At 51.0% G+C, this 71,379-nt stretch overlaps 2 protein-coding genes across 6 annotated transcripts in view; both read left to right on the top strand.

Annotated features, from left to right (window-relative positions):
• The first annotated feature begins 15,406 nt into the window (after nt 1-15,406).
• SAT2 (spermidine/spermine N1-acetyltransferase family member 2) lies at nt 15,407-28,474 on the top strand. Of its 5 annotated transcripts, none has more exons than XM_077261484.1 (6): nt 15,418-15,524; nt 21,103-21,154; nt 21,245-21,328; nt 24,491-24,592; nt 24,962-25,002; nt 28,174-28,474. In XM_077261484.1, the coding sequence occupies exons 1-6, from the start codon at nt 15,459-15,461 to the stop codon at nt 28,348-28,350; spliced, it is 522 nt and encodes a 173-aa protein (XP_077117599.1). In that variant the 5' UTR covers nt 15,418-15,458; the 3' UTR covers nt 28,351-28,474. The 5 variants fall into 5 exon arrangements, with proteins under 5 accessions (XP_077117600.1, XP_077117599.1, XP_077117603.1 ...); XM_077261488.1 differs by lacking the exon at nt 15,418-15,524 and adding an exon at nt 15,806-15,828; XM_077261487.1 differs by lacking the exon at nt 15,418-15,524 and adding an exon at nt 16,227-16,256 and having other exon boundaries at nt 21,104-21,154.
• A 34,623-nt stretch (nt 28,475-63,097) lies between these two features.
• Nucleotides 63,098-71,379, top strand: part of LOC143773232 (cornifelin homolog) — a 14,361-nt gene continuing 6,079 nt past the window's right edge. Inside the window, exon 1 of the mRNA XM_077260725.1 lies at nt 63,098-63,230. The gene's annotated coding sequence lies outside the window, so the exon portion shown is untranslated. The remainder of the gene's footprint in view (nt 63,231-71,379) is intronic.

Here is a 71,379-nt window from a genome sequence, read left to right as displayed (position 1 = left end):
TAAGTGGCAGAAAGTGGCTGGAAGATATATGAAAAAATACAAGGACTGTAGTACAATAACAATCTCCCTACAATGATCTCAGGACAAGTATGGCAGCAATAAAAAGGACTGCTGCACACAAAAGTGTGGACAAATACACAAGATAACTGCAGAAAGGAGCAACAGGATTTTTGCTTTTAAAAAAGCAGTTGGTTTCCACAGCAGCGTACACACAGCAATGCAGCTATCAGGGAGCCTAATAAGCTACAGAGCTGATGCACTCAAATCTAGCCTCCACTGTCCCTGCAAACAAAAGGTGGTGTTGGACAGTGGAAATCGCTGCAGCATAAGTGGTTTGGGGGTTAATCTTCCCTCCCTAACTATAGCCCTTCTTCTGACGAAGCTGCAGCTACCTCTCCCTATGCTACGATCGGCAGCAGTAAGATGGCGGTCGGCGGGAACGCCCCTTTATAGCCCCTGTGATGCCGCAGACAGCAAGCCAATCACTGCAATGCCCTTCTCTAAGATGGTGGGGACCGAGACCTATGTCATCACGCTGCCCACACTCTGCGTCCTCCTTCATTGGCTGAAAAATGGCACTGAAAGGGTCATACGAATCGCGACTTTTGCGCGCAGATCGATGACCTCATGGCCGATCCCACACTAGGATCGGGTCAGGTTTTATGAAACCCGACTTTGCCGAAAGTCGGTGATTTTTGAATTTGTCCGATCCGTTTTGCTCAACCCTACTCCTCACGGCTACCCCCAGTCAAGACAAGATGCTCGAGTTTCCTCCTCAGGCTCTGGTACAGGCGATCCCTGTTCAGGCTTCTGAGGTTCAAGAGTTGCCGGAAGAATCTCGCCACCCGTTGTTTGAACATCTCCCACCACTCTGACTTAGGCCTCTTTCACACTTCCGTCTTTCTTTTTCTGTCACAATGTGTCGTTTTGTGAAAAAAAACGGACCCAGCAAATGTTTCTGCTGGATCCGTTTTTTTCTCATAGACTTGTATTAGCGACGGACGGCCTTCCGTTTCATCCGTTGTGCAATGGATCCGTCGTAAAATTGCTGTCCGTCTGGCAGAAACAACGCACATAGAAATATTTTTTGTATACGTAGAAAAATCGACCAGCGACAGATCCTGAGCTGCCCGTTGTTGGCTATAATGGAAGCCTATGGAAGCAGGATCCGTCGCTGACCGTCAAAAGCGGGAATCCAGCGACGGATGCAATTTTTTTAAACCGAGCATGCGTGGAAGAATTTCCAGTCAGGGAAATTCTCTCTTTTTACTTTGATGCTGCCTATGCTGCATCAATAGTAAAAAGATATAATGTTAAAAATAATTTTAAAAAATAAAAAATCGTGATATTCTTACCTTCCGGTGTCCCCCGCAGCCTTCCCGATGCTCCCGGCAGCTCCCATTCCCAGTGATGCCTTGTGAAATGACCCGATGAGGTAGAAGTCTCTCGAGACCGCTAAGTCATCACAGGTCATTGTCTCGCAAGGTATCACTGGGAACGGGAGCTGCCGGGAGCATCACGAGCATCGGGAAGGCAGAGGGGGACGCCGGAAGGTAAGAATATCACAATTTTTTAAAATTATTTTTAACATGGGTTGTGTTGTGTATGCATTATCGCAGCAAAAAAAGCAGTGAAGATGCCTATACAACGTGTGCGCATAGTGTGCAATTCTGGCAACAACTGCCTAGACGGGTCCGTCAAAAAAACAGATCTAGTGTGCCCGTTTTTACAATCTGCACAGGATCCGTCTTTTCAACATTTGAAAAACATCAGAACGGATTGTGACTGATTGTAAAAAACGGAAGTGTGAAAGAGGCCTTAGTGTTACTTAGGCCCAGCAGCGGTACCTGGCTCTGAAGAAATTCCTCAAAGGACCGTCTTACAGCTTCTTCCTCAAGGAGTGACGAATTCAGCGTCCAATAACCTCTTCCCATCCGAGGAGTCTCTGTAACGCTCAGAGAAAAGATAATCAAACAGTGATCGGAGAACTCCACCTCCACAACAGACAACGGCGAGGAGACGGCATCCTCCTTCAAATAAAACCTGTCTAACCTAGATCTGCACTGACTACCTCTAAAAAAGGTGAACCCCGCGTGGCCTGTGTTGTGCCGGATGTGGACATCCACCAGGCGTGCCTCACTATCCTATTCAGCGCGACGCAATCGTAAGCCAGCCGGTCTCCGGAACCTCCTCTATCACAGGGTCTTGTGACGTTGGTGGTTTGATCTTCATGAAGAGACACTTGCGGTCCCACTTGGACTGTGGACCGTAGATGTCAATGAGCCGAAGCTCCTGTCCCCCCATGGAGACATCTAGGATCAAGCATCTCCCCATTTCTAACTCGATCAATCGTCTGCATTTAACCGCTGCGGTCTTAAAAAGGACCGCCACCCCGCTATACAGCTAGGCCGCAAGAGACCAGTAGGAGGGCCCATGCTTCTACTCCCGCCTTGCTTTATGCATGGTTGATAGGTCGGTCAACCTGGTCTCCTGCAAAAACAAAATGTCGGCGTCAAGTTGGCCGAGAAAATGAAAGGCCGTGTACCTTGCTGCTTCTGACTTTATGCTGGCAACATTAATGGTTGCCAGCATTAACGGGGTGGGTGCCGCCATCATGATTGATTGAATTAGATAGCCTTTTTCTTCCCACCCCCAACAGTTTCACCCTCTTCCTCTGACAATGATGAGTTTTTAGTGCGCTTAAGACAAACAGACTCATCCATTCTCTCCTTACATACACTCTGGCCCTTGTCTGGTGGTCCTGAGGTAGTCCCCCCCCCAGAAGGTTTTGTATTTGCTCCCTGAGAAGAAGACCCAGCGACCTCTTGAGCCCCAACAACCTTGTCCGCAACCTCCGGCCCCGGGTCCCCATCGCCCCCCTCTGGAGGGGAGTCCTGGAGGGCCCGGAACCGGTTAGAGAGATCCACCAGAGGGGGGGCGGCTGGACCTTCCAATGGCACCTGGATCAGGGCTACGGAGTCAGAGGGGTCGCACTCCAAGGAGGAGGCTCGAGGCCCGGACCCCCTCTTATCCTTAGTTGTTTTCCTGTTACCCTTTTTCTTTTGCTGTGACCACTCCCCATCTCCCTCATCCAGACTGTCACCGGATGAAGGTTCCTGGGCAGACATGGCGTCCTTTTGCTCCTCCTTTTCAAGTCTCTTGACTTCCTCGCTCAATTCGCTGTCTTTAGGATCCTCAGCTGCAAGTGAAGCACCCGGGTCAGAGTTTAGGGTCATTACTCCCTGCCCCCTGTTCCCATGGCGCTGCTGCTGCCGCCTGATATTGGATGGCGGCAGCCTGCTCCTCACCGGTTCCCTGCCTCCTCCGCCTCTGCTGGTCCCTTCACCGGCGAGATTAGTCCCGGCTTTCGCCTGTCCCGCACTCGCCGCTTTCAGGACCGCATTGGCAAAGGAACGCGGACAGCGACTGAACGGGTGACCGAGGTCACCACACAGGTTACACCTAATCCTGCCACAGGTAGCAGCGAGATGGCCGAGGTCCCCACACAGTGCGCATTTCTGGGTGGTACACTGCGCACTGAAGTGTGTGGGGCTGCCGCACCTGTGACAGACCTTAGGCTGCCCCCGGTAGAAAATCAAGATCCTGTCCCTCCCCAAAAATGTTGAGGAAGGGATATGGGTAACGGTGTTTCCTGAAACCTTCAATTTTACCATGAAGGTCCAGGCTCCTGACTAGATACCATGCTCGTCGAGGGTCTTTTCAGGAATACCGACGATGTCGCCGTATCGTCCAACCCATGTGGAGATGTCGACACAGGAAAGTGACTCGTTACTGGTCAAAACGGTCACCTTCCTGACTGAGTTCTGGTGGGATATTGCTACAGGGAGGAAACCCTGCCATTCGGGGCGACCCCGAGCCAGCTCATGGCGAGACCAGAAAAGCTCAAGGCCCTCCGGTCTCACGAAGCTGACATCGAAGTAGGAGGTCCCATAGGGATGGATCAAGGCGAAGATGTCATATGCCACGAAGCCCATCCCCAGCAGGAGCTCAGCAACCTTTGACCAATCAGGACAGGCATCCTTGCTTACCCACTGGAGACGGGCCACGTTCCTACGGTTGCTCCTCTGCCCCGGTGTCGGCAGAGACCAGACAGTCTCTGCCCCTCTATCTCGGAAGGCGGAAAGACCGTGTCTCTCTATCCAGAAAGACAGATCAACCTCCCTCCCCTCTACATTGATGGAACTCTCCCCTCTCCTCAGGGCGTCCAGGAAGCGCTGTTGCAAGTCACCATCCTCAGGGTCACCAGACAAGGGCGCACTACTACCCCCAGCAGTGACAGCTGCTGAATAGCTTGGGGCCGAAGCCCCCGCCACCGCTGGGGGGGCAGCGGGACCACTACCTGCTTCCCCTCCACCAACACCAGTAATGCTCTCCTCATTCACTCCTCCACTACTCCCATCATTTGCAACATCACTACTCCCACCATTCACTCCACTACTACTCCCATCATTCACTCCACTACTACCATAATTTCCTGCACAGCTCCTTTCATTCCCCTTACCACTGCCACCACTTCCCGTCACTTTATTACCTGTATTGTCACCACCATTTGTCCCAGTGTTCTCTGCACCTGCCACAGTAACATCCATTCCTTCCTCACTTGTGTCTGCTGGCTTCTCTGCACTCACACCTGCTGGACCGGGGGAGGGGTGCAGCACCACACCCGATTTCCCTTGATTGGTGCTGACTCTCTGTTGTGTCTTTGGAGCGCCTTGCCCCCCCACTGCAGCAGTTTGTACTTTATTATTTTGGGCCCGCTGCTTGTTGGGGGGCGCCGCCTGCCCCGCACCCACAGACTTCGGGGTCCTGGTGTCATGCTGGGGTGCTGGAGCACTCTGTCCCCCTGTCGCAGCAGGGCGCCTCGTGTTCCCTGCAGATGATTTATCCTTTTTCTGTCCTTTTTGGACACGCTGCTCCCCTGTCACAGATGCGTGCCTGTTCTCCTTTAAGGCGCACTGCGCCCCTGTCACAACAGTGCGCCCTCCTTTCGCCGCACCATGTTCCTCGGACCTGCCCCCCACAGCCCCGGCGTCGGCCGGCTCAGCCGTAGTGAGCAGAGATGGAGTCTGCCCACACCGTCCCCCTTTCGCAACGGCGTGGACACCCACCTCACCCTCCCCGGCCCCGGTGATAACCGGCTTAGCCGCAGAGGGCAGAGAGGGAAACTCCTCGGGGTCCCCTATGTCCGGCGCCGTGAGTACCTCCACAGCCTCGCCCCCTGCACTGTTCCCCGCACAGACGGCAGCACCGCCGGACGTCCTCCTCCTCTCCCCACCTTGCCTATGCCCCGGACCCACTGCAGAGCCTGTGCGTTTAGGTTTGGTGGGGTTTACACAGGAGGTGGTAGGTGTAACATCAGCCATAGGTACATATTTGTAACTCACCACCTCCCGTGCGGTCTCCTTCGTTTTCTTCTTCCTCTTCTTTGTTTCCTCTGCTGGCTCGTCCTCACCAAAGGAAAAGCGGTCCAGGTTCACTGGAGACTCCAGCTGTCGGATCTCCTGTAGCAGACCGCCCTCCTCCTCTTCCTCCGCTGACACTCCAGCCTGTGCTGTCGGAGTCCTCTGCCGTGCCGGGAGGCCGCTTCCCTGTTGTCGGCTCTGTGACTCACTCTCCCGGCTGGTTCCAGCTTGTAGGACTCCAGTTACAGCCACGTCTTCGTCCTCCTCCTCCTCCTCGTCGCTTAGGACGCCGGCTGGCGGCTCTCCTGGGGTATTTAACCCCTTCATTTCTGAGAACCGCCGCTGGTTCTTAAACCTCTCCAGGAAGGGACCTGCGCTTTTCTCAATCCCCTCCCGGAGGAGCACTAACCGGACCACCTCATCTCTGAGGGCTCTGAACCTCTGGGAGGTCGCGGGTTTCTCCTTGTTAGAGGCTCGGGTATTCAGGATCCGAGCTACCCTCAGCTTCTCCTTCAGCCCGGTCAGTGCTTTGCCGGCGTCCTCATACTCACGTAGCATGGCGACCACTCGGGAGGAGAAGGTACTCGTGGACTCGCCGGAGCTCCTCTCCCCCCAGGATGTTACTGGGCTCTCCTTCCTGGGGCCTGGGGTGCCCCTGTCTCCCTCTCTGGGCGGACGATGAGCCGTCTCAGGGTTTGAGTTGGTGGGTAAGGATTTCTTCACCCGTCCTGACCTCCTCAGTCCCTCTTGGGCCGGTTGCTGCTGCTGCTCTCTGTCCCCCGCCGGCACAGACCGGGGAACAGAAGCCTGGGAAGCCATGCCGGCCTCCCAGGAAGCCTGCCTCTCCCTGGGGAGAAGAGAGGCCGACTCTGGGCCTCCTGCTGGAAGTCCTGGAGCTCACAAAGCAGGTGCTGCTCCTAGCAGGGTGTGACTGATTGTAGGCACCTGTCCTCCAGTCACCTCCCCCAGTAATGGCTGATAACAGGGAGTAATAGCAGTCTCCCCTCAGTAATGGCTGATAACAGGGAGTAATAGATTGTAAGTCTCCTCCCCCAGTAATGGCTGATAACAGGGAGTAATAGATTGCAGTCTCCTCCCCCAGTAATGGCTGATAACAGGGAGTAATAGATTGCAGTCTCCTCCCCCAGTAATGGCTGATAACAGGGAGTAATAGATTGCTGTCTCCCCCCAGTAATGGCTGATAACAGGGAGTAATAGATTGTAGGTCTTTTATTAAATAAAAATACTTTCACATGACACTAACTATGATACATTACAAATAAAACACAACAGAACAAAACATAAGAACAAAGCTCCAATCAGACGGCAACAAACGACAAAAAAAGAAACCTACTAATCAGGGACAAGGAAGAAAAAAAATCCAATAAAATAAGAAAACAAAAACAAAAGACAACAAACCAAATACTCATAACTACATTAATACCGCTGTAAAAATTATAAATAATAAATAGTATAAAATCATACAAGACCCCCGGCCCAGCTTCATTCATACTACTATATACAACCCCAACTACATTCACACCGTCCTATATACAGTATTATAAACAATATACACTATAAACACATTATATACAGATTTATACAACGCCGCAAACACAACAAAACCCTACTGGTCCCACTGCCTTACCTTACAGCCACCCGCTTGCACCGCCACATACACCCTACAACAAACCTAAATACAATACACTGTACAAAATTATTATTATTTTTATTTTTTTTTTATTATTATTATTTATTTATTTTATTTTTTTTTATTTATTTATTTTATTATTATTTTTTTTTTAATTTATTTTTTTAATATACTTATAAACACACACCTACACTAACTATCCCGCCACCCCTGATCCAGCTCTGGCCACAAAGTTCAGGAATTATCCGAGCTAGGATCAGGCCCCAAAGTTTTTCCCCAGGCGGGGCCTGGGCCAGGCCAGATCAGTCTCTTATCACCGCCGTTGAAACCCCCCAATCCCCCCACCCAACCTAACTAAGACCCTCTATTATACACACTATATACAATATATACAATATATACATAAACCAACTTCACAGAACACAACCTACATACTCACCACCCAAGGCTCAAGTTCGATGCCTGCAAACCTTCTATTCAGGGAACAAAAATACAAAACAAAAATCTAGGGTGTAAAGATATCAGCCCACCACCAGGATATAGGAGCGCTAACGGACTAAGGCACCCCGAAGGAGAAACCCCTCCAGAGATGGGCCGCCCTCCGGGCACCCAGTCTTTCGCACTCCAGAGAACGCACCTTCACCAGGGCACCTAGGATGCTGCTACAAACTTCATCTACACGGAGGATTTTACTCTGCGTCGAAACTAAAACTCGTGCGTTCCACGTGAAGTACCTAACCACTGCGCTGACTAAGAATAAAGTGGCTCGGTCCCTTCTCCCGAGGTCTCTGAACGCTCCATAGGCCCACTCGGCATAGGACAGAGTGGCCAGCCGCGGCCAACCAATGGAAGCGCCCACCCTGCTGTACACCTCTGTATTAAAAGGACAATGAAGCAGGAAGTGCTCCATGCTTTCCAGCATGGTAGCACAAGCCTCACGGGGACAATTCCTGTCCTCGGAGCTCCTGTACTTCAAATTGTCCTTCACATACAACTTACCTTGGAAGCAGCGCCAAGTCAAGTCCCAATACTTCTTGGGGATCCTGCTAGAATTTAGCAAACTTAACCCAACCTCTAGATCCCGACTTGGGCAGTCCTTGAGGACCAATGGTTTCTGAAAATGCGAAAGCAAGACCCGCACGCCGAGGAGTTTCCTCGGGAGGGACCTCACTTCCCACATTCCCAGACCCCACCGGCGCATCATTTTCAGAACCGGGGTAACATAAGCCGGGAGATGCCCGTGCGGTGTGCGGAGATCCTTCAATCTTCCCCCTGTCTCCCATTCCTGGAAGAAAGGCTGAAACCATCCCTTGCAGGAGAATACCCACGGAGGAGCCCTCTCTTTCCAGAGGTTTGCCACGTTAACTTTCAAAAAGGTGTTCACTAGGAACACCACGGGGTTCACCATATTCAACCCCCCTAGTCTCCTCGTGCGGTAAGTGACCTCCCGTTTGACTAGGTTCAGTCTATTCCCCCATAACATCTGGAAGAACAGACTGTAGACCCGTGTCCAGAGAGGCTCTGGTAAGACACAGACGCTGCCCAGGTAGATTAACAAGGGGAGCAGGAAAGCTTTGCACAGGTCAACCCTTTCCCTCAGGGTCAAAGACCAACCCTTCCATTGGTCCACTCTTTGGGCGACACCTTTGATTCTGCCTTCCCAGTTTTTCGTGGGGTAATCACCCTGGCCAAATTCGATGCCTAGGACTTTGGCATGTTCTTGGGGTTCGGGGAGGGTGTCCGGAAGATCAAACGCGGGATCCCCGCCTCCCAGCCAGAGACTCTCACACTTGTCCTGGTTGACCTTGGACCCGGATGCCTCCGAGTAGCTCTCCACTTCTGACATCACCACCATCGCCTCCTCTTGCGAAGAAACAAAGACGGTGACATCATCCGCGTAGGCCACTACCCTCAGGATAGCCTCCGGCGCCACCCCGCCCATCCTCACCCCCGCCAACGGTCCACAATCAACCCTTCTGAGGAAGGGATCGATCGCAAACGCGTAAAGCAAAGGGCTAAGAGGGCAGCCCTGGCGGACACCGGATCCTACCCCGAAAGGTTGTCCAATCCACCCGTTTACCAGAGGGAAAGTCTCAGCCCCTGCGTACAAGGTCTTAAGCCAGTCCACAAACCCTCCAGGCAGACCATACCTCAAAAGAGTGGACCAGAGGTACTCGTGGTCAACCCGATCAAAGGCTTTTGCCTGATCCAGGGACAGCAAGAACCCCTTCCAAAGGCCCGCCCTGCCTTGCTCCACGGCCTCTCGGACACCCAGAACAGCACTGAAAGTGCTACGGCCAGGAACGCAACAGTGCTGGGCCTCCGAAAGGAGCCGCGGTGCAAACTTCACCAGCCTGTTGAAGAGTATCTTAGCCAAAACCTTCCTGTCCACATTGAGAAGTGATATGGGACGCCAATTCTCAATGCGTGACGGATCCTTACCCTTTGACAAAATGATCAGAGCCGACCTCCTTAATGATCTCGGCAGAGTGCCCGAGGAGAGACACTCATTAAACACCTGAGTCAAGAGGGGGACCAAGGAGTCCCTAAAGGTCTTAAAGAACTTGGATGTTAAGCCATCCGGACCTGGCGATTTTTTGGGCCGGAGCCCATCGATCGCCAGTCTCACTTCCTCTTCTTTGATCGCTTCTGCCAAACCGTCCAGCGAGAGGTCAGCCCCTGGCTCAGGAACAGCTTCAGCCAGGAAAGCCGACATCCTGTCACGATCCAGTTCCTTCCTTCCCAAGAGGTGCGAGTAGTATGAACTGACGACCTCCAAGATCCCTGATCTGGACCTTCTCAGGGATCCCGTACTGTCCATCAGCCCCATCACTATCTTACTACTCACTGACATCTTGCAGCTTCTGTAGGGGTCGGGCGAGTAGTACTTCCCGTAGTCCCTCTCAAAAACCAAAGATGCGTGCCTATCGTACTGACACCTCATTAGCAAGGATTTCACACTGGAGATCGCCTCGCGGCTACCCCCAGTCGAGACAAGATGCTCGAGTCTCCTCCTCAGGCTCTGATACAGGCGATCCCTGTTCAGGCTTCTGAGGTTCGAGAGTTGCCGGAAGAATCTCGCCACCCGATGTTTGAACATCTCCCACCACTCAGACTTAGTGTTACTTAGGCCCAGCAGCGGTACCTGGCTCTGAAGAAATTCCTCAAAGGACCGTCTTACAGCTTCTTCCTCAAGGAGTGACGAATTCAGCTTCCAATAACCTCTTCCCATCCGAGGAGTCTCTGTAACGCTCAGAGAAAACATAATCAAACAGTGATCGGAGAATTCCACCTCCACAACCGACAACGGAGAGGAGACGGCCTCCTCCTTCAAATAAAACCTGTCTAACCTAGACCTGCACTGACTACCTCTAAAAAAGGTGAACCCCGCGTGGCCTGTGTTGTGCCGGATGTGGACATCCACCAGGCGTGCCTCACTTACTATTCTATTTAGCGCGACGCAATCGTAAGCCAGCCGGTCTCCGGAACCTCCTCTATCACAGGGTCTCGTGACATTGTTGAAATCCCCTCCAAAGACCACCTGCCGACTCGAAAATAAGAAAGGTTTGATCTTCATGAAGAGACACTTGCGGTCCCACTTGGACTGGGGACCGTAGATGTTAATGAGCCGAAGCTCCTGTCCCCCCATGGAGACATCTAGGATCAAGCATCTCCCCATTTCTAACTCGATCAATCGTCTGCATTCAACCGCTGCGGTCTTAAAAAGGACCGCCACCCCGCTATACGGCTCGGCCGCAAGAGACCAGTAGGAGGGCCCGTGCCTCCACTCCCGCCTTGCTTTATGCATGGTTGATAGGTCGGTCAACCTGGTCTCCTGCAAAAACAAAATGTCGGCGTCAAGTTGGCCGAGAAAATGAAAGGCCGTGTACCTTGCCGCTTCTGACTTTATGCTGGCAACATTAATGGTTGCCAGCGTCAACGGGGTGGGTGCCGCCATCATGATTGATTGAATTAGATAGCCTTTTTCTTCCCACCCCCAACAGTTTCACCCTCTTCCTCTGACAATGATGAGTTTTTAGTGCGCTTAAGACAAACTGACTCATCCATTCTCTCCTTACATACACTCTGGCCCTTGTCTGGTGGTCCTGAGGTAGTCCCCCCCCCGGAAGGCTTTGTATTTGCCCCCTGAGAAGAAGACCCAGCGACCTCCTGAGCCCCAACAACCTTGTCCGCAACCTCCGGCCCCGGGTCCCCATCGCCCCCCTCTGGAGGGGAGTCCTGGAGGGCCCGGAACCGGTTAGAGAGATCCACCAGAGGGGGGGCGGCTGGACCTTCCAATGGCACCCGGATCAGGGCTACGGAGTCAGAGGGGTCGCACTCCAAGGAGGAGGCTCGAGGCCCGGACCCCCTCTTATCCTTAGTTGTTTTCCTGTTACCCTTTTTCTTTTGCTGTGACCACTCCCCCTCTCCCTCATCCAGACTGTCACCGGATGAAGGTTCCTGGGCAGACATGGCGTCCTTTTGCTCCTCCCTTTCAAGTCTCTTGACTTCCTCGCTCAATTCGCTGTCTTTAGGATCCTCAGCTGCAAGTGAAGCACCCGGGTCAGAGTTTAGGGTCATTACTCCCTGCCCCCTTTTCCCATGGCGCTGCTCCTGCCGCCTGATATTGGATGGCGGCAGCCTGCTCCTCACCGGTTCCCTGCCTCCTCCGCCTCTGCTGGTCCCTTCACCGGCGAGATTAGTCCCGGCTTTCGCCTGTCCCACACTCGCCGCTTTCAAGACCGCATTGGCAAAGGAACGCGGACAGCGACTGAACGGGTGACCGAGGTCACCACACAGGTTACACCTAATCCTGCCACAGGTAGCAGCGAGATGACCAAGGTCCCCACACAGTGCGCATTTCTGGGTGGTACACTGCGCACTGAAGTGTGTGGGGCTGCCGCACCTGTGACAGACCTTAGGCTGCCCCCGGTAGAAAATCAAGATCCTGTCCCTCCCCAAAAATGTTGAGGAAGGGATATGGGTAACGGTGTTTCCTGAAACCTTCAATTTCACCATGAAGGTCCAGGCTCCTGACCAGATACCATGCTCGTCGAGGGTCTTTTCAGGAATACCGACGATGTCACCGTATCGTCCCACCCATGTGGAGATGTCGACACAGGAAAGTGACTCGTTACTGGTCAAAACGGTCACCCTCCTGACCGAATTCTGGCGGGATATTGCCACAGTGTGGAAACCCCGCCATTCGGGGCGACCCCGAGCCAGCTCATGGCGAGACCAGAAAAGCTCAAGGCCCTCAGGTCTCACGAAGCTGACATCGAAGTAGGAGGTCCCATAGGGATGGATCAAGGCAAAGATGTCATATGCCACGAAGCCCATCCCCAGCAGGAGCTCAGCAACCTTTGACCGATCAGGACAGGCATCCTTGCTTACCCACTGGAGACGGGCCACATTCCTACGGTTACTCCTCTGCCCCGGTGTCGGCAGAGACCAGACAGTCTCTGCCCCTCTATCTCGGAAGGCGGAAAGACCGTGTCTCTCTATCCAGAAAGACAGATCAACCTCCCTCCCCTCTACATTGATGGAACTCTCCTCTCCTCAGGGCGTCCAGGAAGCGCTGCTGCAAGTCACCATCCTCAGGGTCACCAGACAAGGGCGCACTACTACCCCCAGCAGTGACAGCCGCCGAATAGCTTGGGGCCGAAGCCCCCGCCACCGCTGGGGGGGCAGCGGGACCACTACCTGCTTCCCCTCCACCAACACCAGTAATGCTCTCCTCATTCGCTCCACCACTACTCCCATCATTTGCAACATCACTACTCCCACCATTCACTCCACTACTACTCCCATCATTTCCTGCACAGCTCCTTTCATTCCCCTTACCACTGCCACCACTTCCCGTCACTTTATTACCAGTATTCTCACCACCATTTGTCCCAGTGTTCTCTGCACCTGCCACAGTCACATCCATTCCTTCCTCACTTGTGTCTGCTGGCTTCTCTGCACTCACACCTGCTGGACCGGGGGAGGGGTGCAGCACCACACCCGTTTTCCCTTGATTGGTGCTGACTCTTTGTTGTGTCTTTGGAGCGCCTTGCCCCCCCACTGCAGCAGTTTGTACTTTATTATTTTGGGCCCGCTGCTTGTTGGGGGGCGCCGCCTGCCCCGCACCCACAGACTTCAGGGTCCCGGTGTCATGCTGGGGTGCTGGAGCACTCTGTCCCCCTGTCGCAGCAGGGCGCCTCGTGTTCCCTGCAGATGATTTATCCTTTTTCTGTCCTTTTTGGACACGCTGCTCCCCTGTCGCAGCTGCGTGCCTCTTCTCTGTTGAGGCGCACTGCGCCCCTGTCACAACAGTGCGCCCCCCTTTCGCCGCACCATGCTCCTCGGACCTGCCCCCCACAGCCCCGGCGTCGGCCGGCTCAGCCGTAGTGAGCAGGGATGGAGTCTGCCCACACCGTCCCCCTTTCGCAACGGCGTGGACACCCACCTCACCCTCCCCGGCCCCGGTGATAACCGGCTTAGCCGCAGAGGGCAGGGAGGGAAACTCCTCGGGGTCCCCTATGTCCGGCGCCGTGAGTACCTCCACAGCCTCGCCCCCTGCACTGTTCCCTGCACAGACGGCAGCACCGCCGGACGTCCTCCTCCTCTCCCCACCTTGCCTGTGCCCCGGACCCACTGCAGAGCCCGTGCCTTTAGGTTTGGTGGGGTTTACACAGGAGGTGGTAGGTGTAACATCATCCATCAGTACATATCTGTAACTCACCACCTCCCGTGCGGTCTCCTTCGTTGTCTTCTTCCTCTTCTTGGTTTCCTCTGCTGGCTCGTCCTCACCAAAGGAGAAGCGGTCCAGGTTCACTGGGGACTCCAGCTGTCTGATCTCCTGTAGCAGACCGCCCTCCTCCTCTTCCTCCGCTGACACTCCAGCCTGTGCTGTCGGAGTCCTCTGCCGTGCCGGGAGGCCGCTTCCCTGTTGTCGGCTCTGCGGCTCACTCTCCCGGCTGGTTCCAGCTTGTAGGACTCCAGTCACAGCCACATCGTCGTCCTCCTCCTCCTCGTCGCTTAGGACGCCGGCTGGCGGCTCTCCTGAGGTATTTAACCCCTTCATTTCTGAGAACCGCCGCTGGTTCTTAAACCTCTCCAGGAAGGGACCTGCGCTTTTCTCAATCCCCTCCCGGAGGAGCACTAACCGGACCACCTCATCTCTGAGGGCTCTGAACCTCTGGGAGGTCGCAGGTCTCTCCTTGCTAGAGGCTCGGGTATTCAGGATCCGTGCCTCCTGCAGCTCCTCCTTCAGCCCGGTCAGTGCTTTGCCGGCGTCCTCATACTCACGTAGCATGGCGACCACTCGGGAGAAGAAGGTACTCGTGGACTCGCCGGAGCTCCTCTCCCCCCAGGATGTTCCTGGGCTCTCCTTCCTGGGGCCTGGGGTGCCCCTGTCTCCCTCTCTGGGCGGACGATGAGCCGTCTCAGGGTTGGAGTTGGTGGGTATGTTTCTTCTCACCCGTCCTGACCTCCTCAGTCCTTCTTGGGCCGGTTGCTGCTGCTGCTGCTCTCTGTCCCCCGCCGGCACAGACCGGGGAACAGAAGCCTGGGAAGCCATGCCGGCCTCCCAGGAAGCCTACCTCTCCCTGGGGAGAAGAGAGGCAGACTCTGGGCCTCCTGCTGGAAGTGCTGGAGCTCACAAGGCAGGTGCTGCTCCTAGCAGGGTGTGACTGATTGTAGTCTCCTCCCCCAGTAATGGCTGATAACAGGGAGTAATAGATTGCAGTCTCCCCTCAGTAATGGCTGATAACAGGGAGTAATAGCTGTCTCCCCCCAGTAATGGCTGATAACAGGGAGTAATAGATTGCTGTCTCCCCCCAGTAATGGCTGATAACAGGGAGTAATAGATTGTAAGTCTCCTCCCCCAGTAATGGCTGATAACAGAGAGTAATAGCAGTCTCCCCTCAGTAATGGCTGATAACAAGGAGTAATAGATTGCTTTCTCCCCCCAGTAATGGCTGATAACAGAGAGTAATAGCAGTCTCCCCCCAGTAATGGCTGATAACAAGGAGTAATAGATTGCGGTCTCCCCCCAGTAATGGCTGATAACAGGGAGTTCTGTAGTGACATGAACTGCACATAGCATTCATCCAGCACTGGGCTGCTGTTCTCTGTTATCAGCCAGGTGCAGGCAGTAGTTGTGAGGAAGGATTGTGTGTACAGGAAGTGACGGTGTGCAGGGAATATGTGTCCCCTCCTGGCTCCTCCCCCAGCTGCTCAGTCATTCTGGTGACAGAACGCTACATACAGTGCAGCGGCCTCTAGTGTTAGCAGCGGAGCATTACACTGCGGCAGGACCGTCAAGTAATAGGTAGAGGGCGGAGCTTAGACAATGATCAGGGGCGTGGCGTCCACATGCGGGGAGAGCAGCGGTGACCATGGCCGAGCACAGAGTGCGAGCTGCGGAGCCGGGAGACTGCGAGGAGATAGTGCGCATGATCCGGGTGAGGGAGGGACCGGGGGAGGGGGAGACTGCGAGGAGACAGTGCGCATGATCCGGGTGAGGGAGGGACCGGGGGAGGGGGAGACTGCGAGGAGATAGTGCGCATGATCCGGGTGAGGGAGGGACCGGGGGAGGGGGAGACTGCGAGGAGATAGTGCGCATGATCCGGGTGAGGGAGGGACCGGGGGAGGGGGAGACTGCGAGGAGATAGTGCGCATGATCCGGGGGAGGGGGAGACTGCGAGGAGATAGTGCGCATGATCCGGAGGAGGGAGAGACTGCGAGGAGATAGTGCGCATGATCCGGGTGAGGGAGGGACCGGGGGAGGGGGAGACTGCGAGGAGATGATAGCGCGCATGATCCGGGGGAAGGGGGAGAGTGCAGGAGATAGTGCGCATGATCCGGGTGAGGGAGGGACCGGGGGAGGGGGAGACTGCGAGGAGATAGTGCGCATGATCCGGGGGAAGGGGGAGAGTGCAGGAGATAGTGCGCATGATCCGGGGGAGGGGGAGACTGCGAGGAGATAGTGCGCATGATCCGGGGGAGGGAGAGACCGGGGGAGGGGGAGACTGCGAGGAGATAGCGCGCATGATCCGGGGGAGGGGGAGACTGCGAGGAGATAGCGCGCATGATCCGGGGGAGGGAGGGACCGGGGGAGGGGGAGACTGCGAGGAGATAGTGCGCATGATCCGGGGGAAGGGGGAGAGTGCAGGAGATAGTGCGCATGATCCGGGGGAGGGAGAGACCGGGGGAGGGGGAGACTGCGAGGAGATAGTGCGCATGATCCGGAGGAGGGAGAGACCGGGGGAGGGGGAGACTGCGAGGAGATAGCGCGCATGATCCGGGGGAGGGGGAGACTGCGAGGAGATAGCGCGCATGATCCGGGGGAGGGGGAGACTGCGAGGAGATAGCGCGCATGATCCGGGGGAGGGAGAGACTGCGGGGAGATAGTGCGCATGATCCGGGGGAGGGAGGGACCGGGGGAGGGGGAGAGTGCAGGAGATAGTGTGCATGATCCGGGTGAGGGGGAGACTGCGAGGAGATAGCGCGCATGATCCGGGGGAGGGGGAGACTGCGGGGAGATAGCGCGCATGATCCGGGGGAGGGGGAGACTGCGGGGAGATAGTGCGCATGATCCGGGGGAGGGGGAGACTGCGAGGAGATAGTGCGCATGATCCGGAGGAGGGAGAGACCGGGGGAGGGGGAGACTGCGAGGAGATAGCGCGCATGATCCGGGGGAGGGGGAGACTGCGAGGAGATAGCGCGCATGATCCGGGGGAGGGGGAGACTGCGAGGAGATAGCGCGCATGATCCGGGGGAGGGAGAGACTGCGGGGAGATAGTGCGCATGATCCGGGGGAGGGAGGGACCGGGGGAGGGGGAGAGTGCAGGAGATAGTGTGCATGATCCGGGTGAGGGGGAGACTGCGAGGAGATAGCGCGCATGATCCGGGGGAGGGGGAGACTGCGGGGAGATAGTGCGCATGATCCGGGGGAGGGGGAGACTGCGAGGAGATAGTGCGCATGATCCGGGGGAGGGAGGGACCGCGAGGAGATAGTGCGCATGATCCGGGGGAGGGGGAGACCGCGAGGTGATAGTGCGCATGATCCGGGGGAGGGAGGGACCGGGGGAGGGGGAGACTGCGAGGAGATAGTGCGTATGATCCGGGGGAGGGGGAGACTGCGAGGAGATAGTGCGCATGATCCGGGGGAGGGGGAGACTGCGAGGAGATAGTGCGCATGATCCGGGGGAGGGGGAGACTGCGAGGAGATAGCGCGCATGATCCGGAGGAGGGAGAGACCGGGGGAGGGGGAGACTGCGAGGAGATAGCGCGCATGATCCGGGGGAGGGGGAGACTGCGAGGAGATAGCGCGCATGATCCGGGGGAGGGGGAGACTGCGAGGAGATAGCGCGCATGATCCGGGGGAGGGAGAGACTGCGGGGAGATAGTGCGCATGATCCGGAGGAGGGAGAGACCGGGGGAGGGGGAGACTGCGAGGAGATAGCGCGCATGATCCGGGGGAGGGGGAGACTGCGAGGAGATAGCGCGCATGATCCGGGGGAGGGGGAGACTGCGAGGAGATAGCGCGCATGATCCGGGGGAGGGAGAGACTGCGGGGAGATAGTGCGCATGATCCGGGGGAGGGAGGGACCGGGGGAGGGGGAGAGTGCAGGAGATAGTGTGCATGATCCGGGTGAGGGGGAGACTGCGAGGAGATAGCGCGCATGATCCGGGGGAGGGGGAGACTGCGGGGAGATAGTGCGCATGATCCGGGGGAGGGGGAGACTGCGAGGAGATAGTGCGCATGATCCGGGGGAGGGAGGGACCGCGAGGAGATAGTGCGCATGATCCGGGGGAGGGGGAGACCGCGAGGAGATAGTGCGCATGATCCGGGGGAGGGAGGGACCGGGGGAGGGGGAGACTGCGAGGAGATAGTGCGTATGATCCGGGGGAGGGGGAGACTGCGAGGAGATAGTGCGCATGATCCGGGGGAGGGGGAGACTGCGAGGAGATAGCGCGCATGATCCGGGGGAGGGGGAGACTGCGAGGAGATAGCGCGCATGATCCGGGGGAGGGGGAGACTGCGAGGAGATAGCGCGCATGATCCGGGGGAGGGGGAGACTGCGAGGAGATAGCGCGCATGATCCGGGGGAGGGGGAGACTGCGAGGAGATAGCGCGCATGATCCGGGGGAGGGGGAGACTGCGAGGAGATAGCGCGCATGATCCGGGGGAGGGGGAGACTGCGAGGAGATAGCGCGCATGATCCGGGGGAGGGGGAGACTGCGGGGAGATAGCGCGCATGATCCGGGGGAGGGAGGGACCGGGGGAGGGGGAGAGTGCAGGAGATAGTGTGCATGATCCGGGTGAGGGGGAGACTGCGAGGAGATAGTGCGCATGATCCGGGGGAGGGAGAGACCGCGGGGAGATAGTGCGCATGATCCGGGGGAGGGAGAGACCGCGGGGAGATAGTGCGCATGATCCGGGGGAGGGAGAGACCGCGGGGAGATAGTGCGCATGATCCGGGGGAGGGAGAGACCGCGGGGAGATAGTGCGCATGATCCGGGGGAGGGAGAGACCGCGGGGAGATAGTGCGCATGATCCGGGGGAGGGAGAGACCGGGGGAGGGGGAGACTGCGAGGAGATAGTGCGCATGATCCGGGGGAGGGGGAGACTGCGAGGAGATAGTGCGCATGATCCGGGGGTGGGGGAGACTGCGAGGAGATAGTGCGCATGATCCGGGGGAGGGGGAGACTGCAAGGAGGAGATAGTGCGCATGATCCGGGGGAGGGGGAGACTGCGAGGAGATAGTGCGCATGATCCGGGGGAGGGGGAGACTGCGAGGAGATAGTGCGCATGATCCGGGGGAGGGGGAGACTGCAAGGAGGAGATAGTGCGCATGATCCGGGGGAGGGGGAGACTGTGAGGAGATAGTGCGCATGATCCGAGGGAGGGGGAGACTGTGAGGAGATAGTGCGCATGATCCGAGGGAGGGGGAGACTGTGAGGAGATAGTGCGCATGATCCGGGGGAGGGGGAGACTGCGAGGAGATGATAGCGCGCATGATCCGGCGGAGGGATGGGGAGGGGGCGACTGCGAGGAGATGATAGCGTGCATGATCCGGGTGTGGGAGGGGGAGGGGGAGACTGCGAGGAGATAGTGCGCATGATCCGGGGGAGGGGGAGACTGCGAGGAGATAGTGCGCATGATCCGGGGGAGGGAGGGACCGGGGGAGGGGGAGACTGCGAGGAGATGATAGCGCGCATGATCCGGCGGAGGGATGGGGAGGGGGCGACTGCGAGGAGATGATAGCGTGCATGATCCGGGTGTGGGAGGGACCGGGGGAGGGGGAGACTGCTAGGAGATAGTGCACATGATCCGGGTGAGGGAGGGACCGGGGGAGGGGGAGACTGCGAGGAGATAGTGCGCATGATCCGGGGGAGGGGGAGACTGTGAGGAGATAGTGCGCATGATCCGGGTGAGGGAGGGACCGGAGGAGGGGGAGACTGCGAGGAGATGATAGCGCGCATGATCCGGCGGAGGGATGGAGAGGGGGCGACTGCGAGGAGATGATAGCGTGCATGATCCGGGTGTGGGAGGGACCGGGGGAGGGGGAGACTGCGAGGAGATAGTGCACATGATCCGGGGGAGGGAGGGACCGGGGGAGGGGGAGACTGCGAGGAGATAGTGCGCATGATCCGGGGGAGGGGGCGACTGCGAGGAGATGATAGCGTGCATGATCCGGGTGTGGGAGGGACCGGGGGAGGGGGAGACTGCGAGGAGATAGTGCGCATGATCCGGGGGAGGGGGCGACTGCGAGGAGATGATAGCGTGCATGATCCGGGTGTGGGAGGGACCGGGGGAGGGGGAGACTGCGAGGAGATAGTGCACATGATCCGGGGGAGGGGGAGACTGTGAGGAGATAGTGCGCATGATCCGGGGGAGGGGGAGACTGCGAGGAGATGATAGCGCGCATGATCCGGCGGAGGGATGGAGAGGGGGCGACTGCGAGGAGATGATAGCGTGCATGATCCGGGTGTGGGAGGGGGAGACTGCGAGGAGATAGTGCACATGATCCGGGGGAGGGGGAGACTGCGAGGAGATAGTGCGCATGATCCGGGGGAGGGGGAGACTGTGAGGAGATAGTGCGCATGATCCGGGTGAGGGAGGGACCGGGGGAGGGGGAGACTGCGAGGAGATGATAGCGCGCATGATCCGGCGGAGGGAGGGGGCGACTGCGAGGAGATGATAGCGTGCATGATCCGGGTGTGGGAGGGACCGGGGGAGGGGGAGACTGCGAGGAGATAGTGCACATGATCCGGGTGAGGGAGGGACCGGGGGAGGGGGAGACTGCGAGGAGATAGTGCGCATGATCCGGGGGAGGGGGAGACTGTGAGGAGATAGTGCGCATGATCCGGGTGAGGGAGGGACCGGAGGAGGGGGAGACTGCGAGGAGATGATAGCGCGCATGATCCGGCGGAGGGATGGAGAGGGGGCGACTGCGAGGAGATGATAGCGTGCATGATCCGGGTGTGGGAGGGACCGGGGGAGGGGGAGACTGCGAGGAGATAATGCACATGATCCGGGGGAGGGAGGGACCGGGGGAGGGGGAGACTGCGAGGAGATAGTGCGCATGATCCGGGGGAGGGGGAGACTGTGAGGAGATAGTGCGCATGATCCGGGTGAGGGAGGGACCGGGGGAGGGGGAGACTGCGAGGAGATGATAGCGCGCATGATCCGGCGGAGGGATGGGGAGGGGGCGACTGCGAGGAGATGATAGCGTGCATGATCCGGGTGTGGGAGGGACCGGGGGAGGGGGAGACTGCAAGGAGATAGTGCACATGATCCGGGTGAGGGAGGGACCGGGGAGGGGGAGATTGCGAGGAGATGATAGCGTGCATGATCTTGGGGAGGGAGCGGACCAAGGGGGGAGATTTATAGGGGATGTGTGAGAACCTGGGGGAGGGGGATGTGGGGCTCTGGGACCCGATGGAAGGGGGTTGTGAGGGGCTCAAGGACCAGGGGAGGGGATGTGGGGCCTGTGTGACCGTTTTCTGTTGCTTCATCTTCCTTCTCTGCAGGAATTGGCAGAATATGAGAACTTATCAGACCAGGTGAAGATGACGGCGGGAGGTGCGGACCTGGGGGTAGTAGTAGCGCTGGTGGGGGTGGTAGTGTTATCACTCCTCTCGGACCCTCTTCTTGTTTCTCCCCGACATTCAGGTCTTCGCCAGGATGGATTTGGTGACGCTCCGCTCTTCAGATGTTTAGTTGTGGAAAATGAAGATGAGGAGAAACGAGCGGCCGGTCAGTAACACGATGGCACCTTATACGGGGGGAGGACTCTCAGTAATGTAGTCGCTCTGTATATGGGGGGCACAATGTCAGTAACGTGACAGCACAGTATACGGGGTAGACACCTGTGTGGTAGATGTCATCGGTTCCTTCCCGGGATAGATTTTTGCTGCCTGTGTGGTAAATGTCATCCGTTTTGTTCCCCGATTTTGTTCCCTGTGTGGTAGACGTCATCGGTCTCGTTCCCGGAGTTGGTTTCTGCTCCCTGTGTGGTAGACATCATCGGTCTCGTTCCCGGGGTCGGTTTCTGCTCCGTGTGTGGTAGATGTCATCGGTCTCGTTCCCAGGGTCGGTTTCTGCTCCCTGTGTGGTAGATGTCATCAGTCTCGTTCCCGGGGTTGGTTTCTGCTCCCTGTGTGGTAGACGTCATCGGTCTCGTTCCCAGGGTCGGTTTCTGTTCCCTGTGTGGTAGACGTCATCGGTCTCGTTCCTGGTGTCGGTTTCTGCTCCCTGTGTGGTAGATGTCATCGGTCTCGTTCCCGGGGTTGGTTTCTGCTCCCTGTGTGGTAGACGTCATCGGTCTCGTTCCCAGAGTTGGTTTCTGCTCCCTGTGTGGTAGACGTCATCGGTCTCGTTCCCAGAGTTGGTTTCTGCTCCCTGTGTGGTAGACGTCATCGGTCTCGTTCCTGGTGTCGGTTTCTGCTCCCTGTGTGGTAGATGTCATCGGTCTCGTTCCCGGGGTTGGTTTCTGCTCCCTGTGTGGTAGACGTCATCGGTCTCGTTCCCAGAGTTGGTTTCTGCTCCCTGTGTGGTAGACGTCATCGGTCTCGTTCCCAGAGTTGGTTTCTGCTCCCTGTGTGGTAGACGTCATCGGTCTCGTTCCCGGTGTCGGTTTCTGCTCCCTGTGTGGTAGATGTCATCAGTCTCGTTCCCGGAGTTGGTTTTTGCTCCCTGTGTGGTAGACGTCATCGGTCTCGTATTTGGGACTGGATTTTGCTCACTGTGTGGTAGACGTCATCGGTCTCGTTCCTGGTGTCGGTTTCTGCTCCCTGTGTGGTAGACGTCATCGGTCTCGTTCCTGGTGTCGGTTTCTGCTCCCTGTGTGGTAGATGTCATCGGTCTCGTATTTGGGACTGGATTTTGCTCCCTGTGTGGTAGACGTCATTGGTCTCGTTCCCAGGGTCGGTTTCTGCTCCCTGTGTGGTAGACGTCATCGGTCTTGTTCTCGGGGCTAGTTTCTGCTCCCTGTGTGGTAGACGTCATCGGTCTCGTTCCTGGTGTCGGTTTCTGCTCCCTGTGTGGTAGACGTCATCGGTCTCGTTCCTGGTGTCGGTTTCTGCTCCCTGTGTGGTAGACGTCATCGGTCTTGTTCTCGGGGCTAGTTTCTGCTCCCTGTGTGGTAGATGTCATCGGTCTCTTTCCTGGTGTCGGTTTCTGCTCCCTGTGTGGTAGACGTCATCGGTCTTGTTCTCGGGGCTAGTTTCTGCTTCCTGTGTGGTAGACGTCATCGGTCTCGTTCCCGGGGTCGGTTTCTGCTCCCTGTGTGGTAGACGTCATCGGTCTCGTTCCCGGGGTCGGTTTCTGCTCCCTGTGTGGTAGACGTCATCGGTCTCGTTCCTGGTGTCGGTTTCTGCTCCCTGTGTGGTAGATGTCATCGGTCTCGTTCCCGGAGTTGGTTTTTGCTCCCTGTGTGGTAGACGTCATCGGTCTCGTTCCTGGTGTCGGTTTCTGCTCCCTGTGTGGTAGACGTCATCGGTCTCGTTCTCGGGGCTAGTTTCTGCTTCCTGTGTGGTAGACGTCATCGGTCTCGTTCCTGGTGTCGGTTTCTGCTCCCTGTGTGGTAGATGTCATCGGTCTCGTTCCCGGAGTTGGTTTTTGCTCCCTGTGTGGTAGACGTCATCGGTCTCGTTCCTGGTGTCGGTTTCTGCTCCCTGTGTGGTAGACGTCATCGGTCTCGTTCTCGGGGCTAGTTTCTGCTTCCTGTGTGGTAGACGTCATCGGTCTCGTTCCTGGTGTCGGTTTCTGCTCCCTGTGTGGTAGATGTCATCGGTCTCGTTCCCGGAGTTGGTTTTTGCTCCCTGTGTGGTAGACGTCATCGGTCTCGTTCCTGGTGTCGGTTTCTGCTCCCTGTGTGGTAGACGTCATCGGTCTCGTTCTCGGGGCTAGTTTCTGCTTCCTGTGTGGTAGATGTCATCGGTCTCGTTCCTGGTGTCGGTTTCTGCTCCCTGTGTGGTAGATGTCATCAGTCTCGTTCCTGGTGTCGGTTTTTGCTCCCTGTGTGGTAGACGTCATCGGTCTCGTATTTGGGACTGGATTTTGCTCACTGTGTGGTAGACGTCATCGGTCTCGTTCCTGGTGTCGGTTTCTGCTCCCTGTGTGGTAGATGTCATCAGTCTCGTTCCCGGAGTTGGTTTTTGCTCCCTGTGTGGTAGACGTCATCGGTCTCGTATTTGGGACTGGATTTTGCTCACTGTGTGGTAGACGTCATCGGTCTCGTTCCCGGTGTCGGTTTCTGCTCCCTGTGTGGTAGATGTCATCAGTCTCGTTCCCGGAGTTGGTTTTTGCTCCCTGTGTGGTAGACGTCATCGGTCTCGTTCCCGGGGTCGGTTTCTGCTCCCTGTGTGGTAGACGTCATCGGTCTCGTTCCTGGTGTCGGTTTCTGCTCCCTGTGTGGTAGATGTCATCGGTCTCGTTCCCGGAGTTGGTTTTTGCTCCCTGTGTGGTAGACGTCATCGGTCTCGTTCCTGGTGTCGGTTTCTGCTCCCTGTGTGGTAGACGTCATCGGTCTCGTTCTCGGGGCTAGTTTCTGCTTCCTGTGTGGTAGACGTCATCGGTCTCGTTCCTGGTGTCGGTTTCTGCTCCCTGTGTGGTAGATGTCATCTGTCTCGTTTCCGGGGTCGGTTATTACTCCTCGCGTGGTAGATGTCATCTGTCTCGTTCCCGGGGTCGTTTTTTGTTCCGTGTGTGGTAGATGTCATCAGTCTTGTTCCCTGAGACATTTTTACTCCCCGTGTTGTAGATGTCATTGGTCTCGTTCCCGGGACCGGATTTTGCTCCCCGTGTGGTAGATGTCATCAGCCTCATAAATTGTGGCCAGCCCCCCGGTCTACTGCCGTCATAGTGGATGTATAGCAGGAGATCGTCCATAGCTGACCCCTCCTCTGTCTCTTCCAGGACCCCGGCTGGTGGGCTACGCTCTGTCCTTCTTCACCTATAGCACCTGGGAGGGGCGGGCGCTCTACCTGGAGGACCTGTACGTCATGCCGGAGTACCGAGGTACCTGCCTGCAAGCTACACCCACAGCAGGGTTTCAGCAGAGGAGAGTACAGTGAACACATTGTGCGGCAGGAAAGCAACATCTCCCCAAGACCTGTACATGGGGAAGCAGCACAGAGTATTTCAGTATTTCTCACCAGTCACCTCCAGAGCTGCACTCACTATTCTGCTGTTACATCATATTGTATTTTCCAGTCACCTCCAGAGCTGCAGTCACTATTCTGCTGTTACATTGTCTTGTGCTCTAGTCACCCCCAGAGCTGCGCTTCCTGTGCTATTCTTACTGTCTCCCTTCTATAGTGTGGTCTGTGACCAGCAGTGGGGTAGTATGACTGCTCCTGCCCTGTGTGTAACGCTCCTGTCTTGCAGGCAGAGGCATCGGCTCCCGTCTTTTTGCTGCTGTCGCAGAGGTGAGTAGTCGGTGACTGTGGGACACTGCTTATTTGACTGTAGGGGGTGACTGTGTTATTTCAGCATTATAGATTATTCTGATCTACTGGTGGCTCTGGTAATCCGGCTCCAGTCTGTAACCACACGGCATCCGCCATTGTCTGGTGTGGGACTTGTATAATCTGTCAGTAGTTATATCCTCCATGTGGCTGACTGACATTAGGGTCTCGCCTCCTTGTTCCCCTCTAGCTCTGCCTGATGTTGGGATCTCTCCTTATCTCTCTCTAGCTCTGCCTGATGTTGGGATCTCTCCTTATCTCTCTCTAGCTCTGCCTGATGTTGGGATCTCTCCTCCTTGTCCCTCTCTAGCTCTGCCTGATGTTGGGATCTCTCCTTATCCCTCTCTAGCTCTGCCTGATGTTGGGATCTCTCCTTATCTCTCTCTAGCTCTGCCTGATGTTGGGATCTCTCCTTATCTCTCTCTAGCTCTGCCTGATGTTGGGATCTCTCCTCCTTGTCCCTCTCTAGCTCTGCCTGATGTTGGGATCTCTCCTTATCCCTCTCTAGCTCTGCCTGATGTTGGGATCTCTCCTTATCCCTCTCTAGCTCTGCCTGACGTTGGGGTCTCTCCTCCTTGTCCCTCTCTAGCTTTGCCTGACGTTGGGGTCTCTCCTCCTTGTCCCTCTCTTGCTCTGCCTGACGTTGGGGTCTCTAATCCTTGTCCCTCTCTAGCTCTGCCTGACATTGGGGTCTCTATTCCTAGTCCCTCTCTAGCTCTGCCTGACGTTGGGGTCTCTCCTCCTTGTCTCTCTCTAGCTTTGCCTGACATTGGCGTCTCTCCTCCTTGTCCCTCTCTAGCTCTGCCTGACATTGAGGTCTCTCCTTGTCCCTCTCTAGCTCTATCTGACGTTGGGGTCTCTCCTCCTGGTCCCTCTCTAGCTCTGCTCTACGTTGGTGTCTCTCCTCCTTGTCTCTCTCTTGCTCTGCCTGACGTTGGGGGTCTCTCCTCCTTGTAACTCTCTAGCTCTGCCTGACGTTGGGGTCTCTCCTCCTTGTCCCTCTCTTGCTCTGCTTGACGTTGGGGTCTCTCCTCCTTGTCCCTCTCTTGCTCTGCCTGACGTTGGGGTCTCTTCTCCTTGTCCCTCTCTTGCTCTGCTTGACGTTGGGGTCTCTAATCGTTGTCCCTCTCTAGCTGTGCCTGACATTGGGGTCTCTATTCCTAGTCCCTCTCTAGATCTGCCTGACGTTGGGGTCTCTCCTCCTTGTCTCTCTCTAGCTTTGCCTGACATTGGCGTCTCTCCTCCTTGTCCCTCTCTAGCTCTGCCTGACGTTGGGGTCTCTCCTTGTCCCTCTCTAGCTCTATCTGACTTTGGGGTCTCTCCTTGTCCCTCTCTAGCTCTGCTCTACGTTGGTGTCTCTCCTCCTTGTCTCTCTCTTGCTCTGCTTGACGTTGGGGTTTCTCCTGCTTGTCCCACTCTAGCTCTGCCTGACATTGGGGTCTCTCCTCCTTGTGTCTCTCTAGCTCTGATGTTGGGGTCTCTCCTCCTGGTTCCTCTCTAGCTCTGACGTTGGGGTCTCTCCTCCTGGTTTGTCTTTAGCTCTGCCTGACGTTGTGGTCTCTCCTGTTTTTTCGTCTCTAGCTCTGCTGACGGGGTCTCTCCTCCTTGTCCCTCTCTAGGTCTGCTTGACGTTGGGGTCTCCTCCTTGTCCCTCTCTAGCTGTGCCTGATGTTGGGGCCTCTCCTCTTTGTCCCTCTTTAGCTCTGCCTGACGTTGGGGTCTCTCCTCTTTGTCCCTCTCCAGCTTTGCCTGACGTTGGGGTCTCTCCTCCTTGTCCCTTTCTAGCTCTGCCTGATGTTGGGCTCTCTTCTCCTTGTCCCTTTCTTGCTCTGCCTGACGTTGGGGTCTCTCCTCCTTGTCCCTCTCTAGATGTGCTGATGTTGGGGTCTCTCCTCCTTGTCCCTCTCTAGCTCTGCCCAACATTGGGGGTCTCTCCTCTTTGTCCTTCTCTAGCTTTGCCTGACATTGGGGTCTCTCCTCCTTGCCCCTCTCTAGATCTGCCTGACATTTTGGTCTCTCCTCTTTGTCCCTCTCTAGCTTTGCCTGACATTGGCATCTCTCCTTCTTGTCCCTCTTTAGCTCTGCCTGACGTTGGGGTCTCCTTGTCCCTTTCTAGCTTTGCCTGACGTTGGGGGTCTCTCCTTGTCCCTCTAGCTCTACCTGACGTTGGGGTCTCTCCTCCTTGTCCCTCTCTAGCTCTGCTCAATGTTGGGGTCTCTCCTTGTCCCTCTCTAGCTTTGCCTGACGTTGGGGTCTCTCCTTGTCCCACTCTAGCTCTGCCTGACATTGGGGTCTCTCCTTGTGTCTCTCTAGCTCTGACTTTGGGGTCTCTCCTCCTTGTCTCTCTCTAGCTCTGACGTTGGGGTCTCTCCTCCTGGTTTGTCTCTAGCTCTGCCTGGCATTGTGGTCTCTCCTGTTTGTTCGTCTCTAGCTCTACTGACGTTGGGGTCTCTCCTCCTTGTCCCTCTCTAGGTCTGCTTGACGTTGGGGTCTCCTCCTTGTCCCTCTTTAGCTGTGCCTGACGTTGGGGTCTCTCCTCTTTGTCCCTCTCTAGCTCTGCCTGACGTTGGGGTCTCTCCTCCTTGTCCCTCTCTAGATGTGCTGACGTTGGGTTCTCTCCTCCTTGTCCCTCTCTAGCTCTGCCTGACATTGGGGTCTCTCCTCCTTGTCCCTCTCTAACTTTGCCTGACGTTGGGGGTCTCTCCTCCTTGTCCCTCTCTAGCTCTGCCTGACTTTGGGGTCTCTTCTCTTTGTCCCTCTTTAGCTCTGCCTGCATTTGGGGTGTTTCCTTGTCCCTTTCTAGCTCTGACGTTGGGCTCTCTTCTCCTTGTCCCTTTCTTGCGCTGCCTGACATTGAGGTCTCTCCTCTTTGTCCCTCTCTAGCTCTGCCTGCATTTGGGGTGTCTCCTCCTTGTCCCTCTCTAGCTCTGCCTGACGTTGGGGTCTCCTCCTTGTCCCTCTCTGGTTCTACTGACATTGAGGTCTCTCCTCTTTGTCCCTCTCTAGCTCTGCCTGATGTTGGGGTCTCTCCTCCTTGTCCTTCACTAGCTCTGCCTGATGTTGGGATCTCTCTTCCTTGTCCCTCTCTAGCTCTGCCTGATGTTGGGGTCTCTTCTCCTTGTCCCTCTATAGCTCTGTCTGACATTGGGGTGCGCTCGTCTGCAACTCTCTGTCCTGGATTGGAACAAGTCCGCCATCTCCTTCTACCGCTCCCGCGGGGCCCGGGACCTGTCTCAGGATGAGGGCTGGCACCTCTTTCGCTTCCTTCCTGAAGATCTCCGCCAGATGAAGTTGAATAATCCCAGCTGACGCCGCAGATGACTCCTTATAGAATCCTTGGTGGACAGGGCCCCCTCAGGACTCCGCTGTCCCCCATGTTGGAGCTGTGGCATGTGAACCTCTGTCCTCAGTGTCAGTAAATGCCTTTCTTCTGCTGCTTTCCTGTTATTGCTCAGGTTCTGCTGCCGTGCATTGTCCTAGAGGTAATGTTTACACCTCACTGTTGTCGTGTGGGCAGCTTCTGTTTGAGTGGTCAGCGGTGTCCCCCACATGATCAGCGGTGTGTACATACTGTGCCCGTGTCTCCGGTGCTCAGCTGGGTGTATAGCGCCCCCTATAGTGATCAGCGGTGTGTATGGTGCCCCCTATAATAATCAGTGGTGTGTACATACTGTGCCAGATCTCCGGTGCTCAGCGTTGTGTATGGCGTCCCTCTAGTGATCAGCGGTGTGTACATACTGTGCCCGGGTCTCCAGTGCTCAACAGTGTGTATGGCGCCCCCTATAGTGCTCAGCGTTGTGTATGGCACCCCCTATAGTGATCAGCGGTGTGTGCATAGTGTACCCGGGTCTTCGGTGCTCAGCTGTGTGTATGGCGCCCCCTATAGTGATCAGCGGTGTGTACATACTGTGCCTGGGTCTCCGGTGCTCAGCATTGTGTATGGCGCCCCCCATAGTGATCAGAGGTGTGTAGAAACTGTGCCCAGATCTCCGATGCTCAGCGGTGTGTATGACGCCCCCTATAGTGATCAGAGTTGTGTATGGCACTCCCTATAGTGATCAATGTAGTGTAAGCTTCATCCCTTGGTGATCCGCTGACATTTTTACACCTGACTGTATTCTGATGTTAGAATCTTATTCTATGGGCTCAGAGTAAGAAAATCTCGTCCAGTTGCCCTTGTCATACATACAGGCCATGCCTCCTCATAAGAATGCGGTACATATGTACATAAGACTGACATCCGAAGCACACATCTGAGGCCATCTTCAGATCATCCTGTTTCTGCCGCTCCTCTCTTTTCGTGTGTCGGCTGCCGCTCCCCTCTCTCCTCTGCTCTTATTGCGATTCGGTTGTGGCTTTCCTTTCCTCCTTTCACTCGTCGACTGCGGCATGGCACTGACTCACCTCCCATCGCGCGTCTCGGCTGCGGCTCCCCTCCTTGTTATGATCCGGTGGTAGGATCACAAAACTGACCTGACCTGTAAACCAGAATATTAGGACAAGTTCTGGGGATGTGGAAGCTATACTGACCGCAATCCTGATCCTATCCACACACACTAAAGGCAGCCGTGGAGCGTTACCTAAAAACCTAGACGCCTCTTCACAGCCTGAGAAACTGGCTACCCCTAGAGAGAAAGCAAAGACCTCACTTGCCTCAGAGAAATAACCCCAAAGTTTTAGACAGCCCCCCACAAATAATAACGGTGAGATAAGGGGAAAATACAAACGTAGAGATGAAACAGGTTTAGCAAATAAGGCCCGCTAACACTAGACAGACAGAAGATTGCTAGGAATCTGTGCGGTCAGTACAAAAACTATCAAAAACAAACCACGCAGAGAATACAAGAACCCCCACACCGACTCACGATGTGAGGGACGCACTCTGCACCCCAAAACTAACCAGCAAGCGAAAAATCACATTAAAGCAAGCTGGACTGAACTCATCATATACTGAGAAACGTTTTCAAGGAAATAATGAGCAAAATGAACAAGCAAGACTTAGCTTCTCCAGTAGGAGACAGGTCACAAGGAAGATCCAGGAGTGATCAGAATCAGGACTGAAAACAACGACAGCAGGCAACAAGTGAAGGTCCAGGTGAGTTAAATAGGAACAGCAAAGCAGGAAATGAAGCAGCTGAGCCCAGCCACAGACCAGCCATATCGCTAAAGGCCACCAGAGGGAGCCCAAGAACAAACTCACACAGTACCACTCATGACCACAGGAGGGAGCCCGAGAACGGAATTCACAACACCTCCCATCGCGCGTCTCGGCTGCTGCTCCCCTCCCGTCGCGCGTCTCGGCTGCTGCTCCCCTCCCGTCCGGTGTCTCGGCTGCGGCTCCCCTCCCGTCCGGCGTCTCGGCTGCGGCTCCCCTCCCGTCCGGCCTCTCGGCTGCGGCTCCCCTCCGGTCCGGCGTCTCGGCTGCGGCTCCCCTCCCGTCCGGCTTCTCGGCTGCGGCTCCCCTCCCGACCGGCGTCTCGGCTGCGGCTCCCCTCCCGTCCGGCGTCTCGGCTGCGGCTCCCCTCCCGTCCGGCGTCTCGGCTGCGACTCCCATCCATCCGGCATCTCGGCTGCGGCTCCCCTTCTGTTGCGCATCTTGGCTGCGGCTCCCGTCTCGGCTGCGGCTCCCCTCCCGTCGCGCGTCTCGGCTGCGGCTCCCCTGCCGTCGCGCGTATCGACTGCGGCTCTCCTCCCGTGTCGCGTGTTGGCTGCGGCTCCCCTTCCGACGCGCGTCTCGGCTGCGGCTCGCATTTCGGCTGCGGCTCTCCGTCCGGCATCTCGGCTGTGGCTCCCCTCCCGTCCGGCATCTCGGCTGCGACTCCCCTTCTGTTGTGCATCTCGGCTGTGGCTCGCGTCTCGGCTGCGGCTCCCCTCCCGTCGCGCATCTCGGCTGCGGCTCCCCTCCCGTCGCGCGTCTCGGCTGCGGCTCCTGACGCGCGTCTCGGCTGTGGCTCCCCTCCCATCCGGCATCTCGGCTGCAGCTCCCCTCACGTCCGGCATCTCGGCTGCGGCTCCCCTTCCGTTGCGCATCTTGGCTGCGGCTCGCGTCTCGGCTGCGACTCCCCTCTCGTCTCGGCTGTGGATCCCCTCCCGTCGCGCGTCTCGGCTGCGGCTCCCCTGCCGTCGCGCGTCTCGGCTGCGGCTCGCATTTCGGCTGTGGCTCCCCGTCCGGCATCTCGGCTGTGGCTCATCTCGTCTTGTCTCGTGTCGGCTGCGGCTCCCCTCTCCTCTTGACGCGCGTCGGCTGCGGCTCCCCTCTTGTGTCGGCTGCGGCTCCCCTCCTCTCCTCGTCGGCAGTGGCTCCCCTTCTCTTGTCGCACGTCGGCTGCGTCTCCCCTCCTCTTGTCACACATCGGCTGTGGCTCCCCTCCCCTCCTCTTGTCGCACGTCGGCTGCGGCTCCCCTCCTCTTGTCACACATCGGCTGTGGCTCCCCTCCCCTCCTCTTGTCTCGCGTCGGCTGCGGCTCCCCTCTCCTCCTCCTCCTCCTCTTGTCACGCGTCGGCTGCGGATCCCCTCTTGTGTCGGCTGCGGCTCCCCTCCTCTCCTCTTGTCGCACGTCGGCTGCGGCTCACCTCTCCTCGTCGGCAGTGGCTCCCCTCCTCTTGTCGCACGTCGGCTGCGGCTCCCCTCCTCTTGTCACACATTGGCTGTGGCTCCCCTCCCCTCCTCTTTTCTCGTGTCGGCTGTGGCTCCCCTCCCCTCCTCTCGTCGCACGTCGGCTGCGGCTCCCCTCCTCTTGTCTCGTTTTGGCTGTGGCTCCCCTACCTGTTCTGTGGTCTCTGAGCGTTTCACTGCTGGTTTCTGTCTTCTTTTTACCATCTTGGTTCAGCATGAGTGAGATATCGGTGTGGTTCTCCATCCTTCTGGCTACATCGGTCATCTACTGAATAGAGTGCATGTGTATCGTATCTGCGGGCTTGTGATGTCACTGTTGGCCTAACGGGGGAGAGACGGTCTGTACTGATTGATCATATTAGGACCAGGAGATCTACGCTCTGAGACTCTGGATCCATCACTTGTGGTGAAATCTCAAGACGAAACTATGTAGAGAGCAAAAAGGCTCACCCAGAAAACTTGTCTGGGACCAAATGTAAAGGTTACTGGGATGATGCGTAAAATCTTGTCTATGGAGGAGGGTTGGCAGGAAGATCCAACATGTCTTGGATCATGGTGATGGTCATTACCATGAGGGTGTTTCGTTTCTGGGACTATGACAGAGTTGCTGTGAGGATTCTTTGAATGTTGGCAAATGGCCGGGAGGTTTCGTTGACCATCGTGGGGAACAGGGCTGTGGGGTCGGTAAGCCAAACCTCCGACTCCAACTCCTCAATTTCCATAGCTCTGACTCCAACTCCCTCATACATGGGTCATGTTTAAGTGAGAAATTTCCTGTAGTAAAATGGTAACATCAGACTTTTAATCTTTATTATGATACAATAACCAAGGCAGTTAGATAGAACATAAAATATATTTATTGGAATACAACTTTATTACAAAAAACTTTTCATATTTGCAATTTATTGTACACTGTGCAGTAAGTGGGGAAAAAAAAAGTTTTCAACAAAAACGTGCTGAATAACATTTGTGCAGTCTATGAATTTGTTCTGAGAAATAGTATCGCGTCCCTCAGATCCTCCTCCATAGATGACCTCACATATGCCCTAATCATTTTAAGGCTGGAGAACAACCTCTCTACACTAACTTGGGTTGGTGGTAAAGCAGTGACCACCTGGGCGACATCTCTAACAATTTCAGGGTATAAAGGAATTGCCTCGAGCACAGTCAGCTTTGATGAACGATTGATCTCTTCTACTTCTTTGAGAGCAAGTGAAAAATGTTGCTGAAATCTGGTCAATCTGTTTTCAGTGGGAGTGGAATCTTTTTCCCTGCAGTAACGCTTTGCCTGCTCCATGTCGTCCAAATACTTGTCAAAATCAAGCCCCTCATCTGATGAGGATGAAGGAACGGCAGCAGCAGCACTGGCAGGACCCGAGTCCTCTTGCTCTTGGCCGTCCTGTAGCCACTCATCCTGACTGCTACCTCAATCAAAGCTTCGTTTCTTTTGGTAAGCTGTTGATCATCCAGCAATATACAATGACTCAGGTCCACATAAACAGCTGCCAGAAGAATTTTATTTTCTAATAGCAGTGTCTCTCTCTGTTTCATTGAAGCAGCAATGCCATCTGCGATTATACCTCCTCTTTGGGACAGGTAAAACATCAAGTTCTTCCACTCCTTTATAAAAATGCCAGGAGTTAAATCTCAGTCTGTAATTTTTTAGACACTAAATGAATGATGAAGCAATCCCTTCAGTTCAGCCACCTGTGTCCATTGACCTTCATGTAATGTTACCTGATGGTTGGCCATATCTACAAGGAAGAGTTTCATCCCAAGCAATCACTCAGTCATTAAATAGGTGCTGCCCCACCGAGTGGCTTGATCATCAATTGCCCCTTTTCCAGGACATCTCTTCAAGATGGAATCAATTTTAGGGGTTCTGGCAGCAATAGCCAATTTCTTCACATTGCTAATCAGAGTTCCAGCATGTCCCTCTTGCAGACTATCTCTTATTACCAGCTGCAGCGTGTGCACAACACAGCGCATGTGATGAATAAAAAAGAGGTGTGAAGCAGCTTCAACAAGATCATCTAATTGTAAAGAATCATTTTGCTGTTCTTCTGTAGTAATATCTGTCTGTTCCTCCGTTATGGGAACAGGACTGTGGCCTTCCATCTCCAACATCCTGAATGTGAAATGTTCTTCTAGCTGCTGTTCACCTTCATTATTCTCATTCATCAGTTTAATTGTACCTATCATGTTTGCAGCACTATCAGTTACAATAGCAACAACCTGTTCTTTTGTGAGTTCATAATCTTGCAGAACTTTTTCCACTAAGGTCTGGAGAGAAACTGGCTGCTATGATGAGCTTTAAACACATCTGCTGTCATTGTTACAGTAACTTTGTCACTTACAAAATATCTTGTAACTGATGTTTGAGACGCTCTTTCCTCATCTTTTGCCTGGCGGGACGTCCTGGTCTCTGGTTTCTTGGTGCTGCTGTGATTTTTTTCAGTCACAGCTTTGTAAACTTCTGGGTGGCAGCGTTGTAAATGTCTATTTAGATTGGAAGCTCTTGAAGGAGCATTTTTATCACTGCCTGAGTATTCACTGGTTTTGGCATCACAGCATTTGTTTTCATCTGGGTCACTTATACAGTGACACACAAAATGTTTTTTGTTCTTGAGTCACTGTGAAATGCTCAATTACAGCTGACTTCATAAGATGCTTGTTAGACATTTTGTAATCATGTAAATTCGCTCTCAAAATAATTTTGTCCTGTAAATAAAAAAAAGGTATATTGTAATTCTTGCAAGAATAGTGAATCATGCACTGTATAATTTGGGATAGAAATAAAACAATTTTTGCATAAATCAATAGGACAGAGTATAAGTATAAGGTTTGTAAAATATGTTAGATAGCTTTAGTCTGAACTTTCAATCTCAGGCTTGTCTCAGGGTACAACTCACTAAATGCTTCACATCGTTTTTCTTCACAGTATTAAGGAGGGAGGGAGTGAGCATGTTTGTGCTGAATCACATTCCAGATCACACACACACGTCATCATCTATTCTGTTACTGTATTTCCGAATTTGAGATGTTAGAAATGTTTTCCCCCTTATATTCTATGTATAGTGTATATAAGTCATCAGAACAGCTACTTTCTCCAAACATGCGCTAAGAGGAAAAACAAACTAAAACATCAAGAATACAGAGACAACATACACTGGACTATTGCACAGTTTATTGAAAGTTTAGATATGCTTTAGGAAGTACTTACCTTTAATCCTGCCTTCCTGTTCACTCCAGAACTTCTGAGATTAATGCAGGCATTCCTTCCTGTGTTTGTTATTTTTTCCCTTATCTGGAGGAGCTTCACTACTGATCATGAACATAAACTGCAGCACAGATTCATCTCGGCTAAAAGTCTAGACCTTAGATCAGGAATAGGAGAGAAATTTATGGGACATTTCATAACTTTCACAAATTCTTATGAAAAAAATATTCCCCACAAACTGCATTCAACTACTGTACCCAATTTATTATATATTTTAGGAGTTGGAGTGGGTCCATTTTATACCGACTCCACAGCCCTGGTGTGGAAGGTCCTTCATACCATGGCCCATGACTGTGAGGGTTGATAGGAGAGTTCTTTGTATCTTGACATGACATTGAGGGTTCCCCTGAGGGTTTCTCGTATTTTTGACCATGGCAGTAAGGTATGCCAGGAAGCAGTAGCACAGCTACCGAGGGGGGGGGCATAGGGTGCGGATGCCCTGGGCCCCATGGTCTGAAGAGCCCACCTGGAGCTACGGCGTACACAGCACGCCAATACAGTTACATTCTGAGACAGAGCAGGGTGAGATTGTCTCTGATCTGTGCTCCCTGTACTGTCACTCTCTGCTCTGTGGTCCCTGCGCTGCCGCTCTCTGCTCTGTGCTCCCTGCAATGCCGCTCTCTGTGCTCCCTCCACTGCCACTCTCTGCTCTGTGCTCCCTGCAATGCCGCTCTCTGTGCTCCCTGCACTGTCACTCTGTGCTCCCTGCACTGCCGCTCCCTGCTCTGTGCTCCCTGCACTGCCGCTCTCTGCTCTGTGGTCCCTGCACTGCTGCTCTCTGCTCTGTGGTCCCTGCACTGGTGCTCTGTGGTCCCTGCACTATTGCTCTGTGGTCCCTGCACTGCCGCTCTCTGCTCTGCTATCCCTGCACTGCCACTCTCTGCTCTGTGGTCCCTGCACTGCCATAGGGACTACCACTTAGGGGTCATAATAGCCTGGGGGCTACTACTAAGGGGCCATAATAGACTGGGGTCTACTACTAAAAAGAAGACATATTCGGTGTACATTACAATTACAAATAAAAGAAGGATTAAAATTGAAGAAACACATAGCATTCAGATCATTTCATAGTATCATGGTTGGCCTGTGGCTTAGGAGGATAAACACATCTAGATGCATAGCACATCTGTATCAGCAGCAAGACCCTGGACACAAAGACGCCCCCAGAAAGCTGGTCTCACTAAGTTATTCCAGCCCAAAACCCAGGCACTCCCCACACATGGCTTGTAGCCAGCGCAGAGGATTGTGGTCCGTCACCACAGTGAAGGTGGGACCATCCAGGTAGGGCTGCAAACTTTGGAGGGCCCAGACTATGGCCAGGCACTCCTCGATGGTGGAATAGGCCACTTCCCTCAGCAGAAGCTTCCGGCTCAGGTACAACACAGGTGCTCGTGGTTCTCCGAGTAGACCTGGCTGAGCACAGCACCGAGGCCAAACTCGCTAGCGTCAGTCTGCACCAAGAACGGTCAACTACTTTCAACATAGGAGCGCTGCACAGGGCTTCCTGGAAGGCCCCCTCACAGTCGGTCCAGTCGATTACGTGGGGTAGCTTCTTCCTGATGAGGTCTGTCAACGGTTTTACCAGGCTACTACAGTGATGTACGAAGCACCTATAGTACCCTGCAGTGTCCAGGAAGGACATCACCTGTTTCTTGGTCCTGGGGGTGGGCCAGGACGCAATCGCATCCACTTTCCCAGGCTCTGGCTTTATGGAGCCCCTGCCTACCCGGTGCCCCAAGTGGTGGACCTCACTCATGCCCATCTGGCACTTTCCTGGCTTGATGGTCAGACCGGCTTGGTGAATTCGCCTGAGCACCTCCTGGAGATGCTGCAGGTGTTCATCCCAGGAGGGACTGAAGATGGCAATGTCATCTAAGTACGCCACCGCGTACTTCTCCAGTCCCTGAAGCAGGAGATTGACCATCCGCTGGAATGTGGCCGGGGCATTCTTCATGCTGAAGGGCATGACCGTGGACTCGTACAGTCCAAAGGGTGTGATAAAGGCGGACTTCTCCTGTGCCTCGGGGCTCAGGGGAATCTGCCAGTATCCTCGACTCAGATCCATTATGATCAGATATTTTGCACCAGCTAATCGCTCAAGCAGCTCCTCGATGCGCGGCATTGGGTGCGTGTCAGAGGCTGTGATGGCGTTGAGCCCCCTGTAGTCCATGCAGAACCGGGTGGTCGGATCATTTGGCAAGAGAGCTACAAGTGAGGCCCACGTGCTCTTTGACCATTGAATCACCCCCAGCTGTAACATCTCATCGATTTCCTGGCGCATAACCTGCTGCACCTCGTCGCAGATCCGATATGCTGTTCGCTGTAGTGGGGCGTGATTCCCGGTATCCACCTCGTGGACCGCTAACTCAGTCCTTCCAGGTTGGTTGGAGAACAGGGCCTGGAAGGGTTCCAGCGTGGTCCGCAACTGTGACTGCTGGGGTTTGGTTAGCAAGGCGCTTACCTCCACGTCGATGAACCCACCTGCCTTGGCTTGGGCCAGCATAGAATCATAGAAGGGTAGAGTTGGAAGGGACCTCCTGGGTCATCTGGTCCAACCCCCTGTTTAATGAAGGATTCACTAAATCATCCCAGACAGATGTTTGTCCAGCCTCTGGTTGAAGACTTCTATTGAAGGAGAACTCACCACCTCTCGTGGCCGCCTGTTCCACTCATTGATCACCCTAACTGTCAAAAAGTTTTTTCTAATATCTAATCTGAGTCTCCTCACATTCAGTTTCATCCCATTGCTTCTAGTCTTTCCTTGTGCGAATGAGAATAAGGCCGGGATCACACATATGCGAGATACAGCCGAGTCTCGCAGGTGAAAACCCAGCTCTGGCGCCGGCAGTCCGGAGCGGAGCGTGCAGCTCCATGTATTGCTGTGCGGCTGCACGCTCCGCTCTGGAGTGCCGGCACCAGAGCTGGGTTTTCACCTGCGAGACTCGGCCGTATCTCGCGTATGTGTGATCCCGGCCTAAAGATGATCCTTCTACAATGTGACAGCCCTAGAGATATTTGCAGACCGCTATTAAGTCTCCTCTCAGTCTTCTTTTCTGCAAGCTAAACATTCCCAAATCCTGTAAACGTTCCCCATAGGACATGGTTTGCAGACCGAAGGCAAAAATCACAAGACGACAGCGCCACAATGGATAGTGAAAAAAATAGAAGCTTCCATCTTTATTCTGCCTTCTGTAGCGACGTTAATAAACGGCAACGTGTGGGTCCTCCATGCGTGCAGTTCAATCAGTCCTCCGGTGTGTCCCATGCTGGCCAGACCGCGCATGTCCTTCACTGAGTCTACCGCGCATGTCAGCTAGAGTCCTTCTCGGCCGGCGGGATCTAAGTACAAAAAGACGCTCATTGCGCATGTCCCAGTCCAAAATGCTCCATGCAGCCCTCCGATTCACACAAGTCTCTCCTGGAGCCTCACCAGTAGAACCATCTTCTTCATACCTATTATTCCTCATATAACAAGAGAGATTCATTCAGGAATATGCTCAGAAGGTATAGAGTTTGCAGATATTGAGCAAATATAAACTCCTAAGGTCTAAAAGGGGTTAATAGCATTAATAATGAATGCGGGTCACTTATCAAACGGTAACTATATATAAAATACAAAACTATAAGATCAGCAGAATTGTTTTTTATAATAATTTGGGGTTGTAGTGTAGCTCCTTCTCAGGGTTTTGTTTGTAACATTCTATTATATACTTACCTTGTCCCTTGTGAGTTCTGTTTTGCCCTCTGCAATCTGGGTGGGAAGTGTCCCTGAGTTGATGATTATCCTACAAACCAGTATTGTTCGACTTTATGGGTTCCATCTAATGATATTTGATTGTTTCTATTGTAGTCCCTTTAGTAACATCCCAATAGTGTGGATTCATGTTTATGGATAATTATTACATTTGACGTGATGTTCCTTATATCTTGAACTCTTGCTGGTCCTGCTGTGGGTTTGCTATGGTCCGGCCTTGCTGTAAGTCCTGGCTTTTGGGGTGATGCTTAATATATGTGTTGGGAATAGAAGGGATTCGATGTGATGATGTGGCTTTAGATTTATACTGTTAGATCTGTTTATATATCTAGTTTGGGATTTATCGATATCTTTGGATGTTTTTTTACCTCAAACCCGACCTGAACGCTGGACCATTGATTATGTATTTCGATTTGGTCTTTTTTAGACCCTTATAGTCAAGTGACTGCCGGTAATGTATTATTTGGTCTGTTCAGATTGGGCCTGATGTTGTGGGGGCTTCTATTGTTATATGCGCATACAGCTGTCATATTGATTAAGTCATCTGGTTACATCAATGGGTTATCGATACTGCTATGGAGGGGTTGGGTTGATCTTATATCTTTGTATTTTTGTATTTTATATATAGTTACCGTTTGATAAGTGACCCGCATTCATTATTAATGCTATTAACCCCTTTTAGACCTTAGGAGTTTATATTTGCTCAATATCTGCAAACTCTATACCTTCTGAGCTTATTCCTGAATGAATCTCTATTGTTATAATATGAGGAATAATAGATATGAAGAAGATGGTTCTACTGGTGAGGCTCCAGGAGACATTTGTGTGAATCGGAGGGCTGGTGTTATGATCCTAGTGGTAGAGCATCTCAGAAGTTCCAGCTAAGTCCGCAAACACAAAAACCAGCTCATAGGGAGGTGGTAACTTGGCTGACCGTATATCTAATCCTAGCACAACAACTAGAAGTAGCCGGGGAACGTACCTACGTTGATTCTAGACGTCTCGCACCAGCCGGAAAACTAACCCTTTCAGAGAAAATAAGACCTCACTTGCCTCAAGAGAAAGGACCCCAAAGTTATAATACAAGCCCCCAACAAATAATAATGGTGAGGTAAGAAGAAAAGACAAACGTAAGAATGAACTAGATTTAGCAAAGAGAGGCCCACTAATTAATAGCAGAAAATAGGAAGCGGACTTATACGGTCAGCAAAAACCCAACAAAAATATCCACGCTGAATATCCAAGAACCCCCGCACCGACTAACGGTGTGGGGGGAGAATATCAGCCCCCTAGAGCTTCCAGCAAAAATCAGGAATCACATTATGAACAAGCTGGAACAAAATAGAAGCAAAGCGAATAAACAAAAATAAGAAAGCAGGACTTAGCTTATCTTGCAAAGACCAGGAGTCAGGAGAAAACAGACATAGACTGACTACATCGATTCCAGGCACTAGACTGAGTTTCCAGGAAGTCTAAATAGGAACACCCAAGGCCTAACGAACCAGGTGAGTACCAACCTGGAGAAAGATGATCCAAGTGTAATACCACTAGTGACCACAAGAGGGAGCCAAGAAATATAGTTCACAACAGTACCCCCCCTTTAAGGAGGGGTCACCGAACCCTCACCAAGACCACCAGGGCGATCAGGATGAGCAGCGTGAAAGGCACGAACCAAATCGGCCGCATGAACATCAGAGGCGACCACCCAGGAATTATCCTCCTGACCATAGCCCTTCCATTTGACCAGATACTGAAGCCTCCGTCTAGAGAGACGAGAATCCAAGATCTTCTCCACCACGTACTCCAACTCGCCCTCAACCAAGACCGGAGCAGGAGGGTCAACAGCAGGAACCACAGGCACAATGTACCGCCGCAACAAAGACCTATGGAACACATTGTGAATGGCAAACGACACCGGAAGATCCAAACGAAAAGACACCGGATTAAGGACTTCCAAAATTTTATAAGGACCAATAAAGCGAGGCTTAAACTTAGGAGAGGAAACCTTCAGAGGGACATACCGAGAAGACAACCAAACCAAATCCCCAACACGAAGTCGGGGACCCACACCGCGGCGGCGGTTGGCAAAACGCTGAGCCTTCTCCTGTGACAACTTCAAGTTGTCCACCACATGATTCCAAATCCGCTGCAACCTATCCACCACGGAATCCACACCAGGACAGTCAGAAGATTCAACATGATCCGAGGAAAAACGAGGATGAAAACCAGAGTTGCAGAAAAATGGCGAAACCAAAGTAGCGGAACTAGCCCGATTATTGAGAGCAAACTCGGCCAATGGCAAGAAGGTCACCCAATCATCCTGATCCGCAGAAACAAAACATCTCAAATAAGCTTCCAGCGTCTGATTAGTTCGCTCCGTTTTGCCATTAGTCTGAGGATGAAAGGCAGATGAAAACGACAAATCAATGCCCATCCTAGCACAAAAAGATCGCCAGAACCTGGACACAAACTGGGATCCTCTGTCAGACACGATATTCTCAGGAATGCCATGCAAACGAACCACATTCTGAAAGAACAAAGGAACCAGATCGGAAGAGGAAGGCAACTTAGGCAAGGGCACCAAATGGACCATCTTGGAAAAGCGATCACACACCACCCAGATGACAGACATTCCTTGAGACACCGGAAGATCTGAAATGAAATCCATGGAAATGTGTGTCCAGGGCCTCTTCGGGACGGGCAAGGGCAAAAGCAACCCGCTGGCACAAGAACAGCAAGGCTTAGCCCGAGCACAAATCCCACAGGACTGCACAAAAGAACGCACATCCCGCGACAAGGAAGGCCACCAAAAGGACCTAGATACCAAATCTCTGGTACCAAAAATCCCAGGATGCCCTGCCAACACCGAGGAATGAACCTCGGAGATAACTCTGCTGGTCCATTTATCAGGAACAAACAGTCTATCAGGTGGGCAAGGGTCAGGTCTACCAGCCTGAAATCTCTGCAACACACGTCGCAAATCAGGAGAAATGGCTGACAAGATTACTCCCTCTTTAAGAATACCAGCTGGCTCTGAGACTCCCGGAGAGTCAGGCACAAAGCTCCTAGAAAGAGCATCAGCCTTCACATTCTTCGAACCAGGCAGGTATGAGACCACAAAGTCAAAACGGGAGAAAAACAACGACCAACGAGCCTGTCTAGGATTCAGGCGCTTAGCAGACTCGAGATACATCAAATTTTTGTGATCAGTCAAGACCACCACACGATGCTTAGCACCCTCGAGCCAATGACGCCACTCCTCAAATGCCCACTTCATGGCCAACAACTCCCAATTACCAACATCATAGTTCCGCTCCGCAGGCGAAAATTTCCTAGAAAAAAAAGCACAAGGTCTCATCACAGAGCAACCAGAGCCTTTCTGCGACAAAACAGCCCCTGCACCGATCTCAGAAGCGTCCACTTCAACCTGAAAGGGAAGTGAGACATCAGGCTGGCACAAAACAGGCGCCGAAGTAAACCGGCGCTTCAGCTCCCGGAAAGCCTCCACGGCTGCCGGAGCCCAATTAGCCACATCAGAACCTTTCTTGGTCATATCCGTCAAAGGTTTAACAACGCTAGAGAAATTAGCAATAAAACGACGGTAGAAATTAGCAAAACCCAAGAACTTCTGAAGACTCTTAACAGACGTGGGTTGAGTCCAATCATGAATAGCTCGGACCTTAACTGGGTCCATCTCCACTGTAGAAGGGGAGAAAATGAAACCCAGAAAGGGAACCTTCTGTACTCCAAAGAGACACTTTGAGCCCTTCACAAACAAAGCATTATCACGCAAAACCTGAAACACCATCCTGACCTGCTTTACATGAGAATCCCAATCATCAGGAAAAAACAGAATATCATCCAGATAAACAATCATAAATTTATCTAGATACTTCCGGAAGATGTCATGCATAAAAGACTGAAACACTGAAGGAGCATTAGAAAGCCCAAAAGGCATCACCAAGTACTCAAAATGACCTTCGGGCGTATTAAACGCAGTTTTCCATTCATCTCCCTGCTTAATGCGCACAAGGTTGTACGCACCACGAAGATCTATCTTGGTGAACCACTTGGCACCCTTAATCCAAGCAAACAAGTCTGACAATAGTGGCAAAGGATACTGAAATTTGACCGTGATTTTATTCAGAAGCCGATAGTCTATACAAGGTCTCAAAGACCCGTCTTTCTTGGCTACAAAAAAGAATCCCGCACCAAGAGGGGAAGAGGATGGACGAATATGTCCCTTCACCAAAGACTCCTTTATATAAGAACGCATTGCAGCATGCTCAGGTACCGACAGATTAAATAATCGTCCCTTAGGAAACTTACTACCAGGAATCAAATCTATAGCGCAGTCACAGTCCCTATGAGGAGGAAGGGCACTGGACCTGGACTCACTGAATACATTCTGATAGTCCAACAAATACTCCGGAACTTCAGAAGGAGTAGAAGAAGCAATAGACACCGACGGGGAATCGCAATGAATTCCCCTGACAACCCCAACTTGACACAGACATTGCCTTCCAATCCAAAACTGGATTATGGGTCTGTAACCATGGCAGACCTAAAACGACCAAATCATGCATTTTATGCAGAACAAGAAAACGAATCACCTCCCGATGTTCAGGAGTCATGCACATGGTCACTTGTGTCCAATACTGCGGTTTATTCTCCGCCAATGGCGTAGCATCAATTCCTCTAAGAGGAATAGGATTTTTTAAAGGCTCCAGGACAAAACCACAGCGCTTGGCAAACAACAAGTCCATCAGACTCAGGGCAGCACCTGAATCCACAAATGCCATAACAGGGTAGGAAGACAATGAGCAAATTAGAGTTACAGACAAAATAAACTTAGGATGCAAATTACCAATGGCGACAGGACTAACCATCTTTGTTAGACGTTTAGAGCATGCTGAGATAACATGTGTAGAATCACCACAGTAAAAACACAACCCATTCTGACGTCTATGATTTTGTCGTTCAGTTCTAGTCTGAATTCTATCACATAGCATTGAGTCAGGTGTCCGTTCAGACAACACTGCCAGAGGATTAGCAGATTTACGCTCCCGCAAACGCCGATCTATCTGAATGGCCAGAGCCATAGAATCACTCAGACTTGTAGGAATGGGAAAACCCACCATCACATTCTTAATGGCTTCAGAAAGGCCATTTCTGAAATTTGCGGCCAGAGCACACTCATTCCATTGAGTAAGCACGGACCATTTCCGAAATTTTTGGCAATACACTTCAGCCTCATCCTGGCCCTGAGAGATAGCCAGCAATGCTTTTTCTGCCTGAATTTCAAGATTGGGCTCCTCATAAAGCAATCCGAGCGCCAGAAAAAACGCATCAATATTTGCCAATGCCGGATCTCCTGGCGCCAATGAAAAAGCCCAATCCTGAGGGTCGCCACGCAAGAAAGAGATAACAATTTTAACTTGCTGAGCTGAGTATCCAGACGAACGTGGTCTCAAAGATAGAAACAATTTACAATTATTCCTAAAATTCCCAAATTTAAATCGATCACCAGAGAAAAGCTCAGGAATAGGTATCTTAGGCTCTGACATAGGACTACTAATAAAAAAATCCTGAATGCCCTGCACTCGTGCAGCAAGCTGATCCACACTAGTAATCAGAGTCTGAACATTCATGTCTGCAGCAGAGCTTCAAGCCACTCAGAGGAAAAAGGGGAAGAAAAAAAAAAAAAACTCAGAACTTCTTTTCTTTTAATCACTTTTTGGGCCTGGAATACTGTTATGATCCTAGTGGTAGAGGATCTCAGAAGTTCCAGCTAAGTCCGCAAACACAAAAACCAGCTCATAGGGAGCTGGTAACTTGGCTGACCGTATATCTAATCCTAGCACAACAACTAGAAGTGGCCGGGGAACGTACCTACGTTGATTCTAGACGTCTCGCACCAGCCGGAGAACTAACTAACCCTTTCAGAGAAAATAAGACCTCACTTGCCTCAAGAGAAAGGACCCCAAAGTTATAATACAAGCCCCCAACAAATAATAACGGTGAGGTAAGAAGAAAAGACAAACGTAAGAATGAACTAGATTTAGCAAAGAGAGGCCCACTAATTAATAGCAGAAAATAGGAAGCGGACTTATACGGTCAGCAAAAACCCAACAAAAATATCCACGCTGAATATCCAAGAACCCCCGCACCGACTAACGGTGTGGGGGGAGAATATCAGCCCCCTAGAGCTTCCAGCAAAAATCAGGAATCACATTATGAACAAGCTGGAACAAAATAGAAGTAAAGCGAATAAACAAAAATAAGAAAGCAGGACTTAGCTTATCTTGCAAAGAACAGGAGACCAGGAGTCAGGAGAAAACAGACATAGACTGACTACATCGATTCCAGGCACTAGACTGAGTTTCCAGGAAGTCTAAATAGGAACACCCAAGGCCTAACGAACCAGGTGAGTACCAACCTGGAGAAAGATGATCCAAGTGTAATACCGCTAGTGACCACAAGAGGGAGCCGACAAATATAGTTCACAACAGGCTGGATGGAGCATTTTGGACTGGGACATGCGCAATGAGCGTCTTTTTGTACTTGGATCCCGCCGGCCGAGAGGGACTCTAGCTGACATGCGCGGTAGACTCAGTGATGGACTTGAGAGGCGCTGATGTGGACATGCGCGGTAGACTCAGTGATGGACTTGAGAGGCGCTGATGTGGACATGCGCGGTAGACTCAGTGAAGGACATGCGCGGTCTGGCCAGCATGGGACACACCGGAGGCCTGATTGAACTGCACGCATGGAGGAACACGCGACCCACAGCTACAACGTTGTTGGAGGGATGCGGACACTGCGAATGGACATGTGCACTAATGTGCGCTGTATGGGGTGTTGTTACTGTTGGGATTGGCTTGTAGATCGGAAGGGTATGCCCGTGGGAGTGGTTACCGCCATGGTGACCATAATGCTATATAATGATTGGTGGCATATTATTGTCTACGATCTGGGGATGGGAGCTCTTATGTGATGCTAGTTGTTTATAAGAGCGATCGGAATTACTAACGGCTCATGGTTTTGGGGGGCTTTTATGTAAAGAACTCTGGGACTGTGTAACACTTTGTATATTTGTTAAGGTTGTTCTGTGTTTTTTTTCACTTTTGTAACATTCTATTGGTGCTATGTTATTATGTGGGTGGGGTGATGTGTATATAATGGTGGTTAGAAACGCTGTAATCTGTGCTTGATAAAGGTCTGTTGACCGAAACGTCGCTACAGGAGGCAGAATAAAGATGGAAGCTTCTATTTTTTTCACCATCCATTGTGGCGCTGTCCTCTTGTGATTTTTGGCTTCGGTACGTTATCCAGGTTGGACTCCCTGGTTTTGGACGTGCGCCCTTGTGTCCATTGAGACCTTTTAATCATAAGGATAAGGGTGCGGTTTTGATGTTTTAGTATTTGGACTTTGATGGTTTGCACACCAGTCACCATTCTGGTCGCTCTTCCCTGAACTTGCTCCAGTTTGTTGATGTCTTTTTTAAAATCTGGTGCCCAAAACTGGACCCAGTATTCCAGATGAGGTCTGACCAAAGAGGAGTAGAGGGCAATAATGACTTCACGTGATCTAGACTCTATGCTTCTGTTAATACATCCCAGAATTGCATTCGCCTTTTTGCTGCTGCATCACACTGTTGAGTCATGTTCAGTCTGTGATCTATTAGTATACCCAAGTCTTTTTCACACGTGCTGTTGCTTAGCCCTATTCCTCCCATTCTGTATATGCTTTTTTCATTTTTATTGCCCACATGTAGTACTTTGCATTTTTCCTTGTTAAAAAAACATTCTGTTAGTTGCTGCCCACTGCTCCAGTTTATTTATATCTTTTTGAATCCTCTCTCTTCTCTAGTATTAGCTATCCCTCCTAGCTTTGTGCCATCAGCAAATTTAATCAGTTTACCCTCAATTTATTAATCTTAATCATTGATAAAGATGTTGAACAATACAGGGCCCAGGACAGAGCCATGTGGTACCCCACTTGAGACCTTGTTCCAACTGGATGTGCAGCCATTTACGACCACTCTTTGGGTCCGATCACTAAGCCAGTTATGAATCCACCTAACAGTGGCCTTGTCTATTCCATACCTAGTCATTTTTTCAATAAGGATTGTGTGAGATACTTTGTCAAATACTTTGCTGAAGTCAAGATATACTATATCTACAGCATTTCCCTGATCCACCCAGTCAGTGATTCTGTCATAGAAGGAAATTAAGTTAGTCTGACATGACTTATTAGTTACAAACCCATGCGGACTCTGTTTAATCACTTCATTCTTATCCAGGTACTTACATACATGTTGTTTAATAATTTGTTCAAAGATCTTTCCTGGTATAGACGTCAGACTTACCGTCCTATAGTTCCATGGATCCACCTTCTTCCCCCTTTTGAAGATAGGAACGACATTTGCTCTTCTTCCGTCTTCTGGGATTTCTCCTATTCTCCAAGAATTTTTCAAAGATTATGGAAAGTGGTTCAAAAATTTCTTCTGCTATCTCCTTCAGTACTCTGGGGTGTAATTCATCTGGACCTGGAGACTTGAATTCATTTATGTTAGCTAAGTGTTTCCTCGCTACCTCTCTGTTTATAGATATCCTGGATTTTTCTACTCCTTTAATAGGACAGTGAAGATCAGTTGATGCTACATATCCTTTCTGAGAGAAAACAGATGCAAAATAGGAATTTAATAGTTCTGCCTTTTCAACATCCTTTCTTACCATTTCATCATTTTCATCCTGTAAAAATCCTACAGCATCTTTGACATTTCTTTTACTTTTGACATATCCCCAAAATCCTTTTTTACTGCTTTTGACGTCTCTTGCAAGCCTTAATTCATTGTCAGCTTTAGATAATCTGATTTGTGCCCTGCAGGTTCTGCAGACAGTATTCTATTCTTCTTTAGATATGCTTCCCTCTTTCCATTTGATAAACATTTCTTTCTTCCTGTTTAGCATGTGTTTTCCTCAGAATTGAGTGATTCCATAATTTTTCCCCTCTGCTTGGTTAAAATAAGTAACCATTACTGACTACCACATTTTTTGTTCTTGATTTCTTTTAGTGTTTCTTAAAGCCAGAAAGTTGCCATTTGTAATGACTTTAGTTTTGTACCATGTCTGTGATCTGCTTTTTTTCTACAAAATTAAACAACTGAATGAACATCCTCCAAGGCCGGTGATTCCATAATTTTTGCCAGGGGTTGTATTAGCAGGAATGGGTCGTCGTCTGTAGGTCTGAAGAGTCCTGATATCCTGTCAGACACATCTTTAATTTTTGCACCTGGAAGACAGCACATTTCTCTTGAAGTTATATCCGGTCTGCAGATTGCGGCCTCTGTTCCTCTCAACAGGGAATCCCCCATAACCACAACTGTCTGTTTCTTCTTCGCAACATTTTTCATTCTCCATCCAGGAGGACTCTGAGGGCATACAAGGTTGTTCTTTGTGGGTTAGGTCTTATCTTGATGTAGTTCTCCGTCGTTCTCCTGTGTGAGAGCCTGGTACTGGTTCCTGAGCAGTATCGGTGCTGACTGCCTCCCGATCCTCCTGCTGGTTCTTCAGGTGCACTTCGAATTTCTTCACTTTCTGTAACATGAAGAGATAATTCTGCTCTAAGAACTCTTCACCTTCCTTAATGGATTTCAATGTAGCTAATCTCTCTTATTGATTTTGCAACTTTTCCTCCAACAGGGACACAAGCTTGCATTTCTGGCATGTGAAGTTTGGCTTTTCCACTGGTAAGTCTGTAAACATGTAGCAAGAAATGTAGCTCACCAAATGGCTCCTGGCCTCTTCCATGTTCTTACTGTTAAAGAGATATTAAAGCGGTGCAAATTCTCTCCTCAGGACTCCTCCCCTGGTTTACCGATGTCCTCCTTTCAGCTGCAACGGACAAAATCCAGTGTTCTTTGAGCTCTCGGAGACTCTTCGCTTACCCCAGAATGGACTGGGAATATGCAAATTCTCTCCTCAGGTCTCCTCCCCTGGTTTACCGATGTCCTCCTTTCAGCTGCATGTCCAGGAGGGTGTCTTCCTCCCCGTCTTCTGGCAGGCTGCAGACCGGTAGGATGTAGGCTTCACGTTGGTGATGAGCCTTCATCATATTGACGTGAAAGGCCTTTCGCCTACCCTGAGCGTGGTCAAGCGTGACCACATAGATGACTGGGTTGAGCTGTTGGTGGACGACGTACGAGCCGTCCCAGGCTGCCTGAAGCTTAAAGGGACTCTGTCACCTGAATTTGGAGGGAACAATTTTCAGCCATAGAGGCGGGGTTTTCGGGTGTTTGACTCACCCTTTCCTTACTCGCTGGCAGCAATATTGGATTGACGTTCATTCTCTGTCCTCCATAGTACACGCCTGTGCAAGGCAAGATTGCGCTGCTTTCGTCACGTCTTTGGGCTCTCTGTCCATCACGAACTGTCACACCTCAGCTGGGCAAAGATGTAAGAACTGGTCTTTGATCATCAGGTCCCGCAGCTGTGCAAAGGTGGTCACTGTCAGTCCTTGGATCTACTGGTCAAAGTGGGTTAGGAGTCCATGTGCCACATCGCTGTAACTGTCGTGTGGGCCATGTTGGAGGTTCCGGAACTTTCTACGGTAAACCTCAGGTGTAAGCTGGTACTTGGTTATTGGGACCTGCTTGATGGCCTCATAGTCACCATCTTGTGCTTGAGTGAGAGCAGCAAACGCCTCCTGAGCTTTGCCTCTCAGTCCTGGTGTCAGGTATCGTGCCCATTCGTCCCCAGGCAGCCCGTACTGTCTGCAGGCTTTCTCAAAGGGCCACAGAAAAGGTTCCAAGTCCCCATCCTTTTCCATCACAGGAAAGTGCTCTGCCCGGGGTTTAGGGGTTTGAGCGCTGTTGGGCTCGCCGCTGGACTGGGACAACTTCTGCACCTGGATTCAGGCTAACTGCAGCTGGTACTCCCGCTTCGCTTGCCCCTCAGCTCTCTCCATGGTATTGCTGGATCAGCTGTAGACGTCCATCACGGTCATCGGCGGGGAGTTGGACTAAGGCTGCCTGCCGGTTGGGGTCCAATCCGCCCTGGTTGCAAGTAGGGTCGGCATTCAGTGGTTGGACCTCTGCTGCAGCATCATTTTCGCTTGTGCTAGCTTCTGCGGCCACTGGGCTTTGAGACGGGGCTTGGTCTGCTGCAAATTGCACCAGTTCCGTGACCATTTGAGCCTTGGTTTTGCCCGTGGTGTCAATCTGCATCAACCCACAAATGGCAATAAGAGTGTCCTTGTCATGCTACTTATGCCAGCCCTCTCCTTTTGCGGCCAACATTGCCAAATAAAAGATAGGATAGAAAAACAAAGAGAAAGGGAGGGGGTATTCGCAAGTACACACACTTATCTCAGGACTAGTAAATACTGAGCTTGCTCTCCAAACTTATTTGCGCAGAGTCCGTGCAAGAACTGTGCAAGTTTTTAGTTTGAGGAATAATTGCTCAAATCAGATCACGAATGCTCTATTATCCCACCGCTGCCACCAATATGTCACGGTTCACACTGGGCTGCCAACAATATATCCCAAATCCCAGCAATATGTCAGGGATCCTGGGGAAGATACCTTTATCGTCCCCACTACTCACCAATTTATCACGAACCGTGGTTGCTTGGTTGCCCCTGGTTCCTTCTGAAGGGGATTTATCTATATCCCACTTCCCAGTTCCAGTTTGGAACTTGCAGCTCTCTGGCGCCCCCCTTACCCTCAGGTCAGACTCGGTACTGCACCTAGGGTAGTTAGTTGCCAGAAAGGCTGCCTGCTATGTACTGGCTATTGGGCACACTGCAGCGATGGTGATATAACAGTGTTTACAAAGTATTAAGATATTATAAAGAAGACAAAATCATGTGTACATTACAATTACAAATAAAAGAAGGATTAAAATTGAAGAAACACTTACATAGCATTTAGATCATTTCATATTATCCTGGCTGGCCGTAGGCTTAGGAGGAGAAACACATCTACATTCATAGCACATCTGTTGTGGATTCTGTTTTTGGGCTCCCTCTGGTGGTTACAGCTGGTACTGGGTGACTTTGGTGGGTTGCGGTCTCTGGTTTCCACCTGTCCATCAGAGGCTGGGTGTTTCCTATTTAACCTGGCTTTCCTGTCATTCCCTTGCCGGCTATCAATGTATCAGTGTGTCTCTGTTTCCTTTGCTACCTGCTCCTAGGCCTTCAAGACAAGCTAAGTCTGGATTTCCCTGTTTCATGTTTGCTTTCATGTTTTTAGTCCAGCTTGCAGATATGTAATTCTCTGTTGCTGGTTGCTCTAGTGGGCTGAAATTACCACTCATGTACCATGAGTTTGCACATGAGTTCAAGTAATTTCAGGATGGTATTTTGAAGGGTTTTAAGCTGACCGCGCAGTTCACCTTTTGTATCCTCTGCTATCTAGCTTAAGCGGGCCTCATTTTGCTGAATCTGTTTTCATAACTACGTTTGTGCCTTCCTCTCATTTCACCGTCATTATATGTGGGGGGCTGCTATTTCTGTGGGAATATTTCTCTGGAGGCAAGATAGGTCTGTTATTCTTCTGATAGGGGAAGCTAGATCTCCGGCTGGCGCGAGACGTCTAGGGGCCCCCCAGGAACGTTCCCCGGCTGCTGTTAGTTGAGTGTTGAGGTTCAGGATCGCGGTCAGCTCAGGTTCCATCACCCTAGAGCTCGTCCTGTTTTTTGCCCGTGTTATTTGTCTAATTCCCTGCCATTGGGAACATGACTGTATAGCCGGCCCACAAAGTGTTAATTGTTTGGGTTGAAGCAGGAGAAAAAGAAGTGTTGAAGGGAAATTTTTTTTTTTTCCCTCAGAGTTTTGCTGCCTAGCCCTTAATTGCTGTCTAGCTGCTTCTTACCTCCTCTTAACCCTTGAATGGCTCTGACCTTAGCTGTTTAACATGGATGTCCAGAGTTTGGCTTCCAGCCTGAATAATCTTGCTGCAAAAGTTCAAAACATACAGGATTTTGTTGTTCACACTCCCATGTCTGAACCTAGAATTCCTATTCCAGAGTTTTTTTCTGGAGATAGATCTACCTTCCTGAATTTCAGGAACAATTGCAAATTGTTTCTTTCTTTGAAATCTCGCTCCTCTGGAGACCCTGCTCAGCAGGTCAAGATTGTAATATCTTTCCTGCGGGGCAACCCTCAGAATTGGGCATTTGCATTGGCACCAGGGGATCCTGCATTGCTCAGTGTGGATGCGTTTTTTCTGGCACTGGGATTGCTCTATGAGGAACCTAACCTGGAGATTCAGGCTGAAAAGGCTTTATTAGCCCTCTCTCAGGGGCATGATGAAGCGGAAGTATATTGTCAAAAATTTCGGAAATGGTCGGTGCTTACTCAGTGGAATGAGAGCGCCCTGGCTGCAAACTTCAGAAATGGTCTTTCTGAGGCCATTAAGGATATTATGGTGGGGTTCCCTGCGCCTACAGGTCTGAATGAGTCTATGACTATGGCCATTCAGATTGATCGGCGTTTGTGGGAGCGCAAACCTGTGCACCAGTTGGCGGTGTCTTCTGAACAGGCACCTGAGACTATGCAATGTGATAGAATTCAGTCCAGAAGTGAACGGCAAAATTATAGGCGGAAAAATGGATTGTGTTTCTATTGTGGTGATTCAGCTCATGTTATATCAGCATGCTCTAAACGCACAAAAAGGGTTGATAAATCTTTTGCCATTGGTACTCTGCAGCCTAAGTTCATTTTGTCTGTAACTCTGATTTGTTCACTGTCTTCCATTTCCGTCGATGCCTATGTGGATTCGGGCGCTGCCCTGAGTCTTATGGATTGGTCATTTGCTAAACGCTGCGGTTTTAGTCTGGAGCCTCTGGAAGTTCCTATTCCTTTGAAGGGAATTGACTCTACACCATTGGCTATGAATAAACCGCAGTACTGGACACAAGTGACCATGCGCATGACTCCCGTTCATCAGGAGGTGATTCGCTTCCTTGTACTGTATAATTTACATGATGTACTAGTGCTTGGTCTGCCATGGTTACAAACTCATAATCCAGTCCTGGATTGGAAAACAATGTCTGTGTTAAGCTGGGGATGTCAGGGGGTTCATGATGATGCACCTCCGATTTCAATAGCTTCATCTACTCCTTCTGAGGTCCCTGCGTTTTTGTCTGACTATCGGGATGTTTTTGAGGAGCCTAAGCTTAATTCGCTCCCTCCTCATAGGGATTGTGACTGTGCTATAGAATTAATTCCTGGCAGTAAGTTCCCTAAGGGTCGTTTATTTAATCTGTCAGTGCCAGAGCATACTGCTATGCGGAGTTATATTAAGGAGTCCTTGGAAAAGGGACATATTCGTCCATCTTCGTCCCCTCTGGGAGCAGGTTTTTTTTTCGTGGCAAAAAAAAGATGGTTCCCTGAGGCCTTGTATAGATTATCGCCTTCTGAATAAGATTACAGTCAAATATCAGTATCCATTGCCATTATTGACTGATTTGTTTGCTCGCATTAAGGGGGCTAGGTGGTTCACTAAGATAGATCTTCGCGGTGCGTATAATCTTGTGCGGATAAAGCAGGGTGATGAGTGGAAAACCGCATTTAATACGCCTGAGGGCCATTTTGAGTATTTGGTAATGCCTTTTGGACTTTCTAATGCTCCTTCAGTCTTTCAGTCCTTTATGCACAATATTTTCCGTGAATATCTGGATAAGTTTATGATTGTGTATTTGGATGATATTTTGGTGTTTTCTGATGACTGGGAGTCTCATGTTCTACAGGTCAGGAAGGTGTTTCAAGTCCTGCGGGCCAATTCTCTGTTTGTGAAGGGCTCAAAATGTCTCTTCGGAGTCCAGAAGATTTCTTTTTTGGGGTACATTTTTTCTCCTTCTACTATTGAGATGGATCCCGTCAAGGTTCAGGCGATTTGTGACTGGACACAACCTACATCTGTTAAGAGTCTTCAGAAGTTCTTGGGTTTTGCTAATTTTTATCGTCGGTTCATTACTAATTTTTCCAGTGTTGTTAAACCTTTGACTGATTTGACTAAAAAGGGTGCTGATGTTGCTAATTGGTCTTCTACGGCTGTGGAGGCCTTTCAGGAACTTAAGCGCCGGTTTTCTTCTGCTCCTGTGTTATGTCAACCAGATGTTTCACTTCCTTTTCAGGTTGAGGTTGATGCTTCCGAGATTGGTGCGGGGGCGGTTTTGTCACAGAGAAGTTCCGATGGCTCGGTGATGAAGCCATGTGCGTTCTTTTCTAGAAAATTCTCGCCCGCCGAGCGCAATTATGATGTGGGTAATCGGGAGCTTTTGGCCATGAAGTGGGCATTTGAGGAGTGGCGTCATTGGCTTGAGGGTGCTAGACATCGTGTGGTGGTCTTGACTGATCACAAAAATCTGATTTACCTTGAGTCTGCCAGGCGTCTGAATCCTAGACAGGCTCGTTGGTTGTTGTTTTTTTCTCGTTTCAATTTTGTGGTTTCATACCTGCCAGGTTCAAAGAATGTGAAGGCAGATGCTCTTTCCAGGAGTTTTGTGCCTGACTCTCCTGGAGACTCTGGGCCTACTGGTATCCTTAGGGATGGGGTAATATTGTCCGCCGTCTCCCCAGACTTGCGACGTGCATTGCAGGAGTTTCAGGCGGATAAACCTGATCGTTGTCCACCAGAAAGACTGTTTGTTCCGGATGATTGGACCAGTAGAGTCATCTCCGAGGTCCATTCTTCTGTGTTGGCTGGTCATCCTGGAATATTTGGTACTAGAGACTTGGTGGCCAGGTCTTTTTGGTGGCCTTCCTTGTCAAGGGATGTGCGCACCTTTGTGCAGTCTTGTGAAGTGTGTGCTCGGGCTAAGCCTTGCTGTTCTCGGGCCAGTGGGTTGTTGTTATCCTTGCCTATCCCGAAGAGGCCTTGGACGCACATTTCCATGGATTTTATTTCAGATCTCCCTGTCTCACAGAAAATGTCCGTTATCTGGGTTGTGTGTGACCGCTTTTCTAAGATGGTTCATTTGGTACCCTTGCCTAAGTTGCCTTCCTCCTCTGAGTTGGTCCCTTTATTTTTTCAGAACGTGGTTCGTTTGCATGGGATTCCGGAGAATATCGTTTCTGACAGGGGATCCCAGTTTGTGTCTAGATTTTGGCGGACGTTTTGTGCTAAGATGGGCATTGATTTGTCTTTCTCGTCTGCATTCCATCCTCAGACGAATGGCCAGACGGAGCGAACTAATCAGACCTTGGAAACTTATTTAAGGTGTTTTGTTTCTGCTGATCAAGATGACTGGGTTGCCTTTTTGCCACTGGCCGAATTTGCCCTTAATAATCGGGCTAGTTCTGCTACTTTGGTTTCTCCTTTCTTTTGTAATTCGGGGTTTCATCCTCGTTTTTCCTCTGGTCAGGTGGAGCCTTCGGATTGTCCTGGAGTGGACGTGGTGGTGGACAGGCTACATCAGATTTGGAATCAGGTGGTGGACAATTTGAAGTTGTCTCAGGAGAAGACTCAGCAGTTTGCTAATCGCCGTCGCCGTGTGGGTCCCCGACTTCTTGTTGGGGACTTGGTGTGGTTGTCTTCTCGTTTTGTCCCTATGAAGGTCTCTTCTCCTAAGTTCAAGCCTCGGTTCATCGGTCCTTATAAGATCTTGGAGATTCTTAACCCTGTATCTTTTCGTTTGGATCTCCCAGCATCGTTTGCTATTCATAATGTGTTCCATCGGTCGTTATTGCGGAGGTATGAGGTGCCCGTTGTTCCTTCGGTTGAGCCTCCTGCTCCGGTGCTGGTGGAGGGAGAATTGGAGTATGTTGTTGAGAAGATCTTGGATTCTCGTGTTTCCAGACGTAAACTCCAGTATTTGGTTAAGTGGAAGGGTTATGGTCAGGAGGATAATTCCTGGGTGGTCGCCTCTGATGTTCATGCGACTGATTTGGTCCGCGCCTTCCATAGAGCTCATCCTGATCACCCTGGGGGTTCTCGTGAGGGTTCGGTGACCCCTCCTCAAGGGGGCGGGTACTGTTGTGGATTCTGTTTTTGGGCTCCCTCTGGTGGTTACAACTGGTACTGGGTGACTTTGGTGGGTTGCGGTCTCTGGTTTCCACCTGTCCATCAGAGGCTGGGTGTTTCCTATTTAACCTGGCTTTCCTGTCATTCCCTTGCCGGCTATCAATGTATCAGTGTGTCTCTGTTACCTTTGCTACCTGCTCCTAGGCCTTCAAGACAAGCTAAGTCTGGATTTCCCTGTTTCATGTTTGCTTTCATGTTTTTAGTCCAGCCTGCAGATATGTAATTCTCTGCTGCTGGTTGCTCTAGTGGGCTGAAATTACCACTCATGTACCATGAGTTTGCACATGAGTTTAAGTAATTTCAGGATGGTATTTTGAAGGGTTTTAAGCTGACCGCGCAGTTCACCTTTTGTATCCTCTGCTATCTAGCTTAAGCGGGCCTCATTTTGCTGAATCTGTTTTCATAACTACGTTTGTGCCTTCCTCTCATTTCACCGTCATTATATTTGGGGGGCTGCTATTTCTGTGGGAATATTTCTCTGGAGGCAAGATAGGTCTGTGATTCTTCTGATAGGGGTAGCTAGATCTCCGGCTGGCGCGAGACGTCTAGAGTCCCCCCAGGAACGTTCCCCGGCTGCTGTTAGTTGAGTGTTGAGGTTCAGGATCGCGGTCAGCTCAGGTTCCATCACCCTAGAGCTCGTCCTGTTTTTGCCCGTGTTATGTGTTTAATTCCCTGCCATTGGGAACATGACACACATCTGTATCAGCAGCAAGACTCCGGACACAAAGGCACCCCCAGAAAGCTGGTCTCACTTAACTATTCTAGCCCAAAACCCAGGCACTCCCCCTGTGGTGACATCATTTAGATGCTGACACCTCCCCTTTACTTAGAATATGAAAATCTTTTTTTATGCCTAGCTCAAAGTAGGAATCTCGTATACGAAATACACAATGAGCAGAATGTGCCCCACATCATGAGGATTCTTTTAAGTGTAAACCCGAAGTAATTACGCAAACCACTTACTGAGAAATCTGCACTTTGCACTCGTTGCGTTTAGCTGCTAGCGCTTTCAGTGGGTGATAGATCTACCGATGGACATCCAGAATATATAATTCTTATCTCTCTAGCCCAGATCGATGTTGCTATATGTAACTTTAATAGAACAAAGAAACTCAGGGCTTCCACACTAGTTTTGGCTGGTATTAGATGGGAGGAGGGAATGAGTAGTTTGCAGCTAAGCCATAAAATTCCAATGATTCTAGTGAGGGTCTTGAATTACGCACATACAAGCAGGCAGAGTGAGAAGAGGGGGGTCGGAGTGTGTGTCTTGTAAAGTTAGGTAGATGCTCAAACATGGAATATTCACATTATCGTGACAGTCACCACAGGGGGAGTGCCTTGGGTTTAGGCTAGGAAATAAGCGAGGGAAACAAGCAGTCTTCACGTGTCTTTGTCCGGGGTCTAGCTGCTATACAGATGTGCTATGCATCTATATATGTGCCCAGCCTCCACAGCACACGGTTGGCCATAAGATGACATAATGAAATGTAAGTGATTTTTCAACGTTAATCCCATTTTATTTGTAATTGTATTGTACATATGATATTTGTCTTCTTTATAATATCTTTTTATACCTCTGTAAACACTGCCTACCTTTTTTGGAGCAAAATATTAAAATTACTAGCTTGTCTCCCCTTGCTCTATAACATACAGTCACGTCCCGTGAAGTGAATTACGCTACTAATCTGGGTTGGCTCCGTACCCCGTTAATAATTAAGAAATCGGAGTTGGTGGCAGCATAATCTGTCCTGTGCAATTGGGAGTCTTTGCAGCGACCGGCGGCATTGATAATTATTGTTCCTGCCTGAGTGGGAGTAGTTATATTGCCCTCGCTGACTAATTACCCTAGGTGCAGTACCTGTACTGACCTGAGGGTAAAAGGGGACGCCAGAGAGCTGCAAGTTCCAAACCTGAACTGGGAAGTGGGATATAGATAAATCCCTTTCAGAAAGAACCAGGGGCAACCGAACAACCCCGGTTCATGACAAATTGGCGTGAGCGGTGGGGATGATAAAGTTATCCTCCCTGGGATCCGTGACAGGGGCCATAATAGACTGGGGGCTACTACTAAAGGGCCATAATAGACTGGGGCTACTACTAAGGGGGCCATAATACACTGGGGGCTACTACTAAGGGGCCCGTAATACACTGGGGGCTACTACTAAGGGGGCCATAATACACTGGGGGATACTACTAGGGGCCATAATACACTGGGGTCTACTTCCATGGAATCTTTCAAACAGAGGCTGGACAGACATCTGTCTGGGATGATTTAGTGAATCTTGCTTTGAGCAGGGGGTTGGACCAGATGACCCAGGAGATCCCTTCCAACTCTATGATTCTACTAAGGGGACCATAATATACTGGGGGCTACTACTAAGTGGCCATAATAGACTGGGGGCTACTACTAAGTGGCCATAATAGACTGGGGGCTACTACTAAGTGGCCATAATTGGCTGGGAGCCATTACTAAGGGGGCCATAATAGAATGGGGGCTACTACTAAGGGGGCCATAATTGACTGGGGGCTATTACTAAGGGGGCCATAATAGACTGGGGGCTACTACTAAGGGGGCCATAATTGACTGGGGCTTCTACTAAGTGGGCCATAATTGAGTGGGGGGCTACTAGTAAGGGGGCCATAATAGACTTGTAGCTTCTATTAAGGGGCATAATAGACTGGGGGATAGTACGAAGGGGGCCATAATAGTGTGGGGGATACTACTAAAGGGTCTTATTAGTTTAGGGGCTACTAAGTGGGCCCTCACACATAGTGGGGTCACTAAGGGGGGCCATGATCATGTGTGAGCTACTAAGGGGAACCATCATACAGTGGGGGGATTACTATAAGGGCCAGTATATGATGTGGGGGCTACTATGAGTGACCATACCGCTTGGAGGCTACTCAATGGGCCTTGATGCAGAGTGGGGCCTACTAATGGGGCGATCAGAGTGAGGTCTATTAAGGGGCTATCTTCCAGAGTGGTGACTACTAAGGGGACAAATATACAGTATGGACTACTGTGAAGGGCATCATACAGTGGGGACATCGTACAGTGTGGAAGTCATCAAACAGTGTGGGGGCTACTGTGGATGTATCATAGTTTTTGGGGCATTATACAGTGTATACAGTTGAGCTGTAGGGACAATATACTGTATATAAGGGGTTGTGACATTGTGTAGAGAGGAGTTGTACAGGGAACTCTCAGTGGACATTATTAATGTTAAGTGGGCACTTATAGGGGCATTTGGGGTATTGTGACTGTCAAAGTGGCACACTGGGACATTATTACTTTATAGGGGACAAAATTTGGACACCTTTTTAGGGCACTTGCACACGGCATTAATATATTCCAGAGGTCTGTTTTACCATTTACAGGGCACAAAAGAGGCATTTTACTTCGTAAGGGTCATAGTGGGGACGTTATGATGTGGGGGGTCACAGAGGTGGCATTACTATGTGGGGGGGCACAGTGGTGACATTACTATGTGGGGGGCATTATATGGGGGCAGAGTAGTGACTTTATTATGTGGGGGCATTATTATGTTGAGGCACAGTGGTAGCATTACTATGGGGGGCACAGTGGTGACATTATGTGAGGGGCACCGTGGTGGCATTATTTTACGGGGGGCACAGTTGTAGCATTACTATGTGGGAGCAGAATTATATGGGGGCACAGTGGTGGCATTACTATGTGGGGTTGCACAGTGGTGGCATTACTATGTGATGGGCATTATTATGTGGGGTTGCACAGTGGTGGCATTACTATGTGGGGGGTGTCAGGAATCCCACCACGCTGCCACCAATCTGTCACGGTTCACAGGGAGGATACCTTTATCATCCTCACCACTCACACCAATATGTCATGAACCGGGGTTGTTTGGTTGCCCCTGGTTCCTTTCTGAAGGGGATTTATCTATATCCCACTTCCCAGTTCCAGTTTGGAACTTGCAGCTCTCTGGCGCCCCCCTTACCCTCAGGTCAGACTTATTTGCACAGAGTCCGCGCAAGAACTGTGCAAGTTTTTAGTTTGATGAATGATTGCTCAAACCAGATCACTAATGCTCTAATATCCCACTGCTGCCACCAATATGTCATGGTTCACACCGTGCTGCCAACCATATATCCCAAATCCCAGCAATATGTCAGAGATCCCGGGGAAGATACCTTTATCGTCCCCACTACTCACACCAATTTGTCACAAACCGGGGTTGTTTGGTTGCCCCTGGTTCCTTCTGAAGGGGATTTATCTAAATCCCACTTCCCAGTTCCGGTTTAGGACTTGCAGCTCTCTGGCACCCCCTTTACCCTCAGGTCAGACAGGGTACTGCACCTAGGGTAATTAGTCGCCAGAAAGGCTGCCTGCTATGCATTGGCTATTGGGCACACTGCAGCGAGGGCGATATAACTACTCCTACTCCACCGGTCGCTGCAAAGACTTCCAATTGCACAGGACAAATTCTGCTGCCACTATCTCCGATTTCATAATTATTAACGGGTTCAGAGCCAACCCAGATTAGTAGCGTAATTCACTTCAGAGGATGCGACCGTATGTTATAGAGCAAGGAGAGACAAGCTAGTAATTTTATATTTTACTCCAAAAAAGGTAGGCAGTGTTTACAGAGATATAAAAAGATATTCTAATGAAGACAAATATCATATGTACAATACAATTACAAATAAAACGGGATTAAGGTAGAAAATAAACACTTACATTTTGTTATGTCATCTTAACTCATGGTCAACCGTGTGCTGTAGAGGATGCATAGCACATCTGTATAGAAGCTAGAGCCCGGACAAAGACACATGAAGACTGCTTGCTTCCCTCACTTAGTTCCTAGCCTAAACCCAGGGCACTCCGCCTGTGGTGACCTCACTTATTGGCTGAAACCTCCCCTTTTATGTAGTGTTATGGCAACCATTTTTCTACCTAGCTCGCTGTATGAATATCATATACGAAATACACCAGGATCAAGAGTGCACCACGTTGGGGCTATTCTTTTAAGTGTAAACATGGCGTACTTACATGACCCGCCTATGGAGAAACCAGCACTTTGCAATCATTAGGTTTAGCTTCTAGCTATTTCAGGGAGTTAAAGATCCCTCGATGGACATCCGGAATATATAATTCCTATATCTCTAGCCCTGATCAGTGCCAATATATATGACCTTCAAAGAACAATAGAAGCTCATGCTTTGTATACCAGTTTTAACCAGTACCAGGTGGGAGGGGGAATGAGTAGTGTAGGGAGACTTGTCTGCCCACAGCTTAGAGCCATATAAATTCTTGAGGGAGGGGTGAAATGAGGGGTTTAGGATTTGCACACACAGGCAGAGTGGGAAGAGGGGGTCGGAAACCCCACAGCATGTGTCTGGAAGCCATAGAACTTTTAGGGTGATACTCAAACATGGCATATTACCATTATCGTGACGGGGCATTATTATGTGGGAAGCACAGTGGTGGCATTACTGTGTAGGAGGCACAGTGGTGGCATTACTATGTGGGGGGCATTACTATGTTGGGGGCATTATTATGTGGGGGGGCACAGTAATGGCCTTATTATGTGGGGCCTGCTTTTGTACCCCACAGTTGGTGCAGTAATAGGGACACATACAGCAGCAGCGGCTCAGTATTGGGGTATTAGACGAGTCCTGGCCGGAAAAGTCATCATGTCGGACTGGGCCAGATGGAAAAGACAGGAAATGTGATGACTCCAGAGAGAACGTCAGCTATAAAACACCATCAATAACTGCACTGTAATTACTTGTATCTTCTCCAGCACTAGTATCTATCACTATATGTCACCATATGGCGGTAATATCAGTGTTGGTCTTTGTATAGTGATTCACTTTCAGTAGCAGCCGGGTCATTGGCTGAGGTTCCCTTATACCTATTCTTAGGGTGTGCCACAATAGTTGTAATCAAGGTTATTGACCCACTCAGAAGTTTCCCCTCCCCGGGCAGAACCCCTAGCTACACCTCTACCAGGAGGGTTCTTTGCTTCTTGGCCCTTGGCAGTGAGGATTGCCTACTTAGACTGCTTCTTGGCCCATGGCAGTGAGGGTTGCCTGGAGGGTTTTTTGCATTTTAGACCATGACAATGAATGATACGGGGAGGGTTCTTTGTTTCATGGACTTTGGCAATGAGGGTACTCCGTAGGGTTTTTCATATTTTAAACCATGATGGTGAAGGATACGGGGAGGGTTCTTTGTTTCTTAGACCATGGCAATGAGGGTACTCCGGAGGGTTTTTCGTAATTTAGACCATGATGGTGAAGGATACGAGGAGGGTTCTTTGTTAGTTGGACCACGGCAATGAGGGTACTTCAGAGGGTTTTTCGTAATTTAGACCATGATGGTGAAGGATATGGGGAGGGTTCTTTGTTAGTTGGACCATAGCAATGAGGGTACTCTGGAGTGTTTTTCACATTTTAGACCGTGATAGTGAAGGATACTGGGAGGGTTCTTTGTTTCTTGGCCCATTGCAGTGAGGGTTGCCTGGAGGGTTTTTCGTATTTTAGTCCATGACAGTGAATGATATGCGGAGGGTTCTTTGCTTCTTGGACCATGGCAATGAGGGTTGCCTGGAGAGTTTTTTGTATTTTAGACTGTGATAGTGAATGATATCGGGAGGGTTCTAGGTTTCTTGGCCCATGATGATATGAGGGTGAGGGTTGTCTGGAGGGTTTTTCGTATTTTAGACCATGAAGGTGAAGGATACGGGAGGGTTTTTTTGCTTCATGGCCCATGGCAGTGAGGGTTGCCTGTAGGGTTTTTAGTATCTTAGACCGTGAAAGTGAAGGATACCAGGAGGGTTCTGTGCTTCTTGGCCTATGTCAATGAAGGTTTCCTGGAGGGTTTATGCTTCTTGGCCCATGGTGGTGGGGGTTGCTGATGGAGTTTTTCGTATTTTAGACCATGTCGGTGAGGGATCTTTGTTTCTTGGCCCGTTGTGATGAAGGTTGCTGGCAGGATTCTTCGTGGCTCAACCCATGATGATGAGGGTTGCCAAAAGGGGCCTTCATATCTTGACCTGTGACGGTGAGGGTAGTCCGGAGGGTTTTTGGTATCTTAGATTGTGACAGTGAAGGATACCAGGAGGGTTATTTGTTTCTTTGCCCATTGCAATGAAGGTTGCCTGGAGGGTTTTTCGTGTCTTAGACCTTGACAGTGAGGTTTGCTAGGAGGGTTGTTTGTTTCTTAGCCCATTGCAGTGAGAGTTGCTTAATCCCTTTCATGCATGGACTACATTTCCATAACAACATTAAACATAAACTGAGTTTTGATTCTCCTGATTGTCCCTTGGCCGCACATTTTCGAATGCCTTTTGTCTGGGACAATAGAACTTAACTAGTCGGGTGACTTGTTGGAAGAGGAGTGGCCCCATATAGAGCACAACTTCCTTCTCTACCACAATCAAACTGGTCTGGTCAGATCTACACACAACGACTCACATCTAACGGGTCCAAGTCAGTGACTGAAGAGAAGAGCGTCCGAGGCGGAGGTGAGTGCAGCCATCAGTGAAGGTCCTGGGGGCAAGGGGAGGGGTGACTTATTTCTGAAAAGAGAACAAGGCAAATCTGATTTTTAAAGGAAAATAATACATGGAAATTACAAAACCGGAGATCAACTTGTCTTTGGAGAGAAAAGGAGAATACCATTAATATGACCCACAACTATATAAATAAGAATAGCTGAAGAAAAGCGTAAGAAAAGTAAACCACAAAGCCATGATAGACTTGCCGCTCCATAAGACATCTCCAAGTGATGACTACAGTCCGCTCTGATGGATGACCAGAGATTTGGGGGGTAATGGTGGACACATCAGACAGGATTACATGGTGGATGACCGGGATTGGGGAGTATGGACACATCAGACGGGATTACATGGTGGATGACCGGGATTGGGGAGTATGGACACATCAGACAGGATTACATGGTGGATGACCGGGATTGGGGAGTATGGACACATCAGGCGGGATTACATGGTGGATGATCGGGATTGGGGAGTATGGACACATCAGGCGGGATTACATGGTGGATGACCGGGATTGGGGAGTAATAGTGGACACATCAGACAGGATTACATGGTGGATGACCGGGATTGGGGAGTATGGACACATCAGACAGGATTACATGGTGGATGATCGGGATTGGGGAGTAATAGTGGATACATCAGACAGGATTACATGGTGGATGACCGGGATTGGGGAGTATGGACACATCAGGCGGGATTACATGGTGGATGATCGGGATTGGGGAGTATGGACACATCAGGCGGGATTACATGGTGGATGACCGGGATTGGGGAGTAATAGTGGACACATCAGACAGGATTACATGGTGGATGACCAGGATTGGGGAGTAATAGTGGATACATCAGACAGGAATACATGGTTGGGGAGTAATAGTGGATACATCAGACAGGATTACATGGTGGATGACTGGGATTGGGGAGTAATAGTGGATACATCAGACAGGATTACATGGTGGATGACCGGGATTGGGGAGTATGGACACATCAGGCGGGATTACATGGTGGATGATCGGGATTGGGGAGTAATAGTGGATACATCAGACAGGATTACATGGTGGATGATCGGGATTGGGGAGTAATAGTGGACACATCAGACAGGATTACATGGTGGATGACCAGGATTGGGGAGTAATAGTGGATACATCAGACAGGATTACATGGTGGATGACCGGGATTGGGGAGTATGGACACATCAGACAGGATTACATGGTGGATGATCGGGATTGGGGAGTAATAGTGGATACATCAGACAGGATTACATGGTGGATGACCGGGATTGGGGAGTATGGACACATCAGACAGGATTACATGGTGGATGATCGGGATTGGGGAGTATGGACACATCAGACAGGATTACATGGTGGATGACTGGGATTGGGGAGTAATAGTGGATACATCAGACAGGATTACATGGTGGATGACCGGGATTGGGGAGTATGGACACATCAGACAGGATTACATGGTGGATGACCGGGATTGGGGAGTAATAGTGGATACATCAGACAGGATTACATGGTGGATGATCGGGATTGGGGAGTAATAGTGGATACATCAGACAGGATTACATGGTGGATGACCGGGATTGGGGAGTATGGACACATCAGACAGGATTACATGGTGGATGATCGGGATTGGGGAGTATGGACACATCAGACAGGATTACATGGTGGATGACTGGGATTGGGGAGTAATAGTGGATACATCAGACAGGATTACATGGTGGATGACCGGGATTGGGGAGTATGGATACATCAGACAGGATTACATGGTGGATGATCGGGATTGGGGAGTATGGACACATCAGGCGGGATTACATGGTGGATGACTGGGATTGGGGAGTAATAGTGGATACATCAGACAGGATTACATGGTGGATGATCGGGATTGGGGAGTATGGACACATCAGACAGGATTACATGGTGGATGACTGGGATTGGGGAGTAATAGTGGATACATCAGACAGGATTACATGGTGGATGACCGGGATTGGGGAGTATGGACACATCAGACAGGATTACATGGTGGATGACCGGGATTGGGGAGTATGGACACATCAGACAGGATTACATGGTGGATGATCGGGATTGGGGAGTATGGACACATCAGACAGGATTACATGGTGGATGACCAGGATTGGGGAGTAATAGTGGATACATCAGACAGGATTACATGGTTGGGGAGTAATAGTGGACACATCAAAGAGGGGATTACATGGTGGATAACTGGAGATTAGGGAGTAATAGTGGACACAGGATAGAAAGGATTACAAGGTGAATTATTGAGGAGAGCAAGCTGTGAGGCAGTGACTGGGGTGATGTGTGAGGGTCGATATGTATCCCCCAGGATGCGAACAAAATCCTATTAGACTCGCTGGGGGGCCCTGTGGTCACAGCAGGACGCCTGTGAGTCACAGGGCAAAATAAAAGTAAGCGTGGACCTGGTCAAGCTATTTGGCCTGGGCATTGTTCAGGAAAAGCCGGTATGGGCTTATATTTTTGAAACGGACTGCAGGAAGGAAGTGGGTCCAGACCGTTTCCTTCAGGCCGGGTCTTGCAAGTGGCCTATGGCCACAGATTGCAGTTTGAGAGAAAAACTCTGCAGTATAGGGCTTGGGTGTGTCAGTGTGGAGTTTGCATGGTGTAGAGCGGACAGCTCTGCAAAACCTCTGCCTGTGTGAGGGAACACAGAGCTCAGCGGAGCGAACTCCTGGCTCCCCGCATCGTAATACGGTGGTGCGGTCGCCCTCAGCAACCGGATGCATTTATGGGCTGTTTTGTTTCCCAGCTGCGATCCGGAGGATACCGTTTCTTTTGTTTGTGAGTTTTTAGACATTAAAGGGAACCTGTCACCCCCAAAATGGAAGTTGAGTTAGGCTGGTTTCACACTTGCGTTTTGATCTGCAGCGTTTTAGCGCTAAAAAACGCATGCGTTTTTTTTTCTATACTTAACATTAAAAAACGCATGCTTTTTTTGCATGCGTTTTGACGCGTTTTTGGCAACGCATGTGTTTTTTGACGCGTGCGTTTAGTTGCAGAAATGCAACCTGTAGTAATTTCTAGCGGCTTTTTTTGCCGCAAAAAAACGCATGCGTTTATTCGCGGCAAAAAAATGTATTGCTGTCTATGTAAACGCATGCGTTTTTAAGCACATGTGTTTGCTTGCGGTAAAAACGCATGCGTTTTTATAGAAAAACACAAGAAAAAACAAGAAAACCCTAACCCTAAACACAAGAAAAAACAAGAAAACCCTAACCTTAACCCTGACAAGCCACCCCCCACCATCAAGGTGATAAAGGGATCCAAGCCCTAACCCTACCCCTAACCATAACCCTAACCCTATATGACAGTCAATACTCTACGAGTTTATATTTTTAGTACTCTATAGCAATACCGTATATCTTGGGGTGTCCACATTGAACAAAGCTTTTTATTAGAAGAATGTCCTGGTCACCAGGTCAACATAATAGCCAATTCCTATGGATCCCTAGGATCCCTAGGGGTAGGGGTAGGGGTAGGGTTAGTGTTAGGATCCCTTTATCACCTTGATGGTGGGGGGTGGCTTGTCAGGGTTAGGGTTAGGATCCCTTTATCACCTTGATGGTGGGGGTGGCTTGTCAGGGTTAGGGTTTGGATCCCTTTATAATCTTGATGGTGGGGGGTGGCTTGTCAGGGTTAGGGGTAGGGTTAGGGTTAGTATCCCTTTATCACCTTGATGGTGGGGGGTGGCGGGTCAGGGTTAGGGTTAGTATCCCTTTATCACCTTGATGGTGGGGGGTGGCGGGTCAGGGTTAGGGTTAGTATCCCTTTATCACCTTGATGGTGGGGGGTGGCGGGTCAGGGTTAGGGTTTGGATCCCTTTATCACTTTGATGGTGGGGGGTGGCTTATCAGTGACCTGGTGACCAGGACATTCTAATAAAAAGCTACCCCTAACCCTAGGGATCCTAACCCTAACCCTATGCCTAACCCTAACCCTAGCTGTTTCTATTTATAGTGGGTTTTCTAGTTGATTTTGATGATTGGCAGCTGTCACACACTTCTCAGCATGCGTTTAAAAAACGCAAACGCAGGAAAAAACGCATGTAAACGCGGCAAAACGGCGCGTTTTTTTTTCTGCATGCAAAAATGCATGCGTCTAAAAAACGCGGCGTTTTGCCGCGTTTACATGCGTTTTTTCACCACATGCGTTTTTTTTAAAACGCTGCAGATCAAAACGCAAGTGTGAAACCAGCCTTAAGCTCACCGGCATCAGGGGCTTATCTCCAGCGTTCTGTAATGCATTCTGTAATGCTGTAGATAAGCCCCCGATGTATCCTGAAAGAGGAGAAAAAGAGGTTAGATTATACTCACCCAGGGCGGTCCCGCTGTGGTGGGCGTCGCAGTCCGGTCCGGGGCCTCCCATCTTCATAGGATGACGTCCTCTTCTTGTCTCCACGCTGTGGCTCCGGCGTACTTTATCTCCCTGTTAAGGGCAGCGCGCAGGCGCTGGGCCTCTGTGATCTTTCCCGGCCCCTGCGCACTGCAATACTTTGCTCTGCCCTCAACAGGACAGATCAGTACGCCTGCGCCGGAGCGTGAAGACAAGAAGAGGACGTCATCGTAAGAAGATGGGAGGCCCCGGATCGCCCCTGGGTGAGTATAATCTGACCTCTTTTTCTCCTCTTTCAGGATACATCAGGGGCTTATCTACAGCATTACAGAATGCATTACAGGATGCTGGAGATAAGCCCCTGATGCCGGCGGGCTTAAGGCCCCGTCTCACTAAGCGATTTACCAACGATCACGACCAGCGATACGACCTGGCCGTGATCGTTGGTAAGTCGCTGTGTGGTCGCTGGGGAGCTGTCACACAGACAGCTCTCTCCAGCGACCAACGATCAGGGGAACGACTTCGGCATCGTTGAAACTGTCTTCAACGATGCCGAAGTCCCCCTGCAGCACCCGGGTAACCAGGGTAAACATCGGGTTACTAAGCGCAGGGCCGCGCTTAGTAACCCGATGTTTACCCTGGTTACAAAAAAAAACAAACAATACATACTCGCCTTTCGGTGTCCAGGTCCCTTGCCGTCTGCTTCCTGCTCTGACTGAGATCCGGCCGTACAGCGAGAGCAGAGCGCAGCGGTGACGTCACTGCTGCGCTCTCACTTCTCACTGTACGGCGGCAGTCAGTGAGAGCAGGAAGCAGACGGCAAGGGACCTGGACACCGAAAGGCGAGTATGTATTGTTTGTTTTTTTTTGGAACCAGGGTAAACATCGGGTTACTAAGCGCGGCCCTGCGCTTAGTAACCCGATGTTTACCCTGGTTACCAGTGAAGACATCGCTGGATCGGTGTCACACACACCGATTCAGCGATGTCAGCGGGGCCTCAACGACCGAAAAAAGGTCCAGGCCATTCTGACACGACCAGCGATCTCGCAGCAGGGGCCTGATCGCTGGTACGTGTCACACATAGCGAGATCGCTATGGAGGTCGCTGTTGCGTCACAAAACTTGTGACTCAGCAGCGATCTCGCTATGTGAGACGGGGCCTTTAGCTCAACTTCCATTTTGGGGGTGACAGGTTCCCTTTAAACCTACGTTTACTATGAACTTCCCTGGGTCACTGCCTCATCACTGCACAGTGTGAACACCGCTGCACTGCAAAGCATAGACATAGAGGGAATTACATGGTGGATAATCAGAGATTGGAGAGAGTAATGGAATACACATAATCCCGCGATCCCACCGCATTATTACCCCTTTATAAATCACTGGTGAGGCCACATCTAGAATACAGGATCCAGTTTTGGGCTCCACATTTTAGAAAAGATATTCAGAAGAATCAGTTCAAAGATGGGCAACTAGATTATTACACAGGATGGAGGCCTCTCCTACATTACACGGGACGGAGGCCTCTCCTATATTACACAGGATGGAGGCCTCTCCTATATTTCACAGGATGGAGGCCTCTCCTATATTACACAGGATGAAGGCCTTTCCTATATTTCACAGGATGGAGGCCTCTCCTACATTACACGGGACGGAGGCCTCTCCTATATTACACAGGATGGAGGCCTCTCCTATATTTCACAGGATGGAGGCCTCTCCTATATTACACAGGATGAAGGCCTTTCCTATATTTCACAGGATGGAGGCCTCTCCTATATTACACGGGATGGAGGCCTCTCCTTTATTACACGGGATGGAGGCCTCTCCTATATTACACGGGATGGAGGCCTCTCCTATATTACACGGGATGAAGACCTCTCCTATATTACACAGGATGGAGGCCTCTCCTATATTACACAGGATGGAGGCCTCTCCTATATTACATGGGATGGAGGCCTCTCCTATATTACACAGGATGGAGGCCTCTCCTATATTACACGGGATGGAGGCCTCTCCTATATTTCACAGGATGGAGGCCTCTCCTATATTACACGGGATGGAGGCCTCTCCTATATTACACGGGATGGAGGCCTCTCCTATATTACACAGGATGAACGCCTCTCCTATATTACACGGGATGGAGGCCTCTCCTATATTACACGGGATGGAGGCCTCTCCTATATTACACAGGATGAAGACCTCTCCTATATTACACGGGATGGATGCCTCTCCTATATTACACGGGATGGAGGCCTCTCCTATATTACACGGGATGGAGGCCTCTCCTATATTTCACGGGATGGAGGCCTCTCCTATATTACACAGGATGAAGACCTCTCCTATATTACACGGGATGGAGGCCTCTCCTATATTACACAGGATGGAGGCCTCTCCTATATTACACAGGATGGAGGCCTCTCCTATATTTCACAGGATGGAGGCCTCTCCTATATTACACAGGATGGAGGCCTCTCCTATATTACACGGGATGGAGGCCTCTCCTATATTACACAGGATGGAGGCCTCTCCTATATTACACGGGATGGAGGCCTCTCCTATATTACACGGGATGGAGGCCTCTCATATGATGAGAGGTTGGAAAAATTGGGCCTGTTTAGCTTAGAATACACACGCCTCACAAGAGATCTCATTACATGTATAATACATGTGTGGTCAGCACATAGGACGGCACAGGACTTATTCCTTCCATAGACCGTACTGAGGACCAGGGGGCACTGATTACGGGTGGAAGAAAGGAGATTCCGACAGCTAAATAGGAAAGGGTTCTTTACACTTAGAGCAGTCAGACTGTGGAATGCCGACCACAAGAGGTGGTAATGGCCGACACTATGACAGCTTTTATACAAGGGCCGGAGGATTTCCTCAGTACAGAACATGGCGGGTTAAAGATAATTTAGTGACGAAATGTACAATTGGTGGAGAAAGGTTGAACCTGATGGACCTGAGTCTTTTTTCAGCCTATGAAAAATTATAGAGGTGATTACATGGTGGATGACCGGAGATTGGAGAGAGTAATGATGGACATATGGAGGGGATTACATGGTGGATGACCGGAGATTGGAGAGAGTAATGATGGACATATGGAGGGGATTACATGGAGGATGACCGGAGATTGGAGAGAGTAATGATGGACATATGGAGGGGATTACATGGAGGATGACCGGAGATTGGAGAGAGTAATGATGGACATATGGAGGGGATTACATGGTGGATGACTGGAGATTGGAGAGAGTAATGATGGACACATGGAGGGGATTACATGGAGGATGACCGGAGATTGGAGAGAGTAATGATGGACATATGGAGGGGATTACATGGTGGATGACTGGAGATTGGAGAGAGTAATGATGGACACATGGAGGGGATTACATGGAGGATGACCGGAGATTGGAGAGAGTAATGATGGACACATGGAGGGGATTACATGGTGGATGACCGGAGATTGGAGAGAGTAATGATGGACACATGGAGGGGATTACATGGTGGATGACCGGAGATTGGAGAGAGTAATGATGGACACATGGAGGGGATTACATGGTGGATGACTGGAGATTGGAGAGAGTAATGATGGACACATGGAGGGGATTACATGGTGGATGACCGGAGATTGGAGAGAGTAATGATGGACACATGGAGGGGATTACATGGAGGATGACCGGAGATTGGAGAGAGTAATGATGGACATATGGAGGGGATTACATGGTGGATGACTGGAGATTGGAGAGAGT

This window comes from Ranitomeya variabilis, chromosome 5, assembly GCF_051348905.1.
Source record: "Ranitomeya variabilis isolate aRanVar5 chromosome 5, aRanVar5.hap1, whole genome shotgun sequence".
NCBI lineage: Eukaryota > Metazoa > Chordata > Amphibia > Anura > Dendrobatidae > Ranitomeya > Ranitomeya variabilis.
This window is presented reverse-complemented; position numbering and strand designations above follow the sequence as displayed.

Excerpts from the sequence above, each read along its gene's own strand:
- SAT2 (XM_077261484.1), top strand. The coding sequence starts at position 15,459 with ATGGCCGAGCACAGAGTGCGAGCTGCGGAGCCGGGAGACTGCGAGGAG. Across the intron at positions 21,329-24,490 it reads TGAGGAGAAACGAGCGGCCG|GACCCCGGCTGGTGGGCTAC; the intron begins GTCAGTAACACG and ends TGTCTCTTCCAG. Across the intron at positions 24,593-24,961 it reads CGTCATGCCGGAGTACCGAG|GCAGAGGCATCGGCTCCCGT; the intron begins GTACCTGCCTGC and ends CCTGTCTTGCAG.